This window comes from Miniopterus natalensis, chromosome 2, assembly GCF_054644295.1.
Source record: "Miniopterus natalensis isolate mMinNat1 chromosome 2, mMinNat1.hap1, whole genome shotgun sequence".
NCBI classification, from domain to species: domain Eukaryota; kingdom Metazoa; phylum Chordata; class Mammalia; order Chiroptera; family Miniopteridae; genus Miniopterus; species Miniopterus natalensis.
Window position 1 is genome coordinate 155,978,769 of NC_142082.1, and position 72,089 is coordinate 156,050,857.

General features: G+C 38.5%; 1 protein-coding gene across 1 annotated transcript; it reads left to right on the forward strand.

The window, feature by feature from the left end:
- The first annotated feature begins 23,958 nt into the window (after window positions 1–23,958).
- Window positions 23,959–55,302, forward strand: LMNTD1 (lamin tail domain containing 1). The gene is given in 9 exon segments (XM_087813779.1): window positions 23,959–24,068; window positions 26,992–27,227; window positions 29,967–30,162; window positions 32,385–32,565; window positions 33,105–33,221; window positions 37,614–37,819; window positions 38,437–38,572; window positions 38,574–38,608; window positions 55,212–55,302. Coding segments are annotated over 9 exon segments (1,260 nt in total). The 5' UTR covers window positions 23,959–24,006.
- Window positions 55,303–72,089: the final 16,787 nt, after the last annotated feature.

The window sequence follows — 72,089 nt, forward strand, 5'->3', positions numbered from 1 at the left end:
CCATTTTTCAATGGCCAAATCAAGTGTTACTTTTCTATGAAAATTTCCCTCCTCGCATCTTAGACATCACCATGAACAAATGAGTTGTTCTACTTCAAAACTGTACTACTTCTTTTATTCATTTTAAGGCATTTACTATTCTTGCTAAAGTTATTTGTATACATTTCTCCTTTTACCTAATAGGATGTCAACTTCATGAGGCAGGAATACCTTTATATTCTTATAACCTCTATAGGATCTAGTATAATGGAATTCCCTTTTTTATTCATTTAATGTATATCTCTTTTTCTTTAGAATTAAAAGACTAGACTAAATTATCTCTAAGGAGCCTTCCAACTTTAAAACAGCCTGTGAATATAGTTTTAGAACTTATTTAATAATGAATGTGTAAAAGACTTCCTTAGCCCCATATTAACTGTGCGTACAAGGGGTCAGCTATAGTGATGTCAAACTGGTTTTGTAAGAGAGTTTTAAAAATATGATTCTGAAAAGTAGGTAACTTTATTTTTCAAGAGGTTTTGCAACATTCCTACTGAGATATTCAACACATGTTCTTGATAGAACATTAAAAGAATTGTACATCTGGTTATATTTTTATGAAATTAAGTGACACTAAATCAAAGCTCGACACCATTAATGGTTGTATAATTAAGCACATCAGAAAGGTAAACAGTGAACTCTGGCAAGACTTAAGAAAGGAAACATCTTATTGTGATGTATCAGAAGTTTACTCATTTATCTCTACCCTTTCTTCCTGCCCTTCATAGCAATACAGAACATTTCCATTGGTGCTGATTTTTGTTTAGCAAATTGCTGCCAAGAACCCAGATGTTTCTCAGTGTGAATTTATAGAAACTTGTGTTGTCCAAATTTCAGAAGAAGGGCTGTTAGAGTAGATTAGGTAAAGCAAGAACAAACAAACAAACAAACAAAAAACAGAGCAGCTTAGATTGAAAACTAAGCCTAAATTCTTTAGTTATCTCAACTGCTCCTCTCCACAATCCCTCTTCCCCATCTGCATTCAGTTCTCAAATGGCTCAAATTAAGGAGGGCAAAAAGCAAGACTGTGGCCTCCAGAAAAATCCAAATATATGGGAGTCTGGTGAGGCAGTCTGATCAGCTCAGAAGCCTCCTTTACTTTGGTATTTCTTAGGAAGCAATCTTCTAAATCTTTTGACTGTCAGCCTTTTTTAAAAAGCCCCTTAGAAAAAGCCCAAAAGAAAGCTCTTCCATGCGGGTCAGAGGTAAATATAACACTGCCAAGAAGACAAAGTGCTGTGACTCTGACCACACGGGCACCTCAGGAATGAACCAAACTCAATGATTGCCCTCCAGGCAGATCTTACGCTTCCTGCCACCTTGCCCTTCTGTCTTCTGACATCCTGCTTCCTCTCAGCCTAAACAGGAGGAAGTCCAAATGATGTGGTCCCAAAAGTCAGCAGGAAGGTTGGGGGCATTCTCTTTCTTAGTGGGGTCTGTGCCCTAAAGAAAGAAAAAAATTAAGATTAACAAGTTGCACTAGAGATAGATAGATGATGATAGATGATGATAGATAGATGATAGATAGATGATGATAGATGATAGATGATGATAGATAGATAGATAGATAGATAGATAGATAGATAGATAGATAGATGATAGATAGATAGATAGATAGATAGATAGATAGATAGATAGATAGATAGATAGATAGATAGATAGAAAATAAAAATAAACAAGTTCCAGCAGAGTCATGCTTCCCAATTACAAGTTTGATTTCATACTTTTCTGATAGAGTGAAGAGGCAAAAAGATATTAACACTAAGTATGATACCATTCCCCCTCTTTCTGGTATTAATTAATTAAAATAAATTTCTAGATATAAAAGGGGCATGGTTTGAAATAATCCAACATGACTTAATTAAAACAATCTGACATAACCATCTAAAACATGCTTTCTAACATTATGGCATAGGCATTATGTTGATAGGCCATTCAGAAAAGAATTAACTTGGCCTTCAGCAAGAGTAGAGGACAAGGACTGATGATTAAGTATTGATTTTCTTTTCCTATAAACTAGTTTTTTTGTGTTCCAAAGGCATTAGCTTTGCTTTGTAGGAGAATTGAATCTTCTCTAGGGTTTCGATCTTCATGAATGTACTGGCTCTCTGTAGTGATGTTGGCAGGATAAGCGGTGGCGGATTCAGGCTGAGCTTCAGTATATGACACTTCTGACATTGCAGGGACCCCCAAAGTAAGCAGGTGTAGGGTATCTGCACACTGACTAATTGCTTTATGCCACCTACACTCTCCTAAGTTGAATTTGTTGACTAGAAAACATTTTTATAATTATTCCAAGTGGAATATTCCTGCCATAAGATTTTAAACCTCATAATCCCTTCCTGGAAACCTCGCTTGTACCTGGGACATCAAAGCAATAATCGAAATCTTTATTTTCAATGTAAAAATTTATAAACTAAAATATGTAACATATTCCAAAAAGTACATGTAAAATATATGTCATTTAAAAATTAATAAAATGGCCCAATCAGGCATGGCTCAGCGGTTGAGCGTCGACCTAGGATCCAGGCGATAGGGTTCAATGCCCAGTCAGTGCACATGCCCAGGTTGCGGGCTCGATCAATGACTCTCTCATCATTGATGTTTCTATCTCTCTCTCTCCCTCTCCTTTCCTCTCTCTGAAATCAATAAAGATATATTTTTTAAAAAATTAATAAAATGAACAAACTTATATTTACCCCCCAGTTTGAGAAATAGAACAAACAGAACATTAACAATGCCTGTGTACTCGACCCAATCCCAGCCCCTAATAGACACCCTCAGCCATTACCATGAGTTTTCTATTTATCAGTCTCTTGCTTTTCTTTGCAACTTTACCACTTCCATATATATCTCTAACATGTGGCTTGTACATGTGTATATAGTTTTATTTTTAATTTTATATAAAAAACATCATACTTTTCCCCCAGTGACTTGTTTTCCTTAACATGTTTATGAGAGTCATCCATGTAGATGTGTGTAGCTCTAGTTAATCTATTTCTGACTGTTGAATGAATGGAAATGTTATTCTAATTCCTACTGATCAGCATTTGGGTTGTTTCCAAAGTTTTGATAGTATAAATGATGTTGCCATGAACATTCTTGCATATGTATGTTGGACAGTAATTGCTGAGCTACAGGGTACACATGTCTTAGCTCTGCTAGATTATGCCACAGTTGTATTTTTATTTGGTTTCTAGTAGCATAAAGGAGTTTCTGGTCTTCCATTGCTTCACCAAGACTTGGTATTATCATACTTTATAAGCCCATTTGGTGGGTCTTAAATGGTATCTCATTGTATTTCTAATTTGTATTTGCCTGATTACAAATGATGTTGAGCATATTTTATATGTTTAATGACTACTCAGTTCTGATTTTTGCCCATTTTCTTACTGGAGTGTTTCACTTTCACTTATGATATATAGGCACTCCTCCCTTTTAAATTGTGAAATATAGTATATAAACAAAACTACATGAAACATCTATGTACAATTTAATAAATTATTTCAAAGAAATATTTGTATAAATACAACCTATGTCAAGAAATAGACATTTTTAGGATCCCGTGTCTCTTTAATTCAACTCCATCTTTTACTCCAGAGGGAACCACTATCTTGATTTTTCTGACAATCATTTTCTTGGTTTTTGATAGTTTTACCATCTATGTATCCACCCCTAATCAATACGTTTAATGCAGTCTATTTTGAACTTTATACTGTGCATATTCTTTTAGATTTTACTTTTTTTTAAATATATCTTTATTGATTTCAGGGAGACAAAGGAAGGAGAGAGAGAGATAGAAACATCAATGATGAGAGAGTCCTCATTGATCGGCTCCCTCCTGCAAGCCCCTGACTGGGAATAGAGCCCACGACCCTGTATGTGCCCCGATGGGGAATCGATCCTCGATCTCCTGGATCTGAGGTTGATGCTCAACTGCTCAGCCACACCAGGCCAGGCTAGATTTTACTTCTTTAGACCAACATTGTGATTCTTAGCCTGATCTCATATCCTATCTTGAGGATTTGGGGCACATGCTACTTTAATCCTATAGCTTTGCCTATAACTCAAATTTACATTAGATTATCAATTGAAATTTAAATAAAACTAAAAATATAATACTCACCTAGATTCATTTATGTCTTCCATTTTACCCCAATTTACAAATTTCTCTATGCTAATTCCAGATGAATCAGGAGATTTCACAACATTGCTAGTTAGTTGCTATGGCAGCAGATTTATTTTTGTTGTATTGCTGCCTTATTTCTGAACATTTTATGTTTGGCATAATCATGAATTAACTTTAATGCACCCACACTTCACATCTACTATCTCTGAGGCACGGCCAGCTATTTTATACTGATAGCCTAACACATGCCTCAGAACTCTTGGTCTTCTGTGTTCATGGAAATATAATATAGAATAGCCAAATAAGTTTTAAATCTTCACATTTTGTGCCCAAGCTATGGTGCTTTGTAAACACCAATAATTAGGACCCAAGCATATTGCCAATTACATATAAACTAATTTTTTAAAAATTTACTAGTTTTTACCTGGTTTTGTTCTCTGGACACTCTTTCCTAAAGCACCCTCAGAATTCAATTCAAACTGGTTTAATTCAACAAATAATTGCTAAGTGCTTAAGCAATATCCCTTCCTCCAACCATTAAAAAGGAAGAAAATAAAAGAACTAATTTCTTTTTTAATGGATTCATAGTCCAGGCAAGAAGACATACGTATAGACAAATAATTACTGTATAGTATAAGGTTAATAAAAGAAGCAAGAACAAGGTGAAAGTCACATAGAGGAGAGAGTGATAAGCTGTACTGGAGTTCATGTGTTAGGAGAAGATATCACAGAAGAAGGAAGCATCTAAACTGGTTTTTAAAGGTTGAATAGAAAACGTCCCACCGGGGGAAACAAGATGGGCAAAAGCGTGGAGGTTACAATGAGTTCAGTGAACTCCATGTGGTTCAGTGTTGCTGGAGCTTTACGCACAAAGAGGACGAATGAAGAGGGTGAGGCTCCAGAGAAAGTCCAAGGTCGGATCACAAAGGGCATTGTATGGCTTGTCAAGGAGATTGAACTTTATTCTATAAGCAACAGAAAGCCATTTAAATATGGGGAAATAATCACATCTTTGTTTCAGGAATGTGACCTTAAGAATGTTGAGGATTTTAGGTGGTCAGCCACGTCATAGGTATTACAGATCCAATTTGGGCTGTTATGGCATCATAATGTCTAAGACTGCCTTTTCCTATATTGTTGCCCTCGTGTGCAACCCCAGTCTCATGTTGAGGATGGTAGTATCCACACTCCAGGCAGGAAAACTAATAGGGACACAGTAAAAGAGGGCCAGGTGAGCTCCCATAACTGTCCTTCTAAGAAGATCCCCAGAAACTGCTACATGACTCTTCTACCTCCCTCCCATTAGCCAGAACTTAATCACCGGCTCACACCCAGCTGCAAGGCAAGCAGGGAAGTATAGCAGGAAAAAAAAAAGGTAACGGAGGACAACTGGCAGTTTTTTGCCCCTGAGAAATAAGATACTGGAAGCAAGGAGCCAATAAAGAGACTCCTGCAGTATTGCAGTGAGATGGTAAGGGCTGTGTTAAGGCAGTGCGCATGGGGATGGAGTGCCAAGGCAGGACCTGAGAGCTGTCTGGGAAGCAGAATGCTTTAAGAGTTTAAAATCTAGTGTTATCACCGTGGGGAATTTTCACCATCATCAAACCGATAGAAGGGGAAAAAGAGAAACAAAAAAAAAAAGTCAAAATAGTATTTTTACTGTATAAGAACCTCTTGCCTTGGACACTATCCCTTCCCCAGAGCTTTCTCCAAATGTCTGGACTTTACTTAAAGCAGAAGGGGAGATACAGTTATCCAAATAACAGGATGCTGGGCCTTTTCCTTCTATTCAAGAGACTGGGATAGGAAAACTTCCAGACCCGACTGTCACCAACTAGACAAGCAACTGAAGGCAAGTGAGCTCATCCTCTGGGCCTTGGTTTCCTCATCTGTAAAATGAGAAAGTTGCCTGAGGTAATGTCAAAGGTCCTATCAGATATAGAATTATTTGATTCACTAATCAGACGAATCACCCTCGTGCTAATTTACAGCACAAAGTGAACAACCTTGCGTCCCTCCAGCCATGCATTCCTCAACCATGGAAAAAGTAATTGAGGCAATAAAGTTCAAGTAAACACAATTTCCTGTCTAATTGCTTCATATCCCTTTTCACTTAGCTGTTGGAAACCTAGTTTACTGTGGTCCTCGGGTATTAAACTTTGGTGAATTTACAAAGTCTCTTATTGAAGTGGAGGGGGTTTTGCCAGATGCATTTCAAGATTACTTTAAAAGGTTTTACTTGGGAAGAAAGGATTACTTTTCTTATTATGCGCATAAGTCTACGTGTGGTAGCTGAAAATATCTCCCTTGAGTTAGGAAGTATTTCCCCTTTTGGTTGGTCAAGTGTTTCACTTACTACAAAGGTTTAAAATGACCCGTTTCATCACCAAGCGAAGCAATGGCGGGAGCATGTGATTTTTGGCAGAAAGAACACTTTGTAATTGCTCATTTCCTATTTCTGAATTCAGCTGAAGATTATAGCCTGAGTCCATAGTGCTTTGCAAGTCTTAACAAGCGGGACCCGATGACACTGCCAGGTTTTGTAAAATGCCAATGCATCTAAACTAGCAGGAAATTTGCTGAGGATGAGCCTTTTGGAAGAAATGTTCAAATCCAAGACTCCAAATGCCTTACAGAGACATGAAAAAATCCATGGGACACAAATGGTAGACTCAGGTGTTTGCTTTGGCCCGTGACTCTCTTCTCATCTCCATTGTATTCTGTGCCAACTGGCAGCTATCCTCAAGGTCAGATTCTTTTTTAAAAATCAGCAACTTAAATGAGAACCAGTAATGCTTTCAGCAGGTATAATCCATTTTACTTGGAAAGTGTTTCAACTAGCATTTCTTTTGATACAAAAAGTTTGGAAACTTGATATAAATGTTATATTTTAGACCTCATATCTAGCATCAAATTTACATTTCTCAGCCAAAGAAAAATATTTCTTACTGAATAAGTATTAGATCCCAGTCTACAATGAAAACACATTTTCTAGGTGGCCAAAAGAAAACAAATGCAAATAAGGCTATGATGATATAATCAACTTTGAAGCCACAGTTTTATGTTTCTCAATTTCCAAATAATCAACACTGTTAGTTGATTTTTCAATTAATTGTTCTTTGCATTTAACAAACAGATCTTTAAAAGAGAAAAACCATAAATATGTTGCATATATTAAATAGCTAGATACCTATCCATCTGTATCCATCTATCTGTCTGTCTGTCTGTCTATCTGTAAACTGGCAGCTTAATCTTGTAGTTGCTTAGGCCTAAATCCCTGGAGTCATCCTGTTTTCTCTCCTTTTCTTATACCTCATATCTAATCTACCAGCGACTTCTGCCAGCATTTCCTTCAAAACACATCCAGAATCTGACTGAGTCTCATCATCTCCATTGCTACCCACAGTGGTGCCCACACCATCCGCTTTCCCTGGATGATGGAAATGGTCTCCTCCTCTCCAAAGTGACCTTAAAACGGAAGTGAGAAACTGTCACTGAGCCCAGGGCCCTCAGATGGGTTTCCTCCTCTGGGAGTAAAGCCACCACCCTTCCCACAATCTGCCAGACACTGAGACCTTGGTACAGAAAGGGCACAGAGCTTCCATGACTTCTCTGAGTATGCCTCTCTCCCCACATCTCCACATGTTCACCAAAGTGTAATCTCTCTGTACCCTGTCCTTCTGGGTTTTTATAGAGATTTCATCTCATAGGCACAGCTGATTGAATCATTGGCCATTGCTGATTGAGCTCTACCTTCAGCCTCTCTCCCCTTCCCAGAGGGGAAGAAGGGAAGGAGAAGAGGAGGGATTGAAAGTTCCCACCAGCTAATCACACGGTTAGCTCTGCTGGCAACCAGCCCCCATCCTTTGGTTACCTAAGGTCTTTCCCAAGGTCACCTTATTAACATAACAGAAGACACCTTTACTGGGCTCTTCACTTAGGAACTTCCATGGGTTTTAGGAGCTGTGTGCCAGAACTGGAAACAAAGACCAAATATATATCTCTTATTATAAATCATAATATTATACCTCCCTCATTTCTAGGTCTTCATTTCTTCATCTATAAATTGGGACAATTATAGTTCATACTTCATCTGACTGCTGTAAGAATCACATGAATTAATGTATGAAAAGTACTTCAAACACTGCCTGGCTTAGGAACAAATTCTGGAAAGCCAACATAAGCAAGAAGCCCTCTGGAGACACTTGCATTTTTAAAAGAGAGCTATTGCTTCTCCTGTTCCCAAATGGAAAAACTCAGTAGTAATTCTCTAAGCATTGTCCTTACACCACCTGCGTCAGAGTCAATAAGATTCTTGTTTAAAATGCAGATTCCTGGGCCCTACCCTAGACTTCCTGAATAGAATCCCAGGAAACCTCATTCCTAACAGGTGCCCATGTGATTCCTTCTTACAAGGGTTTGAGAACCACACTCTAGAGAGAGTGCATCTCCACTGCTATAAACTATCCCAGGTAACTCCAACATACCCTTCCTTTCCATCCTTCTCCTGTGCTACTGTAAGGATATTTCAAGTAACTGAACACCACCAAACTGATTTGCTATCAGCCAAAAGTTTCTTAAGTCTTTGTTAACTTACTCAACATCCTAAATACTCACATTGACTTATCCTACTTAGCTGGAACTCATGTATAATTGGATCACTTAAAGAACAGTTACCAGAGAATCTCAGCAGCCACTTACCTTCTAAAGGGATGCAATGAATGGAACTCTGCACATTTTTTGCCTTCTGGGACTACTTTGGTTTGTGTATCTCTTGAAGGAGGGACCTGTCTATATCTTAATCCTAATTCAGGACCCTTCCATTAGTTTCTAAGACTCACTTTTAAGTCTTCATGTAATGCTACATTTATATACAGCATCTTTTTCAGCTCTGAATTTGGAGAAATTCCAAAGTCTGTGTAGATTCCCAAGAGGTAAACCCCAAAGTCAAAGGAACTTAGATCAAAGCACAAAGAGGACAAGAAACTTGAGACCTCTATGCCAACAATATTCACTTCTTTGGCCAAAACTTTTAATTTATAAGACCCAGGTTCAGGCAGGGAACAGGAGCAAGGATCCCAAGAAATCTTTCAGAATTATGCAGATTTTTCCTTTGGTCCATACCTGTTTCCTACTGATGCTGACAGTGAGTTTATTCTTAATTTTAGAATCATGTAAGTATTTAATGTGATTTTTTTTAGGTTTCCTGAGCAAGCTTGTCATTTGGCAACAGACTTCTCTAAGATGAGTTATGTCTTTGTACGCAATTTACTAATAAACAGGTATGAAAATAATAGCTGATTTAATGTAATTGTTAAATTATAGAATGATAAGTTTGTAAGTAAACTTTGCACGTCAACTGGACCATCCTCTGTTGACACAGATATATAGGCTGGGCTATTTAGATCTGCAAAAAAATGTGAAGCGGATTAGACTTGATGGTGAAATTGCACCAAGCTCTGGCCTGGAATTCTCTTTTTGGCCATTCTAGCATCCTTGTGAGATCCTGAAAATCCACATGGAGCTACCATATAATCTTTTTATTTCTCAGTAAGAAAATACTTCATACTTCCTGGCTTCACATGGATGAGGAGAGAGAGAAGTCAGAGGGAAATAACAGTAAATATATTTTCTAACCTAGATTTAACCCTTCATAATATCAATTATTCTTATCTGTCAATTTTCTGTGTTAGAATTAGATGCCAAGAATAATAGAATTTAATCAAAAGAGTGATGTATTGGAGATAACTTATTTTCTTGGCTTTATTGCCAAATTTTGTGACTTAAAAGTATTCAACTTCTTTTTGTCTCAGAATCATCTTTCCTAGTTATAATAGGTTCAGAGGGTGAGAGAAATAAAATAACTATGATAACAATACCATTCTTGACAGCTGACCTAACAACAGCATTATCTACTTGCTCCTCATATGTCATCGGCAAAAGAGATGCCTTCACTGAAAATGGTTTCAGTTCTTTTAAAACCAGATGCTTTAGGATAAAATAACAGTAGTTTCTGTTTTAACAAATAAAGAGTTGTCTTGGATCTTTAACAATGTAATCAGTACTCAGAGAGATATGTGGGAGCACACATGGAAAGGAATGAAAAGATGAGATGAAGGAAGTTATGAACAGCTACAAAAGTGAGATAACAGCTTGGCCTGGTGTGGCTCAGCAGTTGAGCATTGATCTAGGATCCTGGAGATCATGGTTCAATTCCTGGTCAGGGCACATGCCCAGGTTGCAGGCTCGATCTCCAGTCAGGGGCATGGAGGAGGCAGCAGATCAATGACTCTCTCATCATTGATGTTTCTCTCTCTCCCTCTCCCTCCCTCTCTCTGAAATCAATATATTTATTTTTTTTTTAAAAATTTGAGATGACAGATCTGAACCTTTAAGGATAAGTGAGAGTTTGCCATTGGTAAAAGAGGACAGGGCATTTGAGGAAGAGAAAGTGACTGTATTAAACAAAGGCTGCATATGAGGTATCTAAAATAATCAAAGTTATAGAATCAGAGTGGAATAATGGTTGCCAAGGGCTGGGAAGAGGGGATATGGGAAGTTATTAATCAATAAGCATAAAGCTCCAGTTAAGCAACATGAGTAAGTTCTACAATACTGTACTGTACACTTAACAATTTGTTAAGAGGGTAGATTCCCATGTTAACTTTTCTTACCACAATAAAATAAAATTAAATATAAATACATAAATAAGCAAAGAAACTAAGGATGGGTGGCACTGAGAAATGTTTAGCAAAATTGCTTTCCACCATCATCTCTAATCATTACTCCCCGCAAGCCCCATAATCTAACTATGATGGTGGAAAGAAATTTTGGGCCAGATCATGAAGCTAAGTTAAGGACTCTTTACCTTTTCCCTGGGCATCAGAGAACCTAAACAATTACACCTGTGCTGGAGATAATTTTGGTATACTAGTGGGAGAAGACCATTTAGAGGCTATTTTAATTGTTTAGGAGAGATAGGATAAGAGTCTATTACTGGTATTGTTGCAAAGAGAATGGAGTGGGCGGAAGAGACACTCTAACTATATGTAAGGGGTGACTGATTATACTGAGATGGAGAAAAGTCAAGAATGACCAAAGCACTTGGCTTGAGAGCAGCTTTATTGGTTTACTTGAGATAGTACAGGCAAATAGAGATGGTACCTCCAGCGTGGTATGCCATGCAGAACACCCAGATGGAGAAGTCAAACAAGCAGTTGGAAATACAGATGACTGACAGTATCTATTGTATGTCGTGCAGATATGGATATGGATTATGCACATGGAACACACACACACACACATTCTAACTTGACAGACAACTCACAGTCTAAGGAGGCAACACTTTGAAATATAATTACCCTTCCTTTAGGAGAACAGTTTGCTCTAGTTTTATGGTTTGGATCAATTTATAGATTGCATAATTTATAAGTATCAAAATGTATTTAAAAAACTGAGTTTGGCTTATTTGGATATTTTATTGTGCTGGTAAGTCCAAAGTTAAGTCTTGATTGCCTTATAGGTGAGTTTGATCTGCAAATAGTCCTGAGACAGGTCCTTGAAGACCGTTTTTGTTATTTTGTCTTAGTGAATTCCAAGATTGCATTCTGTTGTATAGTAACAGACTGCACGTAAAACTCCCAATCCTGACCTGGCAAATGACAACTGGAGGAATTGCTTAGTATTGAGGCATCCTCTGAATGGCTCTAGTTTACACTAATGGTGTGAATCTTCAAATCAATGAGCAGTATAATATTAAACAGTTCCCTCATTTACATAATTTTGCATTAAACAGATTCACATATATAAGTAATATCTCATGTGATTAGTATCTCAAGCCACACTGAGGCATATTCTGTTTCTATTTGGTTACCTGCCCTCACCTAGGGGGTGGGGGTGGGGGTGGGGGGGAGCTACAGTGAGCACCTACCAACCTTCAGGCACCTAAGTCCTCAAACTAACTCTGCTTGCCCAAAGGCCAAGTACTTTGAAATGCTGCAGTATTTCACTCAAACCTGCCCTTTACATGTGCTCAGATCGCCTTTTCTCCTCCACTCTGATACCATTTAAACTCCCACTTAAGGCAACATGACATTTTAAGGATCAGGATTCATTCATAGTAGTATAAAAATGATCATTCAATTCTACCAAGAGGGGTGTGTGTGCTCGCGGGCACGCACGCTCGCATTGTGTGCCCCATAATGTAGAATGTCTGCTTGCATGAATTACTTGCTTGTTGTGCTCTATGAGATGGGGAAAGGGAGACAACCAAGCAGGTGAACAAGTAGGCAGGTGAACAAAGTAAGAAGCTTTTCAAAGAAGTGTATCCGAGGCACTAGTAGGGAGGAGTCAGTACGTTGGGATTGGAGAATGTGTTCTCACCATCTCCCCCCCAGCCCCAGGTAGCCTTCCACCACGAGCTTGGTGACACAGCATGAGACCAGCACAGACCCTGAAATGCCTCCCCCCAGCATCTAGTTTCTGAATGAAGGGGCTACTGCACGACTGATCTCTGGAAGAGAGGCACTACTGGCCCTGATCAAAATGTCAAAGAAAGAGAGGTTTGTTTTCACTTTCTCTCTCCCTCACTGAGTTATTCGTAGACCTTCTCCATATTTAGTGGAAACAACATATTGCACTAATTCAAAGATAATATTTTTTCACAATTTAAGACCTCTGAAATAGGGATGTATCATATAATCAGATAACATCCTATAGCATTGGTGTTGCCTGCACTGAATTTCTTTTCTATTCTTTTTTTAAAATATGTTTTTATTGATTTTTAGAGAGAGGAAGGGAGGAGAGAGATAGAAACATTGATGAGAGAGAAACATCATTGATTGGCTGCCTCCTACACACCCCCTATAGGGGATCGAGCCCACAACCCGGGCATGTGCCCTGACCAGGAATCGAACCGTGACCTCTTGGTTCCTAGGTTGATGCTCAACCACTAAGCCACACCGGCGGGGCTTTTTTAAAAAAAATCTTGCCTGGCCAGGCGTGGCTCAGCGGTTGAGCGTCGACCTAAGATCCAGGCGATCGGGGTTCGATTCCCGGTCAGGGCACACGCCCAGGTTGCGGACTGCAGCTGATCAATGACTCTCTCATCATTGATGTTTCTATCTCTGTTTCTCCCTCCCCTTTCCTCTCTCTGAAATCAATAAAGATATATTTAAAAAAAAAAATCTTTATTGTTGAAAGTATTATAGGTGTCCCCCTTTTTTCCCCATTGACCCTGCCCCTGCTCCACTCCCCCCACCCCAGGCCTTCAGCACACTATTGTCTGTGTCCATGGGTCACGCATATATGCATATAAGTTCATTTTTACTTCTGACAGTTCCTGAGGGCCACTACTGATCTGAGACCACTTTAAATTAAATTCCCTTCCTGAAGTTTTTGCATCAGACTGGTGGTATGAATTGAGACGTCATACCTATGTGAGTAATGGCTGTGGTTCACAATCTCAGGAGAGATTTTTCTTTTTTCTTCTCCCAGTGTTACTGTTGAAAAACGCAAGTTGTCTCTTGTGGATACCAGCTCTATGCCAGGATCTCTGATTAGATTTCCTATCTGGACATTTTCCCCTTGGTAGTTGATAAAATAATGCTGTATCTTATAGCTGAAAGGATTTAAGAAATTTGATATTGGAACTTGAAAGTTTCACCAGAGACAACAAAAATCTCAGTTTCCTACTTCTGAGCAGCAACACTGCCTCCTTCAGTCTTTGCTTGTGTCTCAGAGCCTGCCACCACCTTGCAAAAAGAGCCAGGTAATTGCCCTCCAGATGAATGATTCACTACGCAATTTGTAGGTATAATGGGATTTGTTAATTTGTAATTTCATCAAGATGTAATTTGTGAGCAAAGATTGTGATAAAGCTATAATTACCACCCTGGTGATTTTGTTCATTACTTTTACAAATAGGAATACGTTATCTATTCTGTGCCCTGGGGAAGATACAAAGATGCCCAAGAAATGATCCCTGACCTCAAGGAGTTTTAGAGTCTGTTACGATTGGATAGGTCATGTGCACAATAACTGTAATATAAGGCAAAAAGTGATGATGCCAGGGGAAAGGAATGGAAAAAGTGCCCCATGGATATTCAGGAGAGAAAGAAATCATTTCTAGTTTGGGAGAAATAAAAAAATACTTTATGAAAAATATGGGTAATACTAGTAATAATAAAAAACAATAATGACTACCATTTAAAATGCTTTACTCATATTATTTTACCTAGTCCTTCATGAAATAGATACTAATTCCATTTTATAGTTGAGTATACTGGTTTTGAAGAATGGATAGGTCTTTCTGAGGCAGAAGCAGTGTTGGGAACAGCTCATCAGTGGGAATCGTCAGAACAAAGGCATACGTGGGAAAGCAAGAGGCGCATACAAAATACTATAGCACATGGTTTAATTTGATTGGAGCGCTGGGTGTGTATAGGCCGTAATAAGAGAGAGAAAACTGCATATTTTGTTTGAACTAGGTAATGGAGGAATAAATGGGAGTTGTCATGGAGATAAAATAAAATAACCTGGCAGATGGTTTATTGTAGGGTAACACAGGAGGAAGGTTTTTCAAAGATGAAGAAATGACCGGGGGATAAGTGATACTAGGAGAAGAAACAGTAAATTCAGGTGCTGTCCTATGAGCTCAATTGTAAAACTACTAACATTGTCTATGCTAGAAGAGAAAGGGCTTGGGAGAAGGGCCAAGCAGGGTGTGAGATGTAATCAGTGGTGGCAGGGTTCATAAAGTTCTGAACAGCAGGACAGTCTCCCTGGAGGGATAATCTTAGACCAGAGTGCTCCAAACTCAGATCCAGTTTAGGGAGGTACCGTGATGTACCAAAGCTGATCCTCACAGTTGGGACCATGGTGACTCATGAAGTAGGTGAGGATTAACTGCCTGGAGGGAAGAACTTTCAGGGACCAATACGAGAAGTTGAGAGAAAAATTGATCCACAAGGAAAAGGGTTGATTTAGGCTAAAAGAATTGATTTAAGCCAGTTCTACCCCACTGCTAGTTAGCAGTGTCCTAGGGTACAAGGTTGGCCTTTAACAAGGACACTTCCCATTTTAGTTGAATAATTAAGTTCATATGAAATCTCTAGTGTCCCCAGCTCTGAAGGAATATAACATGACTTTAGGCCTAAATTATATCTATAATTTTTCCATAAGCTGCATTTGCTACTCAATCAAGAATACTCAGAAACATGAGGAAAAATGACAGGTATCTGAACACAGAGAGAAATAATATATAACAAACTTATACAATTCAATAGCCAAAAAAAAACCAAAACAAAAAACAAACAAAAACACCCACAAATAATCCAATTAAAAAATGGGAAAAGGACCTGAATAGACCTTTTTCCAAAGAAGACATAGAAATGGACAACAGGTACATGCAAAGGTGCTCAACATCATTAATCATCAGAGAAATGTAAATCAAAATCACAATATCATCTCATACCTGTGAGAATGGCTTTTATCAAAAAGACAAGAGATAAGTGTTGGTGAGGATGTGGAGGAGAGAGAACCCTGTACACTGTTGGTGGGAATGTAAAATATAGGCAAAACCTTGCAATCAAAATGATTAATTTTAATATACTTCTCTCTGTAATTCTTATGATAAATAGGAAAAAATCACTAAGGATACTAATGATTTGAATAACATAGTTTTTACACTTAATCTAATTGAGACATATAAAACACTATACTCAACAAATTCAGAGTATGCACTCATTTCGAAAATATGTGAAAATTTTACAAAATGGACCATATGCTGGCCATGAGGCAAACTCAATACATTTCAAAGAATATAAATTATTCAGACTATGTTCTCTGACCACAGAGGAATTTAGCTAAAAATCACTAACAAAAATTAACTAGAAAATTTTCATATGTTTGGAAATTAACCAATAGCTATCTGTAGAAAACTATGCAAATTTTTAAAATGTATTGAAATAAATGATAGTGAGAATACTGCATATTAAAATTTATGGAATGAAAGCTAAAGCCATGCCTACTGGGAAATGTATAGCCTTAACTGCCTATAATTAGGAAATAAAAATAGGCTACAAAGCAATTATCTGAGTATCCATCTCAAGTATTCACAAAAATAGTAACAAATTCAACCCAAAGCAAGTAAAAAAGAATGGATAATAAAGAGAAAATATACACATAATCACATAATAAAGAGGATCAAAAACCATAGTTGGTTCTTTAAAATGATTGATAAAATTAATGAAGAAAAAACAATCATCCGAGAGACAAATAACCAATATCCATAATGAAAAGGGATAGATGACTTCATGGATTCCACCGACATTGAAAAGATATCAAGAGGATATTTTTTAAAAGTTGGGATAAAAACACAGCTTACCAAACACCAGAGAAGAAGAAATAGAAAATATAATCAGCCCTGTAACTACTGAAGAAGTTGAACTTTAGAACTTCCCAGAAAGTAAAGTCCAAACCCAGAGTGTTTCACCAGTATACTCTACCTGGGATGTAATGTCAGTCATTCACAAATTCTCACAGATGATGGAAAAAGAGAAAAAAAAGAGAAATATAACTGTTATTCAAATCATTAGTATCCTTAGTGATTTTTTCCTATTTATCATAAGAATTATAGAGAGAAGTATATTAAAATTAATCATTTTTCTCAAACCTGTTTTACGAGACCAACATAATCTCTATACCAAAACTTGGTCAACAAGGAGATTACCAGAAAGGAAGATTACAGATAATCCAGTATTTCCAAATTGATCTGTAGATTCAGTGCAATCCCAATAAAAATCTAAGATGGTATTTTTTTAATTGACAAGATGATTGTAAAATTCATATGGAAATCAAAGAACCTAGAATGGTCATGATAATACAGGGTGGGGCAAAAGTATGTTTACAGATGTTCATATGGAAAATAATACAATAACTAATGAATAATAATACAGGAATGAACTCTGTGTTTCACATACTCAAAACTGTAAACCTACTTTTGTCCCACCCTGTATTGAAAGAACAAATTTGGAAGATATATACTATACTCTATAGTTACACTAATTAAGACAGTGTTGTGGGAATGGCACCAGGATAGTTAAATAGACTTATGAAACAGAATAGAGACCCATATGTAAGGTCATATGGTTTACAATCGAGGCACCGCTGTCTTTCAATGAGGGAATGCAGGATAATCATATGAAAAATAACTAAACCTTGAATCTGTTTGTCATACATAAAAATTAATTCAAGGTGAATCATAAATGTGAAAGATTAAGAACAGTAAAACTTCTAGGAGAGAAAATAGTCTCAATTTTCATGATCCCAAGATAGATAAATATTTTTTAAACAGGACATAAAATCATTAAGCAAAAAATATTGATAAATTGGACTTCATTAAAATTAAGAACTTCTAGTGGTAAAATGTACCATCCAGAGAGTGAAGAGACAAATCACAGCCTGGAAGAATATATTTGTAACAATAAATCCAGCAAAGAACCCTGATTTGAAGTATATAAAAAAACTCCTATAGATCAATGCCCCCCTACACACACGCATACAAATAGAAGCAAGGAACTCCTGAAGTATCCTGCGATTAATCTAGTTACTGGTGAATTAGGATCAAGTAAATAGCTGCATAATGCATACTGAGAATATATTCTACTCCTTGGTCTGGGTTCAAGGCCCTCCACAGCCTGGTCTCCCTATGTCTTTGGCTCTGCCTCACAGTGCACACCCAGGTCGCCTCTGTGCCTCAGCCATTTAATGCGCCGACGCCACATCTACCCCTGCGTTTTGATGCTTCCCAGAAAAGTGCATTCAACACTGTCTAGCCACAATAGACCATTAATATCCACAGATACTACTGTCCTATCAAAAGAATAAATTCCAGAAGAGCAAGAAACATGCCTGACACCTGTTTATATTATTACAGAGTATCTGCCCGATCGCCTTGTAAATAGTGGTGTTTTTCAGGGAATGGGATAGTCTCATGCACAAGCGCAGTCTCTAAAGTCGGACAGACCTGAACCCTCGCCTGGTTCTGCTGCTTCAGAGATGTGTGACTCTGGGCAATTACCTGACTGCTGCAGGCATCAATTTCCTCCTCTGTGAAAGGCAGATAAAAATATATCCTTAAAAGGATGAAATGAGATAATATACACAGAGTACTTAACACAAATAGGAAAAATGATAAATGATAGCTAGTCGCTGCAGTCGTGGTAGCATTCACTATCGATTGTGGCTGACTCTGAATGCGAAAGCATTTACCAGGAAACCTAAGGAAGAAACGGACATGAACGCAGAACAACAGCAAAACCAATAACAATACAGCAGCTGGGGGAAATTTCAAGCACCTAAAAATGCCCAGCCTGTCTTTCTTCTGCTCAGACCATCCTCCATGCAAAGGTCTTTCAGCGAGCTCTGTTTCACTGCACTGCATGAAGTTTCTCATTCTGTCTCAGATGTCTGATTTCTCACCTCTTCCTAATATATATACAGGGGCTCAAACAAGTGACATGGAGTTATTTCAGACACAGGATTACCCGCCCCAGGGTTTTACTTTTCTGTTCCTAGTGAAGGTTAGAGGTGTTCTTCTCTTGCAAAAGACATAACTTGAACCTCAGGGTCCTTAATATCCTTAGAAGCCTCCCAGTTTCTCCTGTTCTCTCATTAGCACATGAAAAAAGCTGCTAACCAACTTAAATTTAATTTACCAACTTAAATTTGCCTATACTTCGAATTGTCAGGAGACTAATGAAAGCAGCTTCATTTATGTAGATAGTATCAAGAGATTTCTCAAGAGTAACAAATCCAGCCTTAGTGAACTGTACCCCTCATTACCACCTATTGCCATGGTCCACAATGAATGAGAGCAGGAGCTAGCAGCAATCAAATTTGTTATGTGTGTGGCAACCAGAGAGGAAGGGAAGCAGGGCTTCCCCCTGCCCCCTTGCCTGTGGTGCTTCCACACTGAGCTTGGCTGGGCTCCATACAGTCTTAGAGTCGTGCCTGAAGACATGGGTAAGGCTCATGTTCAGGCTTCTAATAACCCTCTTTCATACACCTTTAATCCAGGGCTTCTCACACAGAGTTCCCGTGGGGCTCTAGTGTTTCCTAAGCTGGAGAGAGGGAGCATTCAACAGTAATATTGAATAATGATTGCCTTTACCCTGTTTGCAGAGGGGGAAAAAGTTGGTGGATAGTATTTTTTCAATTCAAACTGTTCTGCAATCATTTTTTACAAGTCTTTGGCTCCAGTCACAACTTTTCTGCTAAAGGTTGCCAGTAGATGACAGGAAAAAAATGAAATGGTAAATTCATATCTATAGGAAAACTGAAAACCAACCATTTGTTCCTGGTTCAACAGTTTGTTGGGTGTTTTATTTTGTTTTAAGATGAATGAGCTGTTGGTTGTGAGTTGATATGGTGTACAAATAAGAAAATGTGGATTTCTTTTTGCTAATAAAAATATATCAAAATAGTATGTAGGTGAAATACAAAATATATTGATTTGTATTTTTAAAAATATTCTACAAAAATATGGTGTGTTGCAAATAAGGTCACATATCCTGGATCTCTGCCCCCTGAACAAGTCTGAGATGCCCTGTCTTAGAATAATACGCATTATATTCCTCTAAAGAATATGGATAGATAAGATTGATAGGTAAAGACTAAGTCTAAAATACATTTACCCTATGTGTAAAATAACTATGCAATTATTTATGAACCATTGCTAAAATTGATATGAGCGTCTGATGATTCAAACCATTGTTTGACACTTGGTATTGCATATGTAGATCTAAGATCTCAGCATTGTGCTGTAATAGAATTTTTGATTGGGAAGTCCAGTGAAGGTATTTGGACAAACTATCTGAAACTCGAACCTCCCAATAAATGGTCTTTTATTCTCTCTGTGAACACCTCCAGTAGGACCTTAATGTGTGTTCGAGGCTGTGTTAGTTACATGTGGATCTGTGTGAAGAAAATGAATGAGCCCAGTACATTTTTAGATTAGCAATATACTCTACCATAGGAATTTATACTGTATTTATGTGGGTGCAAATATGAAACTGTATTCCTATATATACAAACCTTTTGAATCTTAGATAGTGGAACATGTCATGTTTTAAATCGTAATCCTCAACTGCATATTACTCAATTTGGAAACTACCACCCATGGCCTGAGAGGGAAGGAAAATTCTCTTTATATATACAGCCTTCATTCACACAAGACATTTTATTTATATTACTGATTTAATAAAATCCCCTAGTGAGCAAATGTTCTCCATATGTGGAGACAGAGGACTAGAAAGCATAAAGCCAGTTCTTTGTGTTTTTCAGCTTTTAAAAAATTATGTACATGCAGTGTTTTGCCTGTTGTTTTAAAATTGCTGAATATGGTATTTTGTCACTTTATTTTCTTAATCAAGGTAAAATATCACAGTATAAAACTCAGTTTTTAGAATCCTATTTGACCCTATATCTATTCTTATGGGGCTCAATTTTTCAAGCAACATTCTGGTGTTTTCCCAACAGTGGGAAGGCCAAACAGAACACTGACACTGGCCCAGAAGCTGGGAGAGAGAGTGATTTGAGACCATAGTAGAGAGAAAGATCAGGACAAAGCTGGTTCAGGAGTAGATAAGCAGTTAGGCAGTTACCATGGAAGGAGTCAGGAAGATATTGGACAGGATTATAGCAGAGGAACAGAGAGTGCAGTGAAGGGAGTCTTCTAACAAATAGACGGGAGACCAAGTAATGGCTGTGCCATATAACTTTGGAAACAGGTACTTATCCCTCTGAACTTCCGTTTCCTCATTTTGGAAAATGGGGAAATTCCCATGCTCCAGAGCTGTGTTGAAAGAACCTATGTAAAGACCCCATAGCTAGTGTTTCTGCCCTTTCATTTCAGCTCTTGCTTGACCCTTCATTCCTGAGCTAGAGGCAGCCGTGATGCCGGAGCTCTCGGTGTTGGAAGTCCACACATCCCAAACCGGCCCTCCCCCTCCTAGCCTTTTTACTGTGGAAAATTTCAAACATCTACAGAAAAACTAGGCATAATGTATAAGGAACCTCCATGTACATTACCCAGCTTCAAAAATATAAGTCACAGCCCATCTTTTTCATCTATCCACGCACTACCCTCTGTATTATTCTGAAGCAAATCCAGATGTCATATCATTTTATCTATACATGTTTCACTATATATCTATAAACAATTAGGATTCTCTTTAAAAAAAAAAAAAAAAGGTGATGCCCAGACAAATGTGTGGTGTTAGCCAGAGGGAAAGGAGGGTAGGGGATAGGTGGAAGGGGCCAAGGGAGAGATGGGGATGAATAGTTTTGTGAGCCAATGTCACACCAATCGATTCAATTAAAATAAATAAATAAAATGGTTAAAATTTAAAAATGTGATGCCATAATACACCTAAAATATTTAAGTTATTCCTTAATATTATTAAATACCCAGTATGCTTCCGTTTCCAATGTCTTAGAAATTTTTCAGTTTACTTGAATTAGAATATAAATTATATCCACAAATTACAAAGTTTGTCTCTTAAACCTCTTAGCTAACATGCTCTTCTGTTTTCTGCATTATATGTAAGTTAGAGGATCCATCAGATTCAGGTTGATTTTGTTGTTGTTGTTGTTACTACTGTTTTTACCTGGGTCTTATGTTACATCAACCACATAAATACACCAAGCAGTATTGCCATTGATGATGTAATTTTTCCAAACTGATAACAACTCTTGAAACAGGGCTGAACAAGCCAATATATAATCTTCCTTCAATGTAAACTGTAAAAAGTTACTTTCTGGAAGACTGGTATATAAAAGGTATGCAAAAATATTTTGTATTTATAGGTAATAGGGAGTTAGGATTTATGCTCAGAAAATTATAAGCTATTTTTCGTCTTCATGAATCTTGGGCAAATCATGTGATACATGGAAAAATCCTTTGCCAAGTGAGATTATCTGCCACATTGCAGAAATCTAGAAATCCTTCCACTAAATGCCAGTAGCACCCCACCAAACCTTTATGACTATTATTAATGCCTCCTTATATTGACAAAATGCCCCCTATGGTTCACTTTACCCCTGTTGAAAACCACTGGCTTAATTCAGGAAACAGGAAAAGAGGAAATTGGTTTTCATTACATATAGGCTATAATTTGGGGGAAGGAAATAAGGAAAATATCCTGTATGGGAAGAACTATTGAAACATTCACAGAGCTAAAGCTTTCCAAAGTTTTGCTCAGTTGACAGAATTTTGTTTCTCCAAACTTTGTTGGAAAAGGTGAATAGGCTCTCTGATAAAACACATGTGGTCATAATGACTTCATGCTAATATATGTAGTTCAAGTACAGAAACTTTTACAGCTAGGAAACCAGATAGGTAACATTAGGGAAACTGGGATAATGGCAATAAGTAATAAATCCATTTTCAATTATTTTCTAATTATGAGTATAAATTTATAAATCTCTTACTTTATTTTATTTTTGCTTCTTTCTTTATATTTATTTATCTTTTAAATTACAGCTTACTATAAATCTCTTTATGCTCTATGTACATAATTGGCCCATAACACTGATAAGAAATTACACTTCATCTCTGAAGAGAAAATATAGTCAAATGTTTACCCTCCTCTAGCTTGCCTCATTATGATATATTTCTTGTCTTTTGATATATTAAAAGTTACTTTGTTCACTGCTATTTGTATTTAAATACTATTTATAATTCTAAGGTGGAAGCCATTTTTAAATCTAAATTGGAAGATGTTTTATCAGTTATCCCTTGAAGCAGGAATTGTTTATTCATAGTACCCTGCTGGTTCCTGGCACATAGTAGATGCTCGTTTAAATATTTTTAAAATTAACTTATGCATCCAGTAATCATTATCATTAATATATATCATTATGTACAGTACTGTACTTTTGTATGTGTTAATTTTATTCTCACGTGCTTATTATTATAAAACATTACGTGTGGATCTTATACTCAAAGTAGAATCTGAATTAAGTGATTGCTTTTAAATCATACTGCTGGCATAACTAGGAGAAGGATTTAGGTCTCCTGGCTTTAATTTCACCATTTCTACCAGTAGGCTTATTTTTGCCTTAAAAGTATATAAGTTTTCTGTCCCTGCTTCCTGCCTGTTTCCATGTCTTCAAAGAATATTTGTCAAAACAAAACAAAACGCAAAACACAGATTTGTTTAACATCAACATTTAAAAACAGTTACTAACTTTCCACTATTTATTGCATACTAGCCTTGACCCTCAGAAATCCAAAAATAGGTTCTCAAACACTTCGGTGACAGAGCTTGGCCGGTGGGAGATCTGGCTCCCCTAAAGGCAAGTTCCCTTATTTCATGCCTGCAAACTGCAGAGCGGGTGCAGCCCCCACATGGCCATTGTTCAGGGGCCGGAACTCCGTAGCCACGGGGATGCTGCCTCCGTGTTCTCCAGGCGCCTCTGCGTGGGAAGGCTGCGGTCACAAAGCCAGCTGTGCTGGGCCACCCCGCCCCTGGAGCTGCCTCCGGCCACCGCTGCACTCCGTCCCCTTGGTTTGTCTAGAGCCTGAGCCAGCTGGCCATGCCAGGGCTTACCCAGCCCCGTTAGGGTCCTGGGCCTGGCCCCAGCTGGGTACAGGAGTCAGCAGACCTGCAGGTGCTCTAAGGTAGGGAAAGGGGCAGGCGAGGTGGCTTGAAAGAGAAGCCCTGGCTGAAGCTCAGCTCCATGCATTGCCTAATGTCACGCACGATCTGTTTTCCCAGGAAAGAGAAGAGACTTTTCTCCTGGCCGAGATAAAAGATACACGAGCCACTCGGGAAATGTGGGCAGCCCGGCAGAGTCAAGTTCCTGAGCAGGAAGATAAGATGGAGAAAGAAACCCAGTAAGAAGGGTACGGCCGGAGGGGGGAAGGACCTGAGTTTTAGAGGACAGTGATGGAGCGCTTGACCTCTTGTTTAGAAACATCTAATGAAATAGTTAGAACTGGAATTGATTCCACACATTTTCTAAAATTAACCTACAACTATTTCCCAGCCACTGTTTGATAAGGTTCAATCCTTGAGGAATATAAAAATGCACCTGGACAGGTCTCCATCGTATCAGACCAAAGCTCGTATCTCACATGTGAAGATAACTGGCAGAGAATTTCCCTAGAACCATGTTACTGACCTGGGGACGAAGAATTACTAAAGAATTTCGGTTTAGGAAATGTCTGTAAGGATGCTAAATAAAAACTACAACTCCCTATTTTTACTACTAATGTTAACCACTCTATCAATTAAAGCATTAGCATTGGTTTTCCAATGTTTTCTAAAAAAAAAAAAAAAAAAAAGAAAAGACCTATTGTATTAAATATACACAATTTAAAGCTAATGTTATATTGGACCCAAATGTCCTGTTTTATTCAGTTCAAGTTCATTTTTAAATATTTTATTAAAATATTTTAAATCTGAGAATGATTGTTGTCAGGATTACCAGTACAATATCTCCCAAAATAACATTGAAATGCTGGGATTGAACTTTTATAACTTCCTCTGGTTGAGTGCTAATCAATTTCAGAGGGAACAAAATACCAAGAAGGGCTTGGAAAATTCCATGTGCTAAGCAGTAGGGAAAGCTAACTAAGCACTAGGACAGACCTCTCATCTTCCAAGAAGAGCCTAGGCGATCTGTGAGTGCAGGTTTTCAGACAATGGGCTGCGTCACGCACTTGTCTGCCTGAAATGTTTCAGCTCTTCCCGAGGTGTGTGCAGCTGTTAGAAGTTTCTTATTCAAATGTAAAAATAGGAACACCCTGTGGTCCTAGGCCAGATTTCTTTGATTGCAACATTTTCCAAGGCTTATTGGGAATCTTTTGTCGAATTAAATTTATTTGGGAATGCTATTGTTTTACTGGAGAGAAAAAAAATTCAGAGCCTGTAAGATGAACATGCTGAAAGATATAGCCAGTTTGTCCATAATGAAACCCAGATGTAAAGAACTTTGAAAGAGAAAAGTACTTTTCCTGTTTATGCTAGCCAGTGTGAAGGAGAAATCACGTCATAGGAGCCTGTCTTGGGTTGGACAGAGATGGAATATTTGTAATTTGAAAATCGATCTCTATAGTCTCCATCCTACTACCACCACAGTCATACTCGAGTGTATCTTCAAGGTGTGAGCTTTTCAGACAAAAATGAGTGCTTCAGGTGTCAGCAGAATGGCAGCGCTCAAGCCTAGTAAGTGCTGGGCTGGTAATAATTTTCAAAGCCAATGCCATTCAGTTATAAAAAATAATTTGCCTGAGATGTGTATGCCTTCTGAGAGGTACATTTAGAGAAGTCTGGTTTTGAGTAAAAACTCTCCAGATTAATATTTCTGATGAAAGAACTTACAAATTATAAAACCAAAGGACCATGAATACCTCTTGGTAAACAGAGCGACTGAGACAGACATCAGCAAGATGGCAAATTAGGAAATTCCTGACCCTTGTTCCCTTATGGAAACATTAAAAAAAAAAAAACTACAGCAGATAACTGGCTAAAGTAACTTTCTAGGAACTCTGGGAAAGCAAAGAGATCAAAATTGAGACAATCCACAGAGGTTAAATACTTAGTTCCTAAATTACAGTGGATGTGTGACCCCCAGAAAGGTAATGCTTAAGCTGGCTGGTCATTTATCCAGTGTTTCAGAAAGCTAAAAGGTTTTGGACCCCAGAACTTTGTTCACACTCAAGCATTAAACACACACACACACATACATGGATTGCTTTTAGTTTGAGTCTCAATGTGACGCATATAATGGGGTTGTCATAAACCTTTTCATAAGTCAGGCCATGAGAATACCGTTTTACTTGTAAAATAATTGCACTGTAGTTTAAGGACTTTTAAAAAATGTTTTTGCATTAGTTCACAAATGCTTTTATATTTATGAAAAAGAAAGGAAAATCTTTGTTCATAGTAACGTCTACTTATAAAAATAGTACCTGGTTAAGAGATTAACCAATGAATTTATATGTATATATGCATAGCCCAAGGACAGACATTAGTGCGGGATAGGCCTGGGGAGGGGGCAGGAGTGGAGCAGAGGGGTCAGTGGTGGAGGGAAAGGTATTACTTTCAACAATAAAGATAAATTTTTAAAATATAGTATCTGGAAATTAAATCTTTCTTTTCCTGCTATTCCCTTCAACATTCACACAGACTCTCACACACACGTGCGCGCGCGCACACACACACACACACACACAAGTACACACACATATACACATGTGTGCTGTATTTATAGGTATTAATTTGCAGAGTGTATTTGAAAGTAGGCATTAACTCTAGAATCTTTATAAATATAGGAAAATTAATTCAGCAGCAGAAATCATAGGAAAAAGTATAGGAAATAATATATTAAACAAGAATTATAATATTTTTATGTTAGTAGAAAGGGGAAATAGGATATAATGAGTGATAAATGTAGGCTATAAATGGTTAATAGAGTCTCAATTTTGTGTAAAAAATGCATTAAAAAGCCTGGGAAACTGGTACAATTCTTGCTTGATTTTTATTTTCTTTCTACTTTTACATTTTTTCAAAACCATCTACAGTGGGAATTTATCCATTTTTAAATAGAAAAAAAGCATGTCTTAACTTGATACTGAAGTGTTCTATTTAGATTGTTAAAACTAGAAATATAAGATGTTCTTGTGCTTATATGAGATGCATAATACCTTTGAAAAGCAGAACTCTGGGTAATAATGATAGTTCATGCTTCTTGTGTTCATAGTCTATTCATTTTTACTTTCTCACTTTGTTTTTTATACTAATTTTTGTACACAGAAGAGAAGATATATATTCTGATCTCTCAAGGATACAGCAATCTTTAGTACATTTTTTTTCAATTTTTTCAAAGTCAGATAGCACAATACTGCCATTGTCACTGTCATCATCCAATGAAATTCCTCTCAGTTGCTATCTGTCTAGTCTTCAGACTAGTGGAGTAACTATATCAACAATTGCACCAAAGTCTTCTAAATCAACTTCAGTGAGCCATTTCCAATCAGAAAGCAGCATGGGTAAGCAAAACATGTACCGATTTTTTGGATTATTTTTAAATTATATAATTCGATAAATTTTCTGTGTGTCTAGAAACCAGAATGATGTTTTATTATTTGTGTTCAATACTGCTAATTTCTTAATGTCATATACAGAGTAACTTGACTATACTCACTATTGATCCTAACCGTGGAGTCATTTTCTGGTCACGTAAATGTATGTGGCCAAGTATGTCACCCCCATGATTAAAATATCTTGAGTTATCATAATGGTTCATGGGTTGACAGCTTAGATGTTCTAGAATTGCTAGATAATTAAAAAATTCTAATGTATAACATTAACTGCCCTTCCTCTTAATGCGACCAGAAAGATTAAGCAATGTCTTGTGTACTTTGTGCCTTCAGAAGATTTAGGACTTTGATGAGGAAAAGACAGAGAGATAAGAGAAAGAAGAAAAATAAAGAAGGTAAAAGGGTGGAGAGAAAAGGGAGAAACAATAAAGAATTTGAAGGAGAGGAAAATAAACACAGGACTATGGTTGGAAGAAGTAAAATGTTAACAGTTGCCAACAATGCGCTCAGCAATACCCACACTACAGGGCGTTTGTTCCTCACCGTGTGCAGGGGACGTCAAGGGTATGTTATCATAGTTTCCTGGAAAGACACCGTCTTTGGAAACAGAAGACCGTGGTCCCAGCCATCTTTCAGCTCCCTATAGTGTGAGACATTAGGTAAGGTATGCAGCATCTTGGAGTCCCATTTCCCACAACTGCAAAATGGGGATTAAGACATCAACTTCACAGGGCTATCCTAAGGATTATTAAAGGAGATAGGAGATATTTATGAAAATCAGCTAGCGCACTCAATAAAAACTAGCTGTGAATCTGGACCTATCTCTCAGCACCATCTCATAGATAAGGCTAGATTGGGGTCTGCATTTCAATCACCAAACAACCAACAAGTTTCAAAACTGGCAGCACAAACACACTCATGACGTCCTGATGCCCCCACTTTCCTCTGCCATTCTGTGCACACTTGCAGCCCGGCTGCTCCTTACCTATACTGGGTTTTGTTTCTGGTGTTCGCCCAAGCCTTTGACACAGTGGTATCTAGGATTTTGACCTACTGCCATTATTGTCATACTCCCCGTGTTTCACTGTTTGCATGCCTAAGATATATTTTTCAAAGAAACCTCCTAAATTCACACTGACCTTTAGCAATGACCAAATCCGTATACTTAAAAGTGAAAATACAGATTTCAGATCGTGGGAGGGAATATTTTCTGTCCTTTAGCACTGTATCATCATGGCATATGTTCTATATTTGGGTCAAAGTATGAAAGTTCCCAGGATTAGTAGGAAAAAATATACAGCAGCGTCCCCTGGCAGGATGAGCTGAGCTAGGATGCAGTCTTCGCCCGCAGTTACCGTAGATTCTGCTTCTGTAGATAGATGTCTGGGTTTGCTGCAACTTGTTGCATTTGGTTCATTTCCATCCATCTGTTCCTCTAGACGAAATAATGACTGTGACTAAAATGAATGTCTTCTTTCCTTTCAGAATGCAAAGGTCTCTATCCCTCAGGATGAGCTATTCAAAGAACTGCGGCCTATTCTCTATTCCTAAATTAATTAAAGGATTAAGTAAATACTCACCTGACTAAGAATAAACTAATTTAATTCCAAACCTTTCTTCTGAACAAAATACTTTGAGGAATCCTCTTTAGGAACTATGAGTTTAATCCTCTCCAGCTTTTACCTCACTTTGGTTTTGTTAAAGATACACAAATATAAAGCAAACTCTAGATTGTGCTAATCCTTTGATGATTTTGGACCCAGGGGTCACAATAATAACTATCATTTATTGAGTACCTGCTAAATACCAGACACTGCTAGACACTTATCTACATTGCCTTCAGTCCTCACATCACCTTAACAAGGTAGTATATTTTTATTTTATGCTCAGGAAAACCGAGAATTGGAAGTTTAAATCAGCTGGCTTAGTAAGTGACAGAGCAGGGATACAATTGCTGGTCTGCCCAAATCCAAGGCATATTGCCGTATCCACTTCGTCACGATGCCCCTCTGAAGTGTTCCTTTCTCTTTGCAATTACGTCATTAGATTTACTCAGCATGGTTCTTTCTATGTAAAATCATGAAACCTATTTTGTGTTTGAATCTCAACAGTGAGAGAATTTTAAAGAAGCTAGCTTATTTCTAAGAGGATACTAGAGCCTGATTAAGCATTACTTTATCTTTCTAATAAAGTATTTCAGTTGATGAGAGGAAACTTACATCTTTATCTAGCAAAATAGTAACCATTGTTAGGAAAGGACTCACTTGAAGGTTTAATTTATGGGTATCAATTTGGAGAGCATAGCTAATATAAAATAGAATAAAGTTATACTTATGTACAGCATATCCAAATTTGAGAGACTCAAATATTTTACCTACTCAAAAACTTATGATGCTTCTAGTACAAATAAATGATCAGTTAAATAGTCATTATGTTGATGATATAATTGATAGTTTAAGATAATCTCTAGGAACTGAGTGTCACCAAAAATAATCACTTACTGGCCATTTTGTAGACTTTGGTTTAAAGCTTTTAATTATCTTCATTTAGTTTGACAGTGACAGTAAAATGTATAAAGAATATAGTTTTGTAGAAGCAAAGAATAAAGATAGTGGCTTTGAGTTCTTTTAATATCCTTTTATTTTTTTCTCTCTTTGCTGCTTCTCTCTTTAATTTGTTTGGAAAAAGCCACCGGTGTCACAGTTGCAAAGAAAAAGACTCTGTCGTCCCTTGGTTCTGAGCCAGCCATGATTGGGGAAGGAGAGGATTATTTCCTATCTTTATTTGGTGATTCAAAGAAACCTGTTACACACTCATTTCAGACCAAGAAAAACTGGAAGCACTTTTCTATGATTCTTGAAGAAGTAGGCCAATTTAGATCCAGGTACATATTCTAATTATTTAACACCTTCTATTGCTATAGGATCCATAAGTCAGTAGGAGCCAAAATTTTAATCTGTTGTGCTGTTCATGATTAAATCTAAGAAATTAGACAAAATATAACTGTTTCATGTTCTGAGCAATTAAAAGGAATCAATATAACTCTCAAAGTAACCAAATAACTCTTCAAAGATGCCAGAGAAAACAGCACTACATAATCCCTACAAATAAAGTCAACTCAATTTTTCAAGAACCGGTCTTTATTATTGGCCAGTCATTCAGATGGACTTAGTATCTTTTTTTCTTCTACTAGGACCTTGAGTTTAATATAGAAGAAGAAAGGTAGACATTTTAAATTGAATTTATTGGGGTGACATTGGTTAATAAAATTATATAGGTTTCAGGTGTACAATTCTATAATATATCTGTATGTTATATTGCATGTTCACCACCCCAAGTCAAGTCTCCTTCCATCAGTGTTTATCTCCCCTCTACCCTCTTCAACCTCTCCCCACACCCCCTTTCCCCTTATAATCACTATACATTGTCTGTGTCTATGACCGTGTGGTTTTTTGGGGTTTTTTTGCTTAATCCCTTCACCTTTTTCACCCAGCCCACAAGCCCCTTTCTTTGACAGCTGTCAGCCTGTTCTCTGTATCTATGAGTGTGTTTCTATGTTGTTGATTGGTTTATTTTGCAACAACAACAAAAACGATCCAATTAAGAAATGGGCAAAGGATTTGAACAGACACTTCTCCAAAGAGGACATATAGATGTCCAGTAGACATATGAAAGATGCTCAACATCACTAATCATCAGAGAAATACAAATTACAACCTCAATGAGACATCACTTTCACACCTATCTGAATGGCTGTCATCAATAAATCAACAGGCAACAAGTGTTGGAGAGGGTGTGGAGGAAAGGAAACCTTGTGCCCTGGTGGTGGGAACGCAGACTGGCGCGGCCACTGTGGAAAGCTGTACGAAGTTACTTAAAAAAGTGACAAATGGAACTGCTTCGTGACCCAGCGATTCCACTTCAGGGTACATATTCAAAGGAACAAAACCCGCTAATTTGAAAGAATACATGCACCCTTATGTTCATCGCAGCGTTACTTACAGTAGCCAAGATACGGAAGCAGCCCAAATGTCCATTAGTAGATGAGTGGATAAAAAAAGCTGTAGTACATATATATACAACAAACAAAAACCATTTAATTGTACCATATGTAGAATCTAAAGAGCAAAATAAACGAACGAACAAAATGGAAACAATGACTCATAGATAAGAGATCGGACTGATGGTTGCCAGAGGAGAGGGTCTAGGGGGCTGGGTGAAAAAAGTGAAGAAATTAGGAAGTACAAATTGGTAGTTCCAAAATAGTCATGGGGACGTAAAGTACAGCATAGGGAATATAGTCAATAATATTGTAATAACTGTGCATGGTGCCAGGTGGGTACCAGAAATATCAGGGGTACCACTTTGTAAAGTACATGATTGTCTAACCACTATGCTGTGCTCCTGAAACTAACACAAAATAATAATTGAATGTAAACTGTAATTGAAAAAATTGTAGATATAGATATAATCTTTAAAAAGTGCCTGGAACATAGTAAATATTGGTTATTATAATTGGTAGGGGTATGTTTCATTTTTAAAATGATGCCTCTAACCCACCAAAGGGATTGTGACCCACACTCTGAAAATTGCTACTATACAAATGTTTAGCTTGGTCCCTGGCAAATAATAAGCTCTTAATACGTTAGTGGGGGAAAATACCATCTTATCTTTGTGTAATGTTTTGTTTGCTGAATTCTTTTAAGTACATAGTTGCTAGTTATCTTCATAGTAACTTCATTAGAAATATAATTTAGCTTTCCTCTTGATCTATTTCAGTTTCATATCTCAGTGGTTTTATGAACAGTAGGATTTAAATAACAATAATCACACCTCCCTATGGCATTTATACCTTGACACCTAAAGCACTTTTTAAGTTTTCTTTAATTATTTTATGTGAAATAGATGATTTTATTGCCCAACAAACAGAACTAAGAAATCAAAGCATTTGCCTGAGACTACAAAATACACTGTCTTCACATAGAATTTGTCTAATAAAGCGGACAGTTCATGAACAACTTCCGAAGCATATTTATTATTCAGTTCTTAACGTGAACCAAAGACATGCTTATCTGAACGCACCTTCCAATCTTTGTATTTTTCTAGTGCTTTTGGAGACATCAAAATAGCTGAAGTGAAGGGTTTATTTGTGAAGCTCATTAACTCTTCCCTTGATAAAGAACTGGAGATTGGAAATTATATTCTCCAGCAAAATGTGAATGGACAAAGAGTCTCTCTGTTCCGATTCCCTCCGAATGTCACAATGCAGGCCAGTTCCACAGCAACGGTAAGTACAAGATACCAAGACTATGAACTAAAATTGTGCAGGGAAATCTCACCTGCCCAGGTCAGACTGCGGCTCAGCACCGGCGGTTTCTTGGTCGCTTGATCTTTACGTAAAATGTGACGCTTTGTTGGTGGCGGCTAATTGAGCCGCGTTGTCCATCTCTGCGTGTAAGCGAATTCCCATAATTAAATTTCTATAGCTTTCTTCAATTTGTTGTATAATACCTTCTGTTTTTACAACTCAACTATTAAAATGAAATGCCTAAGTTCCTAAAATTAAGCCAACATAATCCATAAAAGGAAAGTAAAGAGGTTGTTTGCCTAGAGAACAGATAATTAGTTGATACTGGAGTTTTTCCTCTTTACTGTGCTTTCCTTTCAACCACATACCGTCTTACACAGCTTGACATTATATATTATACAGTCATTATATTTTAAAACCTCATATGTTGAGAAAGATAACATTGCAATCACCCTCTGACGTTTGCAGAACTGTTGAACTCCAGTGACACTTTTAATGAACAAACTGCTTTCTTGCAGGTCTGGGCAGCAGCCTCTGAAGCAAAGCACCAGCCACCAACAGATTTTCTTTGGAAGGAAAACAAGTTCAGAACAAGCCCAGTTTGTACAACAATCCTGTGCACACCTAACGGTGAGGTCAGTATCTGGTTCCTAACAATAGTTTTAAATGGATAGTCTCCTTCTGTTCTCCTTCTACCCTGAGCTCGCTCAATTCTTTTTCTGACCCTAAAACCTCGCATAGAACCGTCCCCGACTGTCATAGCCACTCAGCAAATCAGCAGCACCCTCTTCCCAGTGCAAAGTGCCAAAGAGCTGCTTACAATTTGGCCAAAACGTTTTTGATATCCCAGATACGAAGCTGCTTCAAATGTCAGCACGAAGGATGGATTTTATTTATGGTGTTTAAGCCAGAAGAGCAGGACGAGAAAGGAATAGACTCTGCGCAGGCCCTTTCTATTCACTTATGTATTTTTCAAATGTTTGTTGAGGTTCTTCTCTGTGCTAAAGGTTGTCGTAAGTGTCAGGAATATAATGTAGAGTACCACAGGATATCTGCTCTCGAGAACTAATATTCTAGCCCTCGCCTGTTTGGCTCAGTGGTTAGGTCATTGGCCCTTGGACTTAAGGGTCCCAGGTTCAATTCAGGCCAAGGGCACGTACCTCAGTTGCAGGCAACCAATCGATCTCTCTCTCGCTCTCTCTCTCTCTCCTTTCCACTCTCTCTGAAAAGCAATGGAAAAAATCTTTGGGTAAGGATTGAAAAAACAATCAAACTAATATTCTAATGAAAGAAACTACACTCTAATTTGTCTGATGATACTATATTCACTATAAAATTATGTGTATCAGTAATTAATTCTCAATATTTGACAACTTTAGATTTCCACTCTAGCTTTTCCTTGGTATAATATTAGCAGAAGTACATACCCAAAGACACACGCAGTAAAGTCAGTTATCTTTTTTGACAACAAAAAAGTAACAAAAGTAGTTACAGCAAAACTATTCTTTAGATATTTCTTAAATACCTGTCTTTTCTTCTTAGCCCCCATCGAACTTACTACACCATTTAACAACTAATCCACACAACAGGCTGATCAAAGTCTACTTCTGAGTTTCTTCTTGTTAAGTTATACCTGATGATATAGACTTGCTAATTTATTATGAGCCACTTAATGTCTTTCTGAGGAAACAAGCAGTTGCTAGATGGAGAAAACACTCATTAGTAATTTTGCAGCCTTCACTCACTTAAGCTTTAGGTATTTTTGTGGGCTCAAACTGAATTTCATAATACTTCCAATAATTTTTACTGATAGTGAAAATAAAGCTATACAATCTAACTTACTCAGTCCCATCAGAAATTATTAGCAAAACTCAGATTAGGAATAAAGCCTTCTTGTTTCAGACCTTTTATCACATTACTCTACCCATTTATCTGCTCTGCAAACAACTCTGGAGTCTCTACCTTGCAGGCACACTGTTCCAGGCACTGAGTGTTGAACCAGACAGACCAGGTCCCTGAGCTCCTAAAGTACACATTTTGTTTGGCAAATTGTCACTTTGTGCAACTGAATTAGACTTCGAATTTAGACTAGCCCTTTTACTGAGTGGTTTAAGCTACTTTGCTCACATAGACTCAGACCATTTCTGCAGGGTGAAGTAAATACAATTTTATTTTATTTTTTTTGCCAGTGAAAGGGTGAATCTGATTGACTGACTCATACAGGAAATATTTGCATATATTTAGAATCTGCCAAGCATTGTGCTAGATGCTGAGGGAAAAGGAGCATAACTATTGTGTAACTATTTCTGTCCTCAGAAAAATCATAGTCTGGTAGTAGAAATTTATATGGAGCAATAAATAATTGCAGTACAGTGAAACAATACTTTAAGAGAAGTATGTGCACAGAGCGCAATAGCCACGTTAAAGGAAGAACTCTGTAAAGGGAAGCATGAAGAAAAGCATTAGAGGGCAAAGGAGCACTTGTTCTGAGTCTGCAGGAGAGAGGGATTTCACCCAGTTGACCTGAACCAAGTGGTCTTGTTCCTTTCCTCCCCCCAGCTCACCCTTCCCCATGCTTTTCCATGCTCTCTTCTCAAACCACACTGGCCTTCTTTTACTTTTTTTACTTCATTGCTCCCTCAAGCTACAGGGCGTTTGCACATGCTCTTGCCTCTCCATGGACTCTTTTCTCCCCTTTTTACCTATTAAATCGCACCCATCCTCAGACCTCAGCTCAAGCCTTTTTTTTTTTTTTTTTCAAATTGAGGTCCTATTGGAATCCCACTCAATGATAAAGCAGTCAGCATTACTTAATTAAATAGAAAATATTTCCATTAAGTACAGAATTGTGACTTTACCCCAACCTAAAACCCTAATGTAAGCATAGAGTTCTCCCTCACCCCTCTTTTTAACAGCACATTTATTTCTCTTCTCACTTCAGTGATGCGGACCTCACTACCTGCAACCGTGAGATAGATTTTCCTCACAAAGATGGGTTGCTCCATTCCCATAGACAAGCTAAAACACAGGAAAGCCTGAGGCTTTTATCATGACTCTGGAATTGTTTTCTATTTATAACAAAAATAACCCACATCTTGTAGACAAAGTTACAGAACTTGCAATCTTCTGCCTAAAGAAATCGCCAGTCATACAAATTAGAATAGGTTCTGTTGCTGGACTTGAGCAAAAAAGTTATATTATTGGTCATGGATCATTAAAAGAAAACGAAACCTAAAATAAAGTATGACAGACATCACTGATATGCTATAAATCACGTGGTGTAATATAAAGGTAGATTTAGTCCTGCTCTGCCATGAGTTGACTATGAAATTTTTATTCTGTTTTCTAACATATAACACAAGGGCTTTACAACATCATCACCAAGATTCTATGAGTCTATAGATTTTTAAACAGGGCTAGATTTTTTTCCCCACCAGTTACATTGCTGTCCTCCAGGATTTGTAGCCTCTACATTATATGTCAAAAAAATTAATAAGCATTTTATATTTAGTCGATGCCTGGAACCTTTTCAATACATTATTTTGCACTAAAGATTCAGGTATAGGACTGCCTGCTGCCATGCTGTAGGAGCTCACTGAAGGGCTGTTTCTATGTGCATTATCTCATTTGGTTCTCAGATTGTTTAAGCATTTACAAAAGAGGAAAATGGGGCTTGGAAAGTTAAATGGCTTGCTCAAGGTCACGTGATTGGTAAAATGGCAGAACTAAAATAAAACCAGACATTCTGACTCTGAGAATTTTTCTATTGTACTAAAAATAGCCTACAAGGTTCATATGGCCAACATTCCAGAGGTGTAATGAGAAACATATTTTATTTTATCACATTATCATTGTCATTGTCATCTAATATTTTAAGTCCCTATAATATAGGGAGAAATAAAATATTGCCCTTGTCTAGGAAAGTCTTTCAATCTAATTGAGGGAGATTGCACTAAAAAAAATCAAAAAAAAAATCATAGCATATCTTCAACACAAATGTGTCTGTTTGAGCTGCTAAAATTGAAGAATCCCTAACTGATGACCTGAAGCAAAAATGGAGTTTTTCTGTTGTGGCCCATGAAATTGAACTTTTTAGAAAAGATTTCACTCTTGTCTTTCTCTGTTGAACTTGCCTGGCATTGCCTTTATGTCTAGTTAATTTGCCTTTATGTCCAGTTAATTGTTTGTCAATCCAATCAGAGCAACTCAATGAATCCAATCAGTTTTTCAACTGTAACAGCATTAGCCCAAAACTTCTAATTTTATGATCTAAAAACAGATCACAAGAACAAGGAGAATATTAGGGCACACTTTGGTGCTTAATTTTCTCATGTTGAACAAAGACATAAATGTTAGTCCCTACACATGATTTTCCTGAATAATTTTTGCACGTATATGTTGTTCACATGCCACATATTCAAGAAACCAAAACAAAATCCAGCTTTAGTGGTCATGGGTTTCCTTAATAGTCCCACTTAGGATCTAGTCTGGAGAATGGGGTCTCCTTTCCATGTCTCTGGCCTGGTTCTACTGCCCATTTTCCCATCTTAAATAATAGAAAGACTGATACAGAGACAGATAGATATAGATAGTAATGTAGATATTGATATAGAGATAGACAGACACATATACACATTTATGCATATATAGTGTCTTAAATATTTAACATTTTTACTATAAATATTATAACTACTTTTTGCACAGTTCTTTATAGTTATGAAACTTAGTAGCTTACTCAGAACACCCTCATATAGCAGTTCCCCACCACCAGCCTCCTTATTTTGTGTCTGAGGACTCAGGTACATAGTAAGTGACTAACCTGCCTGAGGTTATGCAGCTTGTGATTTTCAGTACTGGAAACTAAGACCCGGGTGTCTTACTACATTTTTATGGTGTTTCACTAATCCATACACAATAGGTAAGTGACATTACACATTTTGACTTTAAAATGTTATTGAAATAAGCTCGTGACATTTTTTAAAAATCTAACTCCCACAGTATTTTATATTAATGAATCACTTTTGTAGGCCATAGCCTGGTGCACTCCTGTTCACTGGAAGCAAGCATGGGAGAAATTAGAGACTGACATTGAATTTGAGAGATGCTCCATAGTAAGTCCGCCATCTCAAAGGCACATATTTCACTGGCCAAAAGTTGAAACTACAACTAAAGAAAAATGTAAAGAAACCTCAAAGTTTCAGATGGATTTTCTAGTTCCAGCTTTTCTTAAGAGGTAAAAGTTGCTTGTTTTTTGTTTTTGTTTTTTGTTTTTAACTGAGCCCTTCTCACATTGGTAACTGAGCAGGTGGGAGTGACTGGATGACAAGTAAATATATGACGGATAGGTAAGTCAATTAATGTCCAAAAAATCCTATTTTGAATAGGACTATAAAACCCATAATAGTTTTAAGACATAAAAACACAGAGCAAGCAAAGATATGCTCGTGGGACGATAAAGGCTGGCCATTTCCACTAGGCAATGGAGACACCCGCCTCTGCCCTCCCAGCCATTTCACTTCTCAACGGCACTGCTGTCAGAGGCAAGGCTGTGGAGGGTGAAGAGGTGAAGTTATCACCACATCTTTAGCAGTGCTGGGGTTAAAGGGAGAAGGGCAACATCTAGGAATTTTATCTTGGATCAAGAGCTGGCTGTGATTAAAGGTGCAGAATTTGTTATTCATTTATAGACACATGCTTCTGATGTTGTGATAAAAGTGCTGCCCACGAGATCTAGAAAAGCCATATTGTCTGGTCTTAAGACATGCTCTATCTTTAATTGAGCCTTCATTACAAATGCCACTGCATAAAATGCCTTTTGAGTTCAATTTGGCCTTAATTTTTCTTTTACAGAGAAAAAGAAGTCCCACCAACTCTTTTCCCCAGTCGCAGCCCTTGGTGCCACAGTCCCAATGTGCCTCCACATCCCTACTGTCCTCTGATTACACCTCACGATCCCAGCATGTCTGAAAGCAGCTTAGACAGACAGCCCACGCCTCAGTCAGCCAGGCCTGATCCAGCCCTGGTAAGTCAAATGGATACTTATTCCTGCAGAGAGTAAGGGGTGTGTGTGTGTGTGTGTAGAACTGGTGAAAAGGGGTTAAGTAGTAAAATACGCTAAGTGTTAAAAACTATATCCTCAAAAACAGTTGGCTCCTAAAGGAAGTATTGTAAGCCGTGCACTTACATTTGCTCTAGCACAGTGTCTTTACTGTTCTTGATAAATATCTGTTGAATGAGTCAGCAAATCAAAAGAACAGCAAAAATGTGTAGTTCTTGAAGTTTGGTCCAAAGCACATTTTGTTTTTTATGAGGCAGGATAAGCTGGTCCTACAAGTTATGCTATGCTAAAAAATTCATCTTTTCCAAACACTCTAATATTAATCCCAAATCTCATCTTTTTCTTCGACCAGACATTTCTTACTTAAGTTCTCTCAATAAAGCTTTTAGAGTTGATGTTATTAACCCAGAATCTGTGAATGGATTTCAAGAAGTCCATGAATCTGCTAAATTTGGTGCAAAAATCTGTGCCTGTATCATGTTTTCTGGGGGGAGAGTCCATGAGGCTCGTTGGGCGCCTCCAAATGTTTAAGACCTGATGAGAAGAACACAGTGCCGGACCCTAAGCTGTGGAGAAGGGCTGCTTCTATACAATAGCCATGTCCTGGTGAAGTTATAGTGATTCGCAAACTTTTATTTAGCAGAGGGATGTGTTTTGAAATGAAATCTTGAGCGGAGTCCCAAGTCCCAATGTATGGAATGGATTAGAGCAGACCTGCCCCAGTGGAGGAACAGGCGGTGGTTCCCATCATACCCACTTCTCCCCCCTTCCCTGTGATCCTTGAGCACCTTTCGGGAATCATAGGATTCTGTATACGCCTGTATGAAAACCAGTTAGTATGTTAACACGTCATTGGGAAATAGCACCCCAAAACAATACCTTTCAGAAGTGGAATGATGGAAATTTTGTAAATTTCTAAATACATTCCATTTCATAAAACTAAGTATCCTATATTGTTGTGCTTGAGTTTCTTCATCTGTAAAGTAAGAGATTTGAGTGTGAAATTGAAAAAGCTCTTTCAGCAATAAGTGTTATAGACATATTAGATACGTAAATAGCATGTATTATTTTATACACAAATACATAGCTTTAGTATATCACTTAGATTTGAGACTCTCAAGAAGTACATTAATTTATGTTTTTCTCCAATTAATGATAGCCTTTACTATTTTATTCATTCTGGACAACTTGTTTTCCAAAGAAATTTGACTTCAAAATTTCTTTTCTTTTAAAAAATTTTAATTACATTTTACAGTCAATATTATTTTGTATTCAAATTTTCTTGATTCACCTTTCCATAGTGGTGGCAACTCACCTTGATTACTAAATAACTTTTGCTATTCAACACAGGACATCTTATTGTATGTTTATATCCTACAATAGTAATCCAAAAAGATGGTTGCTTTGATACTTTCAGGACCTCTCTGTTCATCATTATATACTTTTAAAATTTTTTATTTATTAAATTTTTAATATGAATAGATGTACATTGGAAGTATAAGAACTTTTCTTTGATTTCAACTGTGAAAGATGGCCACAGAGAGGCAGATGTTATGAATAATTAGTTGGTGAGTCACTGGGTTACAGCAATCCCCAAATCATTAGTTCATTTCCTTGAAAGAATATGTAACAAGATCCTTCAAAGGAAAGTTATCTAGTTTGTTAATTATCCAGTCTCTCTCTCTCTCTCTCTCTCTTTTTAATGTATCTTTATTGATTTCAAAGAGAAGAGGGAGAGGAAGAGAGAAAGATAGAAATATCAATGATGAGAGTCATCATTGATCGGCTGCCTCCTGCAGGCCCCAAACTGGAGGTCGAGCCCGCAACCCGGGCATGTGCCGGGACCAGGAATCAAACTTGGATCTCCTGGATCCTAGGTCAATGCTCACCCACTGAGCCACACCCGGCCAGGCTCCAGTCTCTTTTTAATTTGCCTACCATTGGACTATTTGCTATTATTAGCACACTTCTCAATAATTGACAAAGGTTCTTCAGTCCTGCTCCTTTCCCTCTACACTAATAAATGGGCTAGTTTGCTGAGTTACAGAAGAAAGAATCTTCATTGCATGTGACTAAGGGAATAGTTGCCTTGTGTTTAAGTGTGCTTCTCGAGTATGTTATATATGTTATAGAGAAACCTAGAGACTTCACAGTGAAGATAGTTTTAAAGAAACAACTACACATCATATGCCTAATTTTTACCAAGCAAACTTGTGTTTTTAAACATGTTAAAATACAGAAAGCATAGAGAAGTCTGATATGAAATTGGAATAAGTCATTCTGGCCCTCATTTTTATATTTTAATTCTCTATATATGGATCAATGAAATACATATATTATCATTGATGTGTTTTTAATCACATAAGTGACAATAAATACAGTGCATGACCACAATAGTTGTTTAACATAGGTGTGATGAAGGACAGGCAGAAAAGGAGACACTGAAGGTTTTTAATTAGGCATCTCACAGAGTTAGGTCTGTACTTTAAAGAGAATTTTGGGAGCAGTTGAAAATGAAGTGGAGTGGGAAATATTCCAAAATCTAGAAGGAAAGAAAGAAGGAGGAGAAAAATAGGTGAGGAAAGAAGGGGAAGACCAAAGCAGGTTAGGAAAAGAGAATGGGGACAAGTTGGTTCTATAGAATTGTGATTTGAGTCCCAAAGGACAGGGGGGAAGAGAGATTGGGGCAGCAGTAATATTTAAAGAAATAATGACAAAAATTCTCAAAAATTGATGAAAGACATCATCATAGAATCAAGAAGAATCTCAGACAGCATATTTAAAGGAAACCATACTAAGTATATTATAACAAAACTTCAGAAAACAAAACCATGGAAGTCAGAAGACAATGGAATGATATCTTCAATGTGCTAATGTGCTAAGAGGACTACTATCCTAGAGTTCTGGACCAAGCAAAATACACTTCAAAAAGTGAAGATGAAATAAAGACTCTTTCAGGCAAACAACATTAAGAGAATTCATCAACAGTAAAGTCACACTAAGGAAATATTTCAAGTAGAAAAAAAATGATCCTAGAAGGATGCATAAACATATTAGGAGAAGTGAAAAAAAAATGCAGTCAAAGCATGGATAAACATAAATGAATATTTACTATACAAAATAATACTAATATTCTCTTGCAGGGTTTAAAATTTATATATAATTTAAATTCGTGACAATCGTCTTAGTTTCCCAGGGTTACTGTGACAAAGTATCACAAACTTGGTGGCTTAAAACAACATAAATCTATTCTCTCACAGTTCTGGAGACTAGAAGTCCGAAATCAAACTGTCAGCAGGGCCGCCCTCTCTCTGAAGACTCAGTCTAGGGGATTACCCATCCTTTCTTGCGTCTTCCGTTTCTGGTTGTTGCCGGCATTCCTTGGTGTTCCTTGGTTTGTAGATGCATCGCTGTACCCTCTACCTCCATCCTTGCATGGCCTTCTCTCCTGTGTATGTGCCAAATTCCCCTCTTTTGATAAAGACCCCAGTCACTGGATCAGGGCCCACCCTAATTTAGTATGATCTCATCCTAACTTGATTACATCTGTGAAGACACGATTTCCAAATAAGGCCACATTCACTGGTTCAAGGGGTTAGGACTTCAAAATATATTTGGGGTGGACACAGTTTAACCCATAACAATAGTAATAGCACAAAAGTTTGGCAGGGGAGTAAATGGAGTTAAAGTACTCTAAATTTCACGACTTTTCCAGTAAGTTGTAAAGGTAACAATTTCTATTAGATTTTAGTAAATCAAGGATATGCATGTTGGAATCTAGGATAGACATTAAAAGAATAGTATCTGATTGTCACGTTCATGATATGTATCATACTTTCATTATCATTCAGCACAAAATATGTTCTAATTTCCAATATGATCCTCTTTGATACATGGGTTGTTTAGTGATAATATATCACAAAAAATGGGTTTATTTCAGGAATGCAAAGCTGGTTCAAGCTTTGAAAATTAATCAATTAAACTTATCATCCTAACAAAATAAAAAGGAAAATGATATATAGAGAAAATATAGAAATATAGATAAATATAGAAAAAGGCATTTGATAAAATTTAATACCACCCTGTAAGGAGAGAGCCTTAGAAAATTAGTATTTGAAAGGCTTTCCTTAATCTGACAAATGGTATCTACAAAAATCCTAAAGCAAACTATCATACTTAATGGTGATAATAATGAACATTTCCCCCTTGAAATCCAGATCAGGACAACAATCCTCCTCATGATGACTTCTGTTCAACATTGTATTAGAAGTCTGAGTGAAATAAGGCAAGAAAAATGAATATATAAATATCCCATTATCCCATAACCCAGCAATTCCATTCTCAGGAATTACATATGCCTGAAAAATACATACATCTGCACACTAAACACAAATACAATATGATCATAGCAACTGTATTTGTAATAGCCTAAAACTAGAAGCAATACAATTGTTCATCAACAGTATAATAGATAAATTATGACATATTAATAAAATCCCATCAGCAATGAAAATGCATGAACTACTGCTACATGCAGCAACATCAAAGGATCTCACAGGCATAATATTGAACAGAAGCTGCCAAACAAAAAGGATTGCATATTGTATGTTTCCATTTATGTAAAATTCAAAAATATACAAAACCATGGTGTTAAAGGTCAGAGTAGTAGTTATCTCTGGGAGAAGGAAGGAAGTAGCCCTTGGAGGTTACACAAAAACTGCTTGTAGGATACTAACAGTGTTTCACTTCTTGATCTGAGTGGTGTTAAGTGAATCACTGTTTTCATGGTGCCCTGTGATTATGACTTGTGATCTTTTCTGCACGTATGTTACACTTACATAAATTTTATTTTTAGAAACTTGATGACAAGAAAAGGAAAATTAGAAAGGGAAGCCAGCACAGTTATAGGAACAAGCACCGACAGCTTACACCCTGAAAAGGAAGGAGAAAGAAAACCTAAAAAAGTCTGAGATCAATAAACTCAGACTGATACGTGGCTTATTTATCGTAGGAGAAAAAAATAGCCTTACTTGAAATAAGTCTAAGCCTATCGTTGTATTGCATTGTTTTGGAAATTCATTTTAATAGGGTTCATCATAGCTCAGTCATTTCCAGGAACCTTTGTGGCAGGGGTGGCTAACTACTGCCCCTCAGTCATTGTTCCTTTAGACGCAAGGCCCACAGGCCCAGAGAAACCTAGGCACGCCCCTGCCGAGAATGGGGCCTGTTTCTCCAGCCTCCCCTGCAGTCCGGCAGGGCTGAGTCTTCATTCCGTACGACGGAATGTGAACAGAAATCATGCAAACAGAGAGCATCTGACCATGCCCTTGGAGGTGTGCGCCCCCGTGGCTCCCCATGCAGTGATAACAGGAGCTGGGGCTGCCATCTTCCAGCCCAGAGGAGAAGCCATGTGTTGAGGGTGAAAAAGACATTCTATGTGGCCTGTACTGGCCCAGCTCCAGACTGTTACGTGAGAGAGAAATAATCTTGTTTAAGCTGTCGTTAAGTAGTGCCTGAACCAGATGGCCCACACAGGATCACTATCATTTAGTTCCACTTAATAGGCTACTGGTTAAAAAGAAAACAAAAATCTCAGCCAGAAAGGACACTTTTAAGACAATGAAGTAAATCTGAATATAGAATGAATATTAGATATTGATGAGTCCCATTCTTTCCTTAGGTGTGCTGATTGTGTTGTAGCTATATTGGTGGTTCTTAGATTCATATAGAAATCTGTAATTAATTTCTAGAAGTTTAGTGATATAAGCATAGGTAGATAATACAAATATGGCAAAATACCAAGTTTTGAATCTGGGTGATAGGTATATAGACTTGGTTGTATTATTTCATATTTTCTGTATGTTTAAAATTTTTCACAATAAAATTTTGATAAGAAATAAAACAAACACGAAAACTATTTTTGATAAAACGTAGTATGATCTTGGAGCTACTAGCGCACAGAGACAAGGCACTGGCCACAGTATAAAAGAGCGGCTCTTGGGAAGGCTGAAGACCTTTCACAAAGCAGATGTGTTTGCATAGTGTTGCACTAATAATGTTCCTAGACCTAGAGAGCATGTGCTTTCCTCTGGCTGAGATTAGTTTACGGATCTTGATAGCTTCATCAGTCTTCTTCTATAACTCAAGTTAAATGACAGAAGCTACTCTGAAGATGGTATTCTACAGGCATTGTTTGAAGCTAACGCTGTGGTGTGTGCACTGTTTAGTGCACTTTATTGGCACACGGTTTAATACATTTTGCCTGTCATCTGTGATCCATAGTGTACCCTGCAGTGGGATTCATTTCACTTGTGGACTCTACAGTCGTCACTGTCTTCCATGCAAATGTCATTATAGGAATGATATTAATAATGTTCCTTTGTTTCTGAGGGTTACAGAGCCACAGTATAAAAGCCAACCTGTTAAAAAATAAATAAAACTAGAACATAGATAACATTAGGTAGGAACGAAACATTTAAAATCTCATCAATGTAAGCTCTCTCTTAAGGCCACATTCATGGAATCTTACATTAGCTAGACCGTGGTCAGTTACTCATTACAGTTCAATAGATCTGGCTTATCTGTACTGAGATCAATGTATTTTTTTTCCCATAGGAACATGTTTGAAATCAGTTCTTTTTATGTATCCCCATATTAGTGTCTGTTCTGTGTATTGATGTTTATACCTGTATTGCACTGTTAAATTTATCAGATAAAGAATTTGGAATATCATAGGTCACATCTTTATGACTGGGTAGATTTTTAGTTAATGTTATAACTAGAAATTGTATGAATTGTTATATACAAGTTTTAAACAAAAAAATCTGACCATTTTTAGAAAAGAAAAGGCCAATTACTTGGACCTCTTACAGTCAAACTAGAAAATAATCACTTGAGCCTGGCCAGGCGTGGCTCAGCAGCTGAGCATTGACCTAGGATCCAGGAAATCAAGGTTCAATTCCCCATCAGGGCACATTCCTGGGTTTCCGGCTTGATCCCCAGTGAGGGGCATGCAGGAGGCAGTCGATCAATGAGGACTCTTGCATCATTGACGTTTCTCTCTCTCCCTCTCCCTTCCTCTCTCTGAAATCAGTAAAAATATATTTTAAAAAAAGAAAAGAAAAGAAAAATCACTTGAAGAAGCACTGCAAACTGCCAAGGCTTTCTGTCCATTTTTTATCATCAAAAAGTTAGGGACTTTTTTATAAAGGAAAATTATATTACATCATGAATTCAAGGGTAATGACTTTTCTGTTGCTTGCTTTCAGAAAATTTAGATTATAATATCATTATATTTCTGAAGACATTTTTTTAAAAAGAATAAAGTGAAAACCATTTATATATCCCTCTTACAGGTGTAATACAGCTGTCTTTAATGACCATACAAAGAATTCCAAGATACTAATCCCAATGACAGAATGTTTGGGTAACTTTATGACTAGATCTCCTATTTCAAAACATTTAAACATTATAAAACAGAAGTATTTTAAGTTAATTGCCCTTCAGTTATGAAAATTATAATCTCATGTATAGAATACATATAATTAATGATCCATTTCATCACACAAGTAAGAAATATTGTTCAGGAGTCAGGGTATTCAAGTTAATGTTACTAGGTGTTGACTGTTTCAGGCTCAAAAAACCCAAGAAATTGCCGTCACCCTCTGACACTGAAACAAACACCACAACTACTACTAATCCTGTCATTAAATTTCAAGAAATTATAGATGGGAAATTTTATAAATGTTATTAACTTTGAATATAGTACTTCGCTGTAGAACAAGTTTTCACAGTGTCATTCAAAACCTTCATCTTCAAACTAGTCAGTCTGGAAGGAAGTACATAAAATATTTACAAGGTCTGTTTCATGCCGACAAATTGCTCCAGAAGATGGGAATTGATGTGCTAGATTTTCCCTATATCTAAGCCACTGCCTGTGGTAAAGAAAGTATCTTAGACACCTATTCGTATTCCACGTCCATAACTTACTACTCAGAAAGTTTACACTGTGATGCGCCAAACAGCATCCTGACTCATCAGATGCAGAAACCTAATAGTGACTAAGAAATAACTGTGCTAAACTCCTTGCATTTTTGTTCACCTTCCTTGCAGATCCCATTCTCACATCCAGCTTCTGGATAATTGTTTCTCTGTAATCAAATACTGGCATTTTAACTTGATAATTCTTCCTCTGGGCTTGCAGAGAAAAAGAAAGGGTTAGGTTTGACTGAGAAGATTTTACCATAGTGTCGTCCCCCCCCCCCCCCCCGGAAGCTCATTGCTGTCTGTACCTAGGAGATTATTTTGCTTTCTTATCTTTTATTTCACAGGAATAAAAGAGCATCTCATTTCTGGGGTAGAAGTAATTTGTACTTGGGAACATTCCATTGAGCATCATTTCGGTTTGATACTAGTTTTCTATGTAGAAGTTATATTTAAAGAAAGTGGCTTTCAGTCCTTGCTTACATGTAGAGAGGTGAGGAGGCCACCAGCTCTGTCACCTCATTCATCACCAGGGTGGAGTGGGCTCAAGCGGCCGGCTAAGCAGCTCCTGCTCCTGTCCACACACTGTCCCGGGCAGCCGTCCTGATACAGCCCGAAACCTGGACCTCCCTCCACTAGCTGCTTCATCATTATGGCAGCTCCAAGTGTGGAAAGTAGAAAGCATCTGAGGAATTTTGCTGGTAAAAATTGTACTGCAAGCTCAACTTTTAAAATACATCTTCCCTGTGGATACTTTTTCTCCCAAAGTTTTTATGATGTCTTGAAATATATGTTTTTTAATAGTTCATCAAAAACTTAGACTTAATAATCAAATAATGCTTTGCAAGGGGTTTTTAAATCACTTGCTTTATGTTACCATTAAATAGAGTTTTTAAACCTAAGATTTCTTCAAATAAAAGAAAACCCTTTTATTGATAGTTTATTCCAAGATTTGTTTTAATGTGAAAAATCAATACTTGAAATATTGGACTAAATTCCTGCCCTTCACCCATCTCCTTCTTTTGGGGGGAGGGAGAAGGAAGGGAGCAAGGACCAAGAAAAACAAGCATCTGAGTTACAACGTAATAGGCAATCAACTCAACCTTTAAATATTGCAAATTTTTCTTCTCTGTAGAAAAATAATAACACTGAAATAATTTGAAGATACATCTTTAAGAGCCATCAGAAAGAACAAAGATTAGCCTATTGTCATTAATTTCCTGTTAAATGTTTATGTTGCTTTGTTCTTGTTTTTGTTATTTATTGTTGACACCATTACAGATGTCCCCCATTTCTTCCCATTTACCTCCCTCCACCAGCCCCTGCCCCCTCCCCCTGGCCATCACCACCCTGTTGTCTGTGTCCATCTGTGTCCACAGGTTACGCATATATGTTTTTGGCGAATCTCTTCATCTTCTTTCATCCAGTCCCCCACCCCCAACCCTCCTACCCTCTGACCTCTGTCAGTCTGCATGTATCCATGCCTCTGGCTCTATTTTGTTCATCAGTTCATGTTGCTTTTTGGAGCCCTTTTTTTCTTCCCTGTTGTATGATAAACTTTCTAAAGACTGAGAAACGAGGAAATCTCGCATCTTTCCCTTTTTGCCCTATATTCCCATCCTGTCCTTGTTGATGGATAAGTAAGAGTGATTGAAATCCAGACTCACTTCAAATACTCAAAAACACAATTCTGCAACTAGACCAATACATTTTAATTCCCGCGAGCCACAGATTATTTATAGCATAATAGAAATTATTCTGGTTAAAGAAACTGCAGATGCTCTAGAGTGTATCTTTTAAAAGTCAATGAAAGGGAAGATTAGGAACCTTGGCTTCTGCTGTTTAGTTGATAAATGGCCTTCTGTCATTTAACTAGTCACTTCCTACATTGCCACCTCCTTTTTTTATGATGATATCGACATCTAAGTAATTGAGGAAGATCTCAATGGCTTTCTGTTTTATAAGGGGTATATGTAAACTTTTCCCCAAAGAGCTGACGACAAGGTGATTTTTTAGTCAAGGGTTCCTTTGGGTGAGTACCCGTCTCTAGTTGATAATTTTGGCTGCCCTTGTTCATGACTGTTCTATTTTATGTTTTCTTTCTCTTTTTTCTGACTAGGCTTTAGGTTCACTCCTTGGTGTAAGAATAAAGCTACAGCTGCCTAACCTCTAACTTGTTGGTATTCTAGACTCTGCTGGCACAAATGACTTAATTTTACAGCTCCACACAGCCTGCTGGCCTTTCATGGTCCCTACTACCCACGTCTGTATACCACCCTTTCCGTTTTTCTCAGATTGCTCAGATGTCTAATTTCTTTCAGCTCAGGTCTTTCTAGAGTTTTACCGAATCATCGTCTTCCATTTTTCTGAAGGTCACCTGCTCTTTTACAAGTTCACTCTCTCCATTTCTATAGCATCATTATGCTTTAGCTTCCAACTTCTTAAAAATGTGATGGTGACCACCTCCCAATTCTTCTGAGAAGCTTTTTTTTCAAACACTTCTTCATAGGACATTGGGACTGTAAAGGGATTTATTCCAACCATCTCATTTTAGAGCAAAAGTAACTGAAGTCTGTAGAGACAAGTTACCACAATTCACCTAGTAATCAACCCCAGAGCCAAAACAAAACCCAAGGTCTTTTAACTGCAAAGAGTTAGAGAATCCACTCTTGGCCCTTATTGATATCATTGCTGCTCCCAGAGGTGTTAGACCTGTATCTGCACTGGGACCCATTTCCTCCCGTTGGTAGAGCCCTGAGCAGGGTGTAGTTGAAATGCAAAGGATGGTATCTGAAATCTGCCACAGACATTAGCAACCAGCACTTCTACAATTCAATTACCCTTCACTTTCTGTAGGCAGAAGGGAATTACACTGAATAGCTAATCTGGATATGAGTTGGAAAGGGGTCATTTCATTATACACAAAAGCAAGGATTTTTGGTTGTTGTTGGTTTAGGTTGGGAAAATGTTTTGAATCCTCTCATTAAATATTGAATAACATAATCTTGGCAAAGGTTTTCAGCCTTTGTTGGTTTCCTGAGTTATTACTTTGCTTAACTACCATGGTCACAAATTTGTTCACTGATCCCCTCTGTGGGAGATTCTTTGGTAGGTTTGATTTTTTATTTTTTTTAACCCATTCTGTTTTGAACAGTTTCAGGCCTCTTGAGCTGTCTTCTGAGAGCTTCCATCCCCATCTGGTGGTATCTTTAGGACTGACCATCAATGTGCCCTCAGAATATTTCCTAAGCCTTTCCTGGGAGCAAAATTTTACTTCATCTGTCTGTGAATGACTTCTGTACCGCAATCAGCTCCTGAGTCTGGTGTGCCTGTTCATGGAAAATTGTTCAGAGATTAAGTCATCACTTCAGTTCTCATTGGAACTCATGACCATTTGTTGGTGATTTGTAATGCTATGCACTTGCATAGCATTTCACTTTTCACATTATCTTGTTTGAGTCTATGAGGTAGGTAAGGCTGACATTATCTCCATTTTATGGTTGAAGAAGACACTGTAGCTCGGAGATATTCAGTGACTAAAGTAAGTTAGATAGTAAATGGCAGAATTAAGACTAGAATTCTAGCCTAAAGTCAATGCTCTTCCACACCCCTGTTAGGCATTGGCATTTGCTCATCTTTGTCTATGTTGCTCCACTCCCAACTTGCCTAAAAGGGAAAACACTGCACATTTAGAAGTAGGGCTAGAAAAAAATATTTTTTTCACGCTGGCTGAGTGGCTCAATTGGTTGAAGCATTGTCCTGTATACCAAAGGGTTGCGGGTTTGATTCCCAGTCAGGGCACAGACAGGAGGCAACTGATCAATGTTTCTCTCTCTCGCTTTCAAAACAATCAATAAATAAAAATAGAAAAAGATATTTTCATTCACAAAAAAAAATGAGTTGGCTACCATGAGAATCTTAAGACTGCTCCAACAGCAAATATTTTCAGGTCCTATTTCCAAAGTTGCTAATTTAACAGAGTGCCAATTATTGGTAAAAATAAAAAAAGTCAAAGTTCAGTCTCTGGGGTTTTTGACAGCTAATCACATTTCTGTGCTACAACTGATTAAAATCGTGTAGTCGTCCTTGGAGTCACAGCTCTCCTATCCTCTCTTTGCTCAGTACTTTGCAAGGACTGTGTGGGAGCTCTTCAGTGTGAGTAATGAGCAGTGTAGGTGGGTGATGCCACAGAATGCTGCAGAAACAGAACTTTCCACAAATAAGAGTTAGAGAACTCTGGAAAATCCAGGTCATTTCCCTTTGTGTCTGCTACCTGTCATATGAACTCTCAGGCTTTGCTAGGACACACTGAGGAATCTAGGATAGATTATAAAGAGGGAAGAAAGAGCAGGGGCAGAATGGGACTGTGACATATCATGGCCATTGTCCTTAAGAGTATGCAGTCACCTGGCCAGCATGGCTCAGCGGTTGAGCATTGACCTAGGATCCAGGAGTTCGTGGTTTGATTCCTGGTCAGGGTACATGCCCGGGTTACAGGCTTGATCCCCAGTCAGGGCATTCAGGAAGCATTCGATCAATGAGGACTCTCATCATTGATGTTTCTCTCTCTCTCTCCCTCTCCCTTCCTCTCTCTAAAATCAATAAAAACATACTAAAAAAATAAAATAAAAAGAGTATGCAATTGCATACTGCAAAGAATGAACCAAAATTGCAAACGCAAGATATTACATTCATAGTCAGTAAAAGTTCTTATACCTGGGAGGCACCCCTTGTACTGTATGAGGCACTCCTAATAACGTGCTGAAAGTTTTTCCCCTAAGATGAGGAAGAAGACAAGAATGCCTGCTTCACCACTTCTATTCAATGTAGTATTAGAAGTCCTAGCCTAAGCAATCATACAAGAAAAATAAATAGAAGGCAACCAAATTAGAAAAGAAATAACTCTCATTATTTGCAGATGGTGTGATACTATATATAGAAAATCCTAAAGATTTCACACAAAAACTATTAGAACTAATAAATGAATTCAATAAAGTTGCAAAATACAGAATCAATATGCAGAAATCTTTGTGTTTCTATATATCAATGAATGATCAGAAGGAGAAATTAAGAAATCAATCCCACCTTGGCTGGCATGGCTCATCTGTTGAACAGCGACCTAGGATCCAGGAGATCTGGGTTCGATTCCCGATCAGGGCACATACCCGGGTTGTGGGCTCAGTCCCCAGTGGGGGACATGCAGGAGATAGCTGATCAATGGTCCTCTCATCATTGATATTTCTATCTCTCTCCCTCTCCCTTCCTCCCTCTGAAATCAATAAAGATATATTTTAAAAAGAAAAGAATATCTCATTTATAATTGTATCAAAAATAATAAAATACCTAGGAATTAATTCAACCAAAGAAGTGAAATATCTGTACTCTGAAAACTATAGGACATTGAAGAAATAAATTGAGGAAGATACAAAAAAGTGGAAGGACGAAACTTGCTCATGGAATCAAAGGATTAATATTGTTAAAATGTCCTTACTACCTAAAGCAATATATAAATTCAATGCAGCACTTACTAAAATAACAATGGCATTCTTCTAAAAATTAGAATACCTAATCCTACGATTTATATGGAACCACAAAAGACCCTGAATAGCCAACTAAATCTTGAGAAAGAACAAAGTGGGAGGTATCACATGCTCTGATATCAAACTATACTACAAAGCTAATATATATACATACATATACAATGGAATATTATTCAGCAGTAATAAAGAATGAAATCTTGCCATTTTTGACAACATGGGTGGACCTAGATGGTACTATGGTTAGTGAAATATGACAGACAGAGAAAGACAAATACTGTATCATTTTAATTATGTGTAATCTATAAAAAACAACAACACACATACAAATGAATAAACAAAATAGAAAAAGACCCATAGAGCCATAGCCAGTGTGGTTCATTTGGTTGGAGCATTGTCCCATACACCAGAAGGTGGTGGATTTGATTCCCCCTCAAGGCACATATCCAGGTTGTGAGTTCGATTCCCAGCCGGGGCCCGTGCAAGAGGCAACTGATTGGTGTTTCTGTCTCACATCAATGTTTTTCTGTCAGTCTGTCTCTCTCTCTCTAAAATCAATTAAAAAAATTTTTTAAAGGAAAGAAATAGACCCATAGATATAGAGAAAAAGCTGATGTTTGGCAAAAGGGAGATAGGTAGGGAGATGGAAATAAATTTAAAAAGAAGGTAATGAAGGGTGTGAACATTTAGAAATTGGTCATTAAACTGATTACCTCAGAACCATTTTGATCTTCATATTTAAGACCAGAAGTAGATAGTGTCTATAGGAGTCAAAGAGCTTTGCACATCATAAATCACCATTAAAACCATAGCCTAAACAAGTGCACATTTTTCAGAGTTGAGTTAAAAGGACTTTAAAAAAAATGAATCATTCTTTCACGTTGGCAAAAGTTGAGGTATCACAGAAATAATTTTCTCCCTTCTGATATTGTTCTGTATCTGTGAGTATGTTAAAGATCTCCTATTTCCAGGTCTTAATTTAAGATAAATGTGATGGGAAGACTGAACATCTCTACTTTATACTGCTATAACAATACAATTTTACCATATTAACAGTCTGCATTATACTTCACCATGCATTTCCATTTTATTTTTTTGTCCAGGACAATGATACCCAAGTGTAGAAAACATAAGGATGCCAGACATGTTGCAGCCAGCCTTCATCACATAGGACAGGAAACCAGCAGCAAGCAAGAAAGTGGTTTCTTTTAGAAAACATAAATCCTCAGGACTCTACTATTACCATTTTTAAAGAAAGTGATAGAGTTTGTGGACAAGGTAAAACATTTGTTTTTAAGCTGTTAAGATGAAAAAACATTGGTCAAAAGCAAAACCACCACAGTCTCCATTTAATTCACATGACGATCCTCAATCAATAATTTTAGTATTTTATACCCTGCCCAACTGTTAGGCCTACAACTTCTGTTGTTTCTGCAGATGCACTTTCCAAAAGCACTTGTTTCAAGAATTTTAATCTTGTGGTCTATTGATTCACTACACTTGGAATCTGTCCCCTTAACATATGGATGGATTTAGCTTCCTAGTAACTAGAAATAATATGCAAAGTTTCTACGGAGTAACTAGTTGGGAATTTTTAAACTTGTCTACACTTACCTCAAATCCAGCTGAGATAATCTCATCTTCCAGCTTGTTATAGTAGGTACATGAGATTTTCTCCATGGATAGGAAATGAATGCCAAAGGACCAAGAATGTTTTAAATAATCTGGTAGATTTCCTTAAAAATAATTCTCATTTCTCATTTTTTTTAATTCTGTACCTATAGAGTATAGAATTTGAGACAATAACAAAATATGCTCATTTTTAATGTTGATCCTCTCTGAAGTCAGAAGGTATGATTGCTTCAGGTTCTGGGAACAAATCCTTTCTATACCTGTAGCCCTGCCTAATTTAATTTATTTTGAGTTAATTTATGTGTGTTTATATAGTATATGCAGAAGATGGGGCATATACAGTCTTGAAATGTACGGAGGATTGAGAAAAGTGAGGATTTTCCCCTGATATCTATTTTTAAAATGAAGAAAAGCAAATTAACCCCTAAATCAGCAGTGACCACTGAGGTTTTTTGTTTGTTTGTTTGTTTTAAATATATCTTTATTAATTTTAGAGAGAGGAAGGGAGAGGGAGAGAGAGAGAGAAACATCTCTGATAAGAGAGTCGTCATCAATCAGCTGCTTCCTGCACACCCCCTGCTGAGAATCGAACCACAGTCTCCTGGATCTGAGGTTGATGCTCAACCACTGAGCCACACCTGGCCCAGCTGAGTTTTGTTTTAATACACAGAAATACCAAGAGCTAAAGATACTTTATTATTAAAAAATCATGTGTCAAAGGACCCAAATACATGCTTGTATATCAATGTTCATAGCAGTATTAATTCACAGCAGCCAAATGGTGACAACCCAAATGTTCATCAACAGATGAATGGATTTTTAAAATGTGGCATATACATATAACAGAATATTATTTATTTAAAAAATAAAATTCTAATATATGCTACAACATGGATTTTGCTTGAGAACATTATACTAAGTGAAATAAGCCAGGCACAAATGAACAGACATTCTATGATTCCATTTCTCTGAGGTACCCAGAATAGGCAAGTTCATAAAAATGGAAAATATAATAAGTTTACTAGAGGCAAGGGGAAGGTGGGCTAGGAAGTCATTGTTTAATGGGAACAGAATCTCTTTTCAGGATGATAAGAAGGTTCTGGTTATAGCAAGTGATGATGGTTACACAATATTGTGAATGCATTTAATGCTGCTGAATTATACACTTAAAAATAGCTAAAATAGTCGGAAAAAATCTCAGTAAGTTCTGATTGGTATTTTTTAAATGAAAAAAACTCATATGTCAGTCTAAAGCATCTGAGAATACATACATTGCTTGACAAAATAATTTTTCATATACTTTCTGACTTTATATAAAAAGGATTCACATTAATTCCTGCATAAAGATGTAGCTTAAATGTTTTCTGGTCACCAGGCCACGCTGATCACAGTATTTCTCATCTTTGGACACTTAGGAGTAGACTTGCACATTTGCAGAAAACTGTCAATAACACCTTATGCCACTTTAAACCATCAAGTATGATCTTTGAATCACATGTTAGCTAAATCATTTAGGCTGTTCTGGCTTTTTCATGGTTACTATAGAAACTGTGTAGTCATAGTGTTGTGAGGAGACTACAAGGGCATCTGAGAGTCTACAATAAAAGTTAACTTATTCCATGGTTTATAATTTCTTCCAGCTGTCTCCATTTGTGATTATCATGTTCACATTGGGAATATAAACATACAACCGAAAGGGCTCTGGTAACGATAGCCAATAAACAATCCCACCCGTGACAGGCTTCCCTCCCAACCTCCTTCCCCGCAAAGATCTGTAATAGAAACACATGACGAAGTGGCATGTGTGGTTCAGGTGTTTCCAATTATTTCCCCACGAGCAGAGGTTTCCTAAATCCAAAACATATTTCAGCTCAAGTTGTGTTCCTTATATTTGAAGATTGTGTAGTTTCAGGAGAATTTCATCTGCACATCTATGATTCATTGACACTTCATCAATAACATACTTCCTCTGAGCTCTTCTCCATGATCATTTCCTCTTTGGGTGGCCGAAAATATGGTACATTTCAGCATTGCTTGCTTTTGTGAAGCTCACCCTTAGAACGTGTGTAACCTTTTGCCCTTGCAAGAAAAAGAGAAATGAATGCTCACTGCTGGGACTTGTTGTAGATTCCTTGTCAGTTACGTCACCGGAGAGTGTTCTAGCACAATGCCTCCACTATCCTACTCTTCAAGGACTGTCAGTCTCTTTAAAATGGCACAGCCAGGGAAAGATAGGACCATCTCAGATGGTATAAATCATTACTTGTGTAAATGGTAATACTCAAGCAAGGCTATTCAGGGATTACAAAGAAAGAATGTGGGTTTGGAGCATTTTGTTTTCCTAGGTTTCTGTGAATGAAAGTTTTAAGATTGATCCTTTAGGCTTCAGCAGCCTAGGGAGCAGTGAGTTTTACCTTATGGTCCCAGAAACCTAACACTTCTTTATTGCTCTCTGCAAGTTAGCATCGGCACTCTTCAAAAGTACCTTACTTGTGAGGATCGTTTCACAGAACATTTATAAAATGAGCATTGTTAAATAACATTTGCTGAACTAGATGAATTACAATGCAGAAGAAATCCAAAACTTACCTACTGCTGAACACTCTCCAAAAGAGGTAAATATTTTAATCACATTCTCTGTCTCTGTCTCTGTCTCTCTCTCTCTCTCTCTCTCTCTCTCTCTCTCTTTCCCTTACACAGACACATACTTTATGATTTTGGCAGGAAATAGTGAAAGATATTGTGAAAGGATAAACATTGTTCTGATGATGAAGTGTTTTTGGTTAATTGTCAATGAGCTTTGCAGAGGAATCCAAATTTTCAGCTCAGCATCAGGGCAAGAGTTCTTTTAAGGGATAAACTCTGACTACTCTTGGCACCTTATCCCAGGTCCAAAGCTAACCATCTGAGTAAGTTTAAAGTGTGTAGTAACTATATGAATTTTTACATAGAATAATATAAATTGCTACCACTCAATTATCTTTGTCTATGAAAATACTGACTTGAAATATAATCTAGATAGATATATTCATAACATACTTATATTCTTTGGAATACATTATATACAAAAAAGATACAAGTAGAAATTTTTGTTTTATTTTTAGAGGAGTTTTACTTTCTTAATATTTTACTTTTCTTAGGCTAAAGACAGTGTCGGTATCTTGAATGCCATGAAATTATCAGCTTGTTGCTTATATTCTTCCACAGTATGAGAAAATATAAAACTTTTGGAATTGCTTGAAAGCAGTAGTGTCTGTTCCAAATAGGTGTGTATGTGCCTGTACTGTAGTCCTGGGAAACAGGGTAAAAGTTTTCAAGGAGTTATAATTTCCAGGCAGCCAAATTTTGCCAGAATATCAATAGATTGCAAAAGTAGTAATAATAACCTTCCCTGCGTTCTACCTGCATCACACATCATATTTTATATTAGTCAACTAATAATTAACTTGAGTTTAGTTCCAGGAGGAACATAGTAACCATGAGCAGAAATATCCTAGGAAATGTTTTTCAAGTCTGGGAACTACAAGGGGTTTGGGGATGAGTGTTGGGCGGGGAAGACATCCCTTCTGAAGATGGCTCACTCCCAGGGCGGGCAAATCGGCGCTGACTACATGTTCATGTTCACATGGGCCTCTCCATAGGGCAGCTAGGGCTCCCTCATGCAGGGTGTGTAGGTTCCTACAGCAGGTGGCCTAGGAAACAAGAAGTGGGAGCCACTCATTTCTTAAGATCTGGACCCAAACTGACATAGTGTTGCTCTGCCCTGTTCTATTAGTCAAGCAGTTATAGAGCCTAGATTCAAGGGGAGGGAACATGGGTCCCCGCTTCTCTATACGATGCCTGCCAAAGAATGTCGTGGCCTTCTTTTAAAACACCACTATGTATAAGTCATCAGGAAAATACATGCTGCTTTTCAACCTGATCTTGCCTTTTAATCTCAACTGGGAGTGTCTGTGCCAATCTTGGAAAATAAAGTATATCCCTGAGTTTAGCTGATAGACCCGTTGAATTTTGATATTTCAAAGAATCACAACAAAACTGTGACCACCTTACCTTTATTTGGGATATATCGTGCGGGTAATTAAAGCAAAGGAAAGCTGTTTGAAATATTGCCCCTGAGGCAATAATTGACTTTAGAGATTATAAATAACCTTTCTAGGGCCCCTCAACTTCTTTCCCTTTTCCTTAAATCACTAAATTTTTTGTGGAATAGCTGGAGTTATATCTTGAAGGGCTTGTAGTTTGTGTTTAGTGTGTGTTTTGTAAACTTTTTTCTCTGTTGTGCATTTTTAATTGCTAAATGTTTTGTGAGCATCTATTATTATATGCTAAGCACTGGAATTTAAAAAATACATGATTCGTGCCTTCATGGGAGTTATAGATCAGTGGGAAACATACTTGTAGCAAAAGAACCAAAGAAGTACTACAATGAAGCTAAATACGAAGTCCTGTGGGGTTTTCGGAGAATAAAGAATTCCAGATAGGTGCCGTGGAGCTGATTCTGAGAGAAAGGTTAAGATGTTTCAGGCAGCCCGGCCGGGCATGGCTCAGCGGCTGAGCGTCGACCTGGGATCCAGGCGATCGGGGTTCGATTCCCGGTCAGGGCACATGCCCGGGTTGTGGGCTCGATCAATGACCCTCTCATCATAGATGTTTCTCTCTATCTCTCTCTCTCTCCTTTCCTCTCTCTGAAATCAATAAAGATATATAAAAAAAAAAAAAAAGATGTTTCAGGCAAATGGAGAAAAGGAAGGCTGACCAGCACACATAACAAATGAGAAGCCTGGGTGGTTTGGGGAGATGGTCATTTATACTGGTGCGTATAGACTGTGGAATGGAAGAAGGAACAGGAAATGAGGCTAGAACAGTAGGTTAGGCCAAATCATGAGCTGTGTGTTCTGGGGCCAAGTGTTTGAACTTGCCCTCATATGTTATAGAAGAGAAATAGTAATCCCAGATTCTCCTGTGGAATCTGGCAGCACATTAATTAGACAGCGAGAGATGGAGATAGAATTGTTCCACTGTCATGAGATTGTTTTTCTAAGAAACCTCAACTTTTCCAAACCTGCTTTTTTATAAGGCTTACTTTAAAAAAAAAAAAAATTCGATGAAGAAAAAAATGGACTGGTATTTCTAGCTACACATATACAGTTATAAAACCTAAAAATCAATGAGCAATGTGGTATTTAATCACATCTAGTGTCAGCTTCCAAGTAAAGGTCTGTCTTTGCTATGAGCATCAGCCTCTTAAAATTACTACTTTCATCGTCTACTGTTAGAACAAAGCAGGCAATCAAAGAAGGCAGCCATGGCGCATGCGACAGGTTCCCCACCCCCTGCTCGAACTTGTGTTAAGCCAATGTCAGTCTGTACCGTGTCGCTCACATTCCCTAATTAATAAATAACATATTCTCTAATCTCCATTATGAAAATGCGCTACTGGGAAATTGCCATGTTCAAGGAGCTGCCTCAGGAAGTGAGGAAGGGATCCTATGCAAAGCTGAATTATTCTAAGCACATATTAGAAAAATTTCACTCAAAAACTTCCTGGGGAATGGAGAGATATTCCAGTTTTAAAAAGACTTTTGCAAATGGGCTAATAAAATTGACCAATATGCTTTTCTAACCCTGTCCTATTAGTTTTGCCAAAGTGAAAATCTGTACCCCTGAGCTCATACTATGTCCTGCTCAAGATCCCGCAATGACTCTTACTCCCTATAATTTGAAATCTAAACTGAATCCCGGTTGATATCTGGTCACATTATGTCTCTCCCATAGTTCCACGATTACTGCCTCAATTAGCACCTTATTTTTATGTAAACTGTCAATTCCCTGAATGTTCCTGAGGACTCCAGTTATTCTACCCCCATCATGGGAAACCCCTCTTGTCTCCCAGTACCTATGTGGGTTGATTGTCACGAATGACTCCTGCTGAATTCTCCAGGGCCATTCTCATCTAGCCTTCTGTGTGTACGGTCCTTTCTCTGCACCACATCACCACCCAGACTCCTGTACCCCGAAGCACTTCCTGCACAAAGCTGTGTGTGTCCAGCACACATGCCTTAGGGCAACAGAGAGGATTTATGTCCTTCAGTCTACAGCATAGCAAATAACAGCATTGAACATGGAACACCTCTGTCCTGAAGTCTTTTAGGCACTCTCATCTCTGGGGATTTCTCAAGGGCTTTTCCCTCTCAGAAAGCATGTGGCTCCATCAACCTTCCTTCTTAGCCCTATTTTCTTAGCTTCATAGTCCAGCTCTGACTCTCCATCCAACCTCCCCACCTCCACCACATTTGACTTTCCAGTTACTTCTCTTATGGAAAGTTAATCTTTCTAGCTTTTTTGGTTAGAGCGAATCTTCCAAAAGGAACACTGATTTTAGATTGAAGTAATATCTTCTGCACACTACATTACACCCATTGGCCTCTTCTCTAATCAGCATTCGATTTTACCAGTATAAAATGCTGAAATGTTATTTGCTAATGTTCCCTAATAGTTTCATTTGGGAATTATTTTTATAGAAAGGAGGGAAAATGTTATTGGGCACCTACCTTGTAACAGCTACTGAAATGGATAGTTTAAGTTTTCATTTTATCCCCAGGCAACATTGGGCCCCCAACACCAGCCCCCAGCTAGAGCTTGGTCACAGTTTCTCCAGCTACATCCAAGTGCGCCATGGTTCACCTTGGTCATCGGTCTATTCACTCTCACAAAGCCATGCAACTGCATTTGGTACTCCGGAGTCGTGCTGGGCAAAAATGAATCTCTGGAACAGTTGCATTGCATCACCTGGGAGCTTCTTAGAAATCCATTGCCTTAGAATCCACCCTACACCTGCTGAACTAGAATCCACATTTTTAATTCTGTCCCTAGGTGGTTAGTAGGCACATCAAAGAGAAGCACTAGCCTAGAGCACTCAGGATGTTACTGAACCCAAGAGGCTTCTCTAATACTTGTGGGTTAGGTCTGTGTTCAATTAGGACTGCTGGCTCAGCATGAGAGGGTGTTGATAACCCTGTATCCCAGAAGAAAATGCATAATAGTTTAATACTGCAAAAGTAAAGAAAAAGAAAAGGCTTCAGTTCTGTTGGAAAAACTTAAAAAGTGATTTTCATGTTTGTAGTTCCCTCTCATACCCCATAAAATAAGGTTTCCTTTTTACCAAACCTTAAGTGTAAGTGCTTCACTTTTAACTTTTATGAATTTATTCACTCCATCTAGATAATAGATTTATTACTTTCGTTCACTGGCAGCTAAAGAATACACACCTTGTTAAGATTTGTACTTGCCAAGTGTTTCAGAGAGGATGTCCTTGAAGGAGGTATCATAGTTTAAACCTCAGTTACGTAGGAAAATTTTATGAATATAAACCCTCTTTGAACTTGCCAAATGGAGTTTTCGTTAGTTCTTCTGCAGGTTACAAGAAAAACTATAGTTGTCTGTGTTTATCCATAATATTTCTTTGCTAGCTGTAGATTTGCTTGCTAGAAGAGATTAGAAAAGAGACGGAATCATGTTACAGAAGAATAAATTACATGTTCTAGGCTTATTTAAGACCTTTAAGTGTTGAACAAATTGGGGGTCGGGATCATGGAGATCAAAAGGATATTCACAAACTGGTTTTTATTTAAACTCAAATAGTTTAAAAAGAAACTAAACTTTCTGGTTTCCTTTAGATTTTATCGGCAAGGTTTGAACAGTCTCTCTTTGGCATAAAAATAAATCTTTCTAATATATTACTTCAAGTTAAACTAATAACTTTATCACTACATCATAAAGATTTTGAAAGCTATAGGAAGTATACTTGAAATCAGTACATACAATCTTTATATCCTGTTTTTTTCTCCTTTTTATTTTTCAATAATATTGTTAAATATTCTTTTGTTATTTTACCATAAGCATAGTTGATATTGCTTCAGAATCTTCATAACTACTTAAAATGGCCATTGGGTCAAATCTCATTATTTATCTATTCACCTATGGGGCATTTAAATTTTCTAAATGTCTTCTATTATAAACTGTGCTTCAAGAAACATTCAAAATTGGTAGTTACAAAATAATCATGGGGATGTAAAGTACTGCATAGGGAATATAGTCAATAACATTGTAATAACTATGAGTGGGTCCTGGCAATATCCGGGGAACACTTTGTAACGTGTATGATCGTCTCACCACTGTGCTGTTCACCTGAAACTAATACAAAATAATATTGAATGTAAACTACAATTGAAAAATTAAAAAAAGAAACATGTTCATGCATGTTGTTTTGCTACATGTTGGATTGTGTGTTTAGCGTCCAAAAATGTTACTGAATGTATTTGTAATAATAAATAAATAATTTAGAGAGAATTTCATTGAAAACTCTGATTGAGAAAAATATGAATATTTTCTAATTCTGACTGACCCATTCTCAACTCCAAAATTTTTTTTTTTAATCTCCAGGAAAAAACACACAAAAGTAACTCCCGGTAACTTCAACACTGTTACTTTTTTTTCTGTTTCTTGGCAAGTTTGAGGTTAACGCCCTTCCTGGCTGGACTTTGCTCTGTGTGAGAAGAAACAACCTTTGGGTTAGTCAGCCAGTTACAGTCCTATTCAGCTCTTCAGACTATTTCCCTCAGCAAAGGACTGTCTTAGCCGCGGCGTGAAATGGCTAGAATTCTACTTCATAAATCTCGCAGGCTTACTGCCCAGTGACTCTCCCTCCTGGGGGACCGCACCCATATTTCCTTTATCTACTTCACCCTCTGCTGTTTGTCTTTCCTTTGTAAGTGGAGTGTCAACATCCAAGGGGGAAACATTCTCAAACAAATGATGAAGAAACGCTCTGGAGTTAAGGAAAGGTCAGCGAATTGCGTGGCAATCGTTCTACAAAGATATTTCACTGCTTTGACGCCTTAGAGCCACTTTGCCCGGCGAGATGGGCCGCGTAGGGGACACGCGTTGTGAAGCGCCGGGGCCTGGCAGCGTCTCTGCCTCGGACACAGGCTCCTGGGCCTCGGGGCGCTGCTGGCAAATGAGAATGAATTTAATGGCGAACAGCTGCTCCCTGAGCCTGGGCCTCTTCAAGCGAGGGGGCTGAGCATAAACAGTCACCCCCCTAAGCTCCAGGGTGGGAGTTCGGTGAACATGCTGCGCTTGCTCTGGAGACTCGAGGCGGGCGTCTTCTGGAAAAACAGAAGTTGTGATAGAGTCCACTTTGCTCCCTGCTTTTTTATTTTAGGAGAAGACACTTGTCCCTACCTCCTGAATTTTATGACTAATTTTTACTTGGGGACATTAGTGAAAGATCTATACAGAATTTAACTGATTTTGTTCATAAGAAAAAGGGATACCCCCAGCTCATTGTCAAAAAGTATCATGAGTCAACAGCTAAATATTGATAGCTCCTTGCTGGGGCAGTTACAGTTCTGTTCTGTTCTGGGTTTTAATTTTTTATTTCATGAAAGTAGGTTGCCTTAGAACTTCAAGATTAATGATCTCTGACAAGATTAATGATCTCTGTAAAAGAATTACTAGGAAATGTAAAATTAAAGATGATGGAGACTTTTGCACCTAATGTGGCTTTGGGATCAATATGCAGTATTATTTGGTCTCAAAATGTTACCTTCTGTGCATTCTAATCAAGCTCAACCAATGTATCCCTTTACTCATAACGGTCATGTTTACTGCTGACAACAGGCATTCGATAGCCTGAAGTTTAGGGTATAGGGGATTCTTTTGTGTTGCTTAGTTTTGCCTCCATTTAATTCTCATTCTTATCCTGAACTGTTTTCCAAACTATTTCGCTTCTATATAATCATCTACAATGAGCTGTCTTCCATTACCGCAAGGGAAAATACTAATGAGATTTGGATTTCCAAAAAAATTACTGCTTGACTTAGGGCCTTTAAATAGAAACCCAGAGGAATTTTCTTTCAGTCTTCTTTAGATAAATAAATAAGGAGAAACAATATATTAACATATGTTGGTCACTTAAGTATGTATCGACTGACCTATTAAGTAAACTAGGTGGTTACTTAAGTTTTGATTTGAAGAAGTTTTGAGAAATCTGATTGCTGAGAATTTCTTTACGGTCACACCAGATACCCTTTCAGATTTTAAAGGATTTCTATTGGGATTTAGCTATTGTTTATCTAGGCACAGTTTAGCCATGGCAAGTTCTCGATTTTACAGGACCATCTTAATTTCAAATCGCTGTTCTATTGTCTGTGAATCATCAAAATGTCTCCTCCCCAAGATGAAGCATTAGTGCTCAAACCCTCTCTCCCAGGTTGCACAGAAAGCTGGAAGTGACTTGTAAATGTCAGATCGATTTTTGGTTTAGAGAGTACTCTGGTCATTGTACACATGATCTAAATGAGTAACATATGAAGCTATTTGCAAGCATTATATTCACCACAGAATAACTGGGTGCCTGCTCTGTCGTCACTGGGGGACTGTTCTCCATGCTGAGGGTATCCTGGACCAGGGTGGGGGCAGGAAAAGACAAAGACCTCTGCCTTCGTGGAGCTTATATTTTAGTGGCGGGACACTAACAATGAATAAAATAAGTACATTAACATAGCATGTTAGGCTGTGGTAGTGTGCTGGGAAACAAAACAGAAGGGTGATAAGGGAATGCTGGAGTGGGTTTATGACAATTTTAAATAGGTTGCTTGGGGAAGGTATCTCTGAGGAAGTGACATGTCAGCCCATATGAGGAAGATGGGGAACAAACCACATGACACATGAAGGACAGAGTTTCAGCAGCAGGGGTGGCGAGCACAGAGGCTGTGGGGATGGAGCGTGCCTGGTGAGTGCAGGGAGCAGGAAGGACGCATGGCTGCAACTGGTGTGCACAGGACAGTGGAATGTCCTATCAGCAAACTAGGTGGTTACTTAAGTTTTGGTTTGAAGAAGTTTTGAGAAATCTGACTGCTGAGAATTTCTTTACAGTCACACCAGATACCCTTTCGGATTTTAAAGGATTTCTATTGGGGTTTAGGTATTGTTTATCTAGGCACAGTTTAGCCATGGCAAGAGCCATATCACAGAGGCAAGGGGTTGAGCAAGTCTTATCGAGCTGTAGAGAATAAATTGCCCTGATGCCTAAGGATTTCTGATTTTAAAGAATGTCACAAGCCTCAGGTCTTTGGGCAAAGGTAGACAGGTTGTGAGGTAGAGGCTCTCTAGCCCATGGTTAACCAACATGGACCAATGGCACCTCAGTGGCTCAACTATAACTCAGCTGTTATTCGTGGATTTCAAATCATTTAGGGACTATAAAGACACATGCATCTGAAAACATAGCGATACAAGGTAGTGCCTTACGAGAAGCAGGCAGGGTGCAGGCAAATAGGCCACAGCAGAGAAAAAAGTCAGGCGTTGAAATCAGGAAGGGATTTGGGTAGGATGGGAAATGGAGTTAGGTTTTCAACAATCCTTAGTATTTAGAAAAAAACAGCCCATAGTAGGATGCTTCTGCATTAGCTAAAGCAGAAAAGCACACGTTTGTTCCGCAGAGGCCTGACCTTTTTGACGCAGCGTAGGATCTGAGGGCTCCTATCACCCACCCCCTTACTTCATTTACCCTCCCCGCGCAGAGCTGTGCCGGAAAAGCAGCACCCTTCTGACAACTCGAGAAAGGCTCTCCCCCTTCCAGACACGTGACTTCCATCTGCTAGAACGTGGCAGCTTACCGATTTTGTCACAACGAGATACTTTACTGCCACCTGCCAGGAAGTCATGATAAAACGCACGCAGCACAGCTCTGCAGGCAGCACATCCTCTCAAGGCGCACACGCTGCGGGGCGGCCACGCGTTCGCATGCGGGAGGGGCTATGAACGAGGCAGGCAGGGAGCCCTTTTCCAACCCGAGGCAGATCAGATGGCCGGGCAATCTCATGCCTACATTCACTGGTTCCGCAGCGGCCCAGGCGCTTGCGTCCCCGCTGGCCCTCCCTGCAGCTTGCACCCCCAAGGCGGCTTTCAGACCAGCTCCTTTCCTCTCCCTCGTCTCAGCCCTGACCTTTTACTTTTGACCAGTAACTTATCCTTCAACTTGTCCTCCTCCCGACTCCCTGTTCTCTATCGTTACCATTGCGCCTCTCCTTTGGGGGTGGGGGAGTTGCCCCTGTTACTTTCTACCACAGTCTGTGATTTTAATTTTATCCCCACCCATCTCCATGCGAACAATGCTCGCTGACTATTTCCCTCCATGTCTTGAGTCTCCCCCCGTTGCCTTCTTCCTCTGAGATCAAAGACGCCCCAGGCTCCTTCCTGTGTTAATACAACTTTCCGCCAGCGCCAGTGTAGTGCTCAACTGTAACTTTTAATTCCAGAAACACATTTTGCCATATATTCGACGTGTTCTTAAATAAAAATAGTCGAATTCTTTTTATAAGATTATAAAAGATAGGTTGTTTTTAAAGCATGCAAACAAATTCATAGCAGCATTATTTGTAACAGCAAAGGATTGAAAGTAACCTAAATGGCCTGACAACGGAGCAGGGAATCTGTGGTCCATTCACTATATAGTAATAAAAATGAGCAGCCACACACAGTTACATTGGTGGACTCACAGACACAAAAGAAGCCAGATACAGAAGAGCACATACCCTACGAGTCCATTTGCGTCAAGTTTCAAAGTAGACAAAACTAATCCTCGTGTTAGTCGTTAGAATAGTGGTTTCATTCGTGGGAACCAGTGATTAGGAGGCAAGATGGGGCTCCCAGGGAACTCTTAATGTTTTATTTCTTTTTAAAAATATATATATATATCTTTATTGATTTCAGAGAAGAAGGGAGAGGGAGAGAGAAACATCAATGATGAGAGAGTCATTGATCGGCTGCCTCCTACTGGGGATCGAGCCCGCAACCCGGGCATGTGCCCTGACCTGGGATCGAACCTCAGTCTCCTGGATCCTAGGTCGATGCTCAACCCCTGAGCCACGGCCGGCCGGGCCATGTTCTATTTCTTCACCCTGTGCTCACTGTGTAAAAGTGACAAGCTCACTTTATACAATGTCACCTCCCCGTTTATTTATGCCTTTGTGCCATTATAAATGTCAGATACACTTCAAAGCAAATTTTTCAAAAACCGTGACCTGACTGAATTTCCCATCCTTGCCTCCTGAATTTAGTTGAGAAGTTAGGACTTTCCTCATATCGCCCTGTAGCCAGCACGGGGCTTTCGAGTGACGCAACGATCACTCTTCTCCATCCTTTGTTTTTCCTGGACGGCCCCACATTCTGAATGAAAAACACCTGTATCCTCTCTATCGTCTTGTCCAGGATCACATTTGGAGGATTATTTGAGGGATCTCAAATTCTAGGTTTCCTCCCATCCTGTTTCTCTTCCCATTCTTTCCATTTGCTCCATTGGCAGGCGGAGAGCCTCAGCCGTGCTTTCATCCCCGCCAGCGGCAGCCCTAAGCAATCTGTGCAGCCGCTGGTGGTATGGGTGCCGGCCTTAGCAGCAAATATTCTAGATGGGACAGGTCCCTGGTGCCTACACTATCCTAGTGGGTTATTACACCGTCACTGCAGCTCATCTAAAGAAGTTAAAAACACGAGTCTGTTAAAGCCTTGGCTTTTAAAGGCCATTACTATCATTATTATTATCATTATTATTATTACTACTACTATAAATGTGTTCCTGCCCCCTTGCTATGCTTTTAATAATTGAGAACTGAGCTCTAAAAGCCTCCATAGCCAGGCCCAGAGGGCCCTCTAGTCAGAAGGACATAATTTCATCCACAGCAGCATCTCTGGGCATCCTCAGGACACTCGCATGGCGTTAGAAAGGACAGACCCATGGTATCTCGGCTGCACCGTCACTTTTTCAGGGAATCAGAAGACTTTGGCCTGCAAAGCTCTTCCCAGGGGTACTTTTATTCTCACATAAATTTCTCTGCTGACAAAATTAATGACAGAGTAAAATATGTGATTGATATTGTGGCGGGGAGAGTGGGCTGCAAACCTTCCTTGACCTTGGGATCCTTTATGCGAGTACATTTAGGTAGAAGGGGCTGATCTGGTTGAAGAGGAGCCTTACCACCCGAGCTGCTCCCCTCCCATCAACAGCTTATAAATGGACTCTGCTGGGTCACTTGGACCCACTGCACTGAATCTTTGTCCTCATAAAATGGTAGAGTTCAAGGGCCTCTGGAAGAACCCTTCCCAAATCTAACTCTCCAATGAAGGCCAGACTGGTTGCACTATAACTAGTTGGGGAGTTGGTCAGATTTCAGACTGCCAGGCCTGACTAAATTCAATGTGGGTCCTGGGAATTTGTGCATTTAACAAGGTCCCAGGTAATTCTGATGCACAGACAAGTTTGGGAACCACAGTCGTGGCCTGAACAAAAACCCAGACCCGTGTTTCTGCAGGTGTGGACTGAGGACCACCTGCATCGGAATCACCTGCATGTCTGGGTCGTGCACACTGGGACATGGAAAGCTACACGGAGAAATGAGGCTTACTTTAGTTGAGGCAAACAAGGGTTCAGGCCTTCACAGTACTGAAAGCAGGGTGCTATTGGGTCTGAAAGCATTTCTATGTGGGTCGAAATTCTTATCCACAGTTTCTCTGATAGAGTTTCTGAGCTTAGAGCAGGGCCAGTGCCCCTTATAGGAGACCCACCAATGTCTCTGCTCTATTTGCCTACTTTCTTCTCTCCCCTTCCCCCACCCAAGAATCCTTTATCTAGATTTAGGGTTAGAAAAATCAATTCAATCTGACTCATGTTCTTAAAAATCTCCCATTGTATTCTTGGCTCTCTGCCATAAAGTAAAGCTCTTTTCCTCTGTGGTCTGCTGATACCTTTTTTCCCAGGACATGAAGGTGGGAAACCTCTAGCTCCTTGAGGTACAGAAAGGGCCTCAGGGTACAAGCCGAGGGTAGAGGGATACTTACAGGTTCTGGTAACTTTCTGTTTCTGGAGCTGGTATTAGGCACACAGGAGTGTTCAACTTAGAAAAACACATTGATTTGTGCATAGGTACACTTATGATTTGTGTACTTTAATGTCTGTATCATACTTCAATCAATGTTATGAGAAATTGGTTACTATTCCAGAACATTAGTGTGGTCATGGGTCAAATGACAGATCAGTAGAAACACAAATAGAGATACAGATCTATTCTGAACAAAAATTGTTAATAGAAGTTGTCTCCGTATTATATTTACAAGTGATCTTAATTTTCTTCAATTCCCTATCCATACCCTTCAGATTGTCTACCACAAACACTTTTCAATTTTTAAAATTTCTTAATGTTTCTGTTTTAAACGAGAACAATATTTAACAGCAAAAGCAAGTTCCCAACCATGTTACCTGGAAAGGACCTTCGGGGCTACTCCCACAGTGAATTTTGAGCATGGATCTTTTGCATAACTTTGTGGTTGTGGAGTTCATTTGCTCAGGAATAGTTTCCACCTCTGGATATATCTGTACACACTTGCTAAAGCCAAAAGCAAACTTAAAAGGACTTAAAAGAGATAGAATGCTTTTCAGAGCCCCTTGCGAAGTCAGAACTGTGTAAGTATTTATATAAGAAGCCACTTAATGTCAGGTTGACTGATGGGCCTTTAAACTGCAATAAGACTGCTGAATAGAAAGTGAAGTGTTTTTAAAGATGAAGAGAGACAATATTCCTGTATGCTCTCTCCCAGGGGTCAGCGTTACACACCATCCATGCCAAAAAGTCATCAGGAGGTCCTCCTGAATGGCATTTCCAAGGCTGGCTTAGAGAAACTGGAAGCAGGCAGAATTGTCTCTGGTGCCCAACCAGTTTCCCTCTCAGAGCCCCATTGCCCCCACCCTCCCTGCTGCCATCCCTACCCCGCACCCAACCACACACACCCTTTGGCTTCTTCTTTTTTCCCTTTCTTGCTTTCAGCTGGATGACATTAAACTCAATCTTTTCCAATCTTTTCAACAAATGCACATAAAGCAGTGACTCCAAGGGATTAACTGGTGTTACCAGAAGACAGTTTAACCTGTTCTCTGTGTCCTTCCCTGTGTAAAAAAAGAATTCTGAAAACGAGGTTTTTCAGACTGGTGGTAGGATGGGCAAACGGAACCATCTTTGCCTTATCTCAGTGTTGTACTAAGAGGCACGTTACCTCACAAAGCCGGCTCCATCCCTCCCTCCTTTGCTTTTATCAGTTCACACGAATGCCAAGTGCCTGAGTTTTGGGAAAGCATCCCTCTGCGGCCTCCCCTGGTGATAGGCTCAGTGACATGGCCTCTAGTGGCCCTGGCTTCCCGCTGAGGGGGTAAGGGATGTGTCCTGCAGGCTCCCCACCACCACCACCACGCTTCTGCCCCCTCTGAGTACAAGTAATGGATTTGCAAATGTTTCGCAACCCACTCTCCCCTCCCAGACCAGGCTGCCCCTTTCTGATCTACAACCCAGCATGTGAACACTATGCTTGAGTGAGCTCTGTGCTGCAAACTGTTACTGGACTAGAGAGGGGCTCCTCGCCCCCATTGCTGCTGGGGGTGGAGTTCTTTCGATATCCCAAGAAAAGGAATTTTCTGAGATGCACACAGGAGGATGTGATATAGTAGAAAGCTCTATTTCCATGGAATTATACTCCTAGGTTTCCAAAGACCCATTTCCCTTAGTCCAGTCATAGAAGAAGTGTAGCTGGGGTTTCAATAGAGCTAGAAGCAGAGCCAGTGTCCAGAGTTTCCTCTCCGTGTTAGAGCCGGGTGCAGTCCAGCATCAGGCTAATTTAGCTTGTGTCTCCCACTGCAGTCCATCAGTCCATTGCATGTGGGGTTGCATGGTCGTGGGCCATAGGGGAGAATGCAAGGAAGCCAAGAGTCATAAGAGTCATGAGCCAAGCACCCCAAGAATTTCAAGAGGAAATGAGAGTGAATTCCTTTGTTTAGGGGATTATGGATCCCCAAATGTCCATGGGCTTGCAGTGGCCATGCCCATTCTGACCAATGACTTCTGTTACCAGGTGTGACTGACAGCAAGCACCTTCCCTAGTCACCCCCAACTTTACTGGGCATTCGTCTATCTCCCCTTTGTTGGATCCCTGGGGAGTGTGAAATTGCAGCTTCCTGGTGAAGCTGCCCGAATGACACGCCTATGATGTCTGACTTCCCCTTTTGCTCCTTTCCTGTTATTAATAACTAGCTAATTACAACAGGATCAAAACTATACCCATTTGGCCCTTTAACAGTAAGTCCTTCCTACTGCTTGAAGCAATGAGTGCTTAACTTCTCTGTGCCTCAGTTTTCTCATCTGTAAAATGAGAAGAACAACAGTGCCTATCATATGGCACTATTGTGAAGATTAAATAAGTTAAAAGAGGTAGTATTCTTAGCACAGTGCCTTGTAAATAGTACTTAATGCATGTTAGTTGTTTAATCACCCAAAACCATTCTTTACAGATCATTCCCCACATGATAGGGGTGAGAATTAGTGTCTTGTATTAGGATCTACTTCGAGTGTCCTAGCTACCATGCATGCGCTCACTACACCCAGGCACCCTTTACCTGCTCTGTCTCCTGGAAGGCTCATGACAATCCTCTAAGGTAGGTGCTACTGTTCTTTCCACTTGGCAGATGAGAAAACTGAGGCATAGGGAAGTTACCTAAATGCCCAAGTATACACAGCTACGGAATGGCAGGACTAGGATTAGAATACAGGCAACCGGCCTCCACAGTCCATGTGCCTGGGACCAAAGATGCACACACCACTGGTGGTCTCAGGGATGGTCTGGCTGTAACAGGCCTGCTTCCTGCCCTGCTCCAAGTTTGCGTTCAAATGATGGCCCAGTGATGGAACGTTGGATGATCTGAGTGCTTTTGAAATTTCAAATATTTTAACATCCATAGTCTATAAACACTTCCCTTGGACAATCAGGAATGAAAATAGCATAGCTTTTTAACAACGTATACTTTTAGCAGTTGTGAGGAAGAAAAAATAATTCTCCCCCCCTATTGTTTTAAGTCCTGTGGCTAAGACATCCCCCCCCCCCCAATAATAAAAGGCAAATTAACAGGAAGATAAAAACAATTTTAACTATATATGTCCAGGAGCCTCATAAAGATATGAAATTCAAAAAGCAGCCACACAATCCAGGCTTATATACCATAAGCTAAGGAAAGGGATAGGGAACTGAGGCTTCGAAGAGATGAAGAAGAGATGTTTGGTAAACAAAGGTTGCCCTGCCTTGCAGAGAAGTCTCTCAGGAGAAAATGTTCTCTCTGATAGTAGCTTTTTTCCTGGTACAGTCCCCTTTCTAATGTAAATTTCCATTTTACTCTGTTTTTAGAGCTTCTCCAG